Genomic DNA, 72,089 nt, shown 5'->3' with positions numbered 1-72,089 from the left:
TAAAAACCAAAGTTCTTACAGGGTCTAGCCCTCTGTTGCTGCTCCAACTTCATCTCCTTCTCCTCAACCTCTCTAACTCAACTTCTGCTGCCCTGGCTTCTGCATTGTTCTTGGGACACACCAGGCACACTCCTGCCTTGGGATTTTGCTGAATGGTTTCTTCTGCTTGGAATACTCCTCATCCTAGACATCTACACAGCTGAATTTCCTTACCTTCTTTGTATCTTGGTACAAAGTTTAACTTTACATTGTTTAGTCACTTAGTCATGTCTGCCTCTGTGCAACCCTATGGCCTGTAGCCTACCAGGCTCCTCTGTCCATGGGATTCTCCAGACACTGGAGTGGGTTGCCATTTCCTTCTCCAAGGGATGTTCCTGACCCAGGGATTGAACCCGCATCTCATCCCCTGCATTGGCAGGCAAGTTCTTTACTCCTGAGCCAGTAGGGAGCCCCAGCATTTTTTTAGTATCTTTACATTGGTCATCCCTTTTTGAGTTGCAGTTCACTTTCCCCATCTGGTCATCCCACTGGTTCTTTCTGTACTGTTTTTAAAAAATTACTTTTTACTGAGGTAACAGTGATTTATAACATCATATAAGTTTCATGTGTACAACATTATATTATTCCTTCTATATATAAACTTTTTTTTTGAAAGTTGCTCAGTCTTGTTTGACTCTTTGCAACCCCATGGACTACACAGTTCATGGAATTCTCCAGGCCAGAATACTGGAGTGCGTAGCTATTTCCTTCTTTAGGGCATCTTCCCAACCCTGGGATCGAACCCAGGTTTCCCGCATTGCAGGCGGCTTCTTTACCAGCTGAGCTACCACATCATGCTCACCACCAAAAATTTATAGTTTCCATTCATCACCATATAGTTGACCTCCCTTTGCCCATATCACCCTCACCATGTCCCAGCATCCCCTCTGGTAATCATCGTTCTGTTCTCTGAACACACACACACACCACATCTTCTGTATCCATTCATTCATTGATGGGTACTTATACTGTTTCTGTATCTTGGATTTTGTAAATAATACTGCAGTGAACATACTTGTGCATATACCATTTCAAATTAGTGTTTTTGTATTGTTTGAATAAATACCAAGAGTAGGATAGCTTGACCATATGGTAGTTCTATTTATAATTTTTGAGGTATCTTCATACTGTCTTCCATAGTGGCTGCATCAATTTACATTCCCATCAACAGTGTATGAGAGTTCCCTTTTCTCCACATCCTTGCCAGTTCTTGTTATTTCTTGCATTTTTGATAACAGTCATTCTAACAGGTGTGAGGTGATATCTCATTGTGGTTTTAATTTGCATTTCCCTAATAGTGAGGAATATTGAATACCTTTTCATGTGCCTGTTGGTATGTCTTTGGAAAAATGCCTATTCAGCTCCTCTGTCCATTTTTTAATCAGGTTTTTCAGGGTTTTTTGGTGTTGAGTTATATGAGTTCTTTATTCTCTGCATTCCTTTTTTCACTGTTTGATTGTACTTAGCACTCCCTAGCAGGCTACACTGGAGAAGGCAATGGCACCCCACTCTAGTACTCTTGCCTGGAAAATCCAATGGACGGAGGAGCCTGGTAGGCTGCAGTCCATGGGGTCGCAAAGAGTTGGACACGACTGAGCGACTTCACTTTCACTTTTCACTTTCATGCCTTGGAGAAGGAAATGGCAACCCACTCCAGTGTTCTTGCCTGGAGAATCCCAGGGACGGGGGAGCCTGGTGGGCTGCTGTCTATGGGGTCACACAGAGTTGGACACGACTGAAGTGACGCAGCAGCAGCAGCAGCAGCAGGCTACACAGTTCAGCTGTTATCTTTATTGTTCGTTATCTGTATCTCAAACCCCAAATAAAAGCCCCATCAGACTGCATTTCCAAGTTAAGACACTGGGACATATGATACATAAATAATATCTCAAATAGTTGACTTCCTCAAAGGGACCTTTGAAATATTTGGGAGGCAAACATCTCTCAGCATAAACAGCTTTTAATGGTCTAGTACAGGCTACATACAGTTTAGGGGGGATTCCTTCCCAGACATGTCTGTTACTAGTTGAGTTGATAATTAGTTAAATTGTTTCTGGTATTTCAATTCAACCTCTGAGCTCTCTTGAGATATTTTGGACAAAGTCCAAGATTCTTAAATGTGGGTCATTTTCATCTAAGTATAAGCTTTCAACTCATAGGGTACTTGACTACATAAATCAATTAAAGAAGAAGAAGGAAATATGAGCTATAAAATATTGACTCACAAGGTGTCTGCAAATGACCCTGGATTTAATATTATTTGGGGCTAACTTGTTTCTGATGGCCTCAATAATTGGGTAAAACTGTTCAAATAATGTTCAGTCCTTCCTGGCTTTGGTGATAATGACCAGAGATTATGGATCAAAAAATCATAATCATATTCATGAAGACAGGTCTGTGTATTGATCCTAAAGTTATGAAAACATTACCTTACTTTAAACATTACTTACCTTAAGTATGTCAGGGTAGGCCTGGGATAAAATTATAGGCACCACTGGAATAAAGTTCCAGGCAAAATGCATCTGATTTATATGTGAGAAGAGCCACATATACCTTGTGGCCAGGGGATCATCCTGAGAAACTTAGAGCAAGCTTCCCTGTGTTCTGTTAGAGGGCAAAATAGGAGGCAATTTTTTTTAAGATTGGGCTTCCCTTGTGGCTCAGCTGGTAAAGAATCTGCCTGCAATGTGGGAGACCTGGGTTCAGTCCCCAGGTTGGGAAGATCCCCTGGAGAAGGAAAAGGCTACCCACTCCAGTATTCTGGCCTGGAGAATCCATGGATTGTATAGTTCATGGGGTCACAAAGAGTCAGACACGACTAAGTGACTTTCACTTCACTTGCACTTTTTTTTGGGATAGCAGGTGGCAAATTCTCAATCAGTGTAAAAAAGTGGAACTTATGCAAAATTAATACCTTTAACAAATTTATTAAGCACCTACTAAGTAGCTTGAATGTGTGAATTACCCAGGGATTTAGCATTCTAATTCAGTGGGTCTGGGGTAGGGCCATCCAAAGAATCTACATTTCTCACCAACTCCCAGTTGATATTGATTATGCTGGTCCCAGGCTCACTTTTGAGTAGTAAGGACCAATATTATAAAATTTTATTCTCTTGAAATATTGTCCCGTATCACTCCCCTCACAAGAGTTCCCCAGTATCACTTATTCTTGTATGTGTGTTTAGTCCTATGCAGTTTTGCCACCCATGTAGGGTTGTAGATTCACCATCACAGTAAACATATAGAACAGTTCCATCACTCCCAACATCCCCACCCCACAACATTGCTAACCTCTGGCAACTGCTAATCTGTTACCATCTCTACAATTTTGTCATTTTGAAAATGTTATATAAATAGAATTATGCAGTATGTAACCTTTTGAGATTGGTGCTTTCACTTTGTACTTCTTTGGAGAGTCATCTAGATTTTTGCCTGTATCAACAGATCATTCCTTTCTATTAGAGACAAGTGTTCCATGGGATTAAAGTACCACAGTTGGTTTAACCTGTCACCAGTTGAAGGATATCAGGGTTGTGTGTCCATTTTCAACTATTAGAGATAAAACTGCTCTGAACCTTTGTCTACAGATTTTTGTGTGAACTTAAGTTTTCATTTCTTTGGGATGAATAACCAAGATTGCTGTTGCAGGGTGATACGGCTTCCCAGGTAGCTCAGCTGGTAAAGAATCTGCCTGCAATGCAGGAGACCCTGGTTCAATTCCTGGGTCAGGAAGATCCCCTGAAGAAGGGATAGGCTACCCACTCCAGTATTCGTGGGCTTCCCTGGTGGCTCAGATGGTAAAGAATCCACCTGCATTGTGGGAGAGACCTGGGTTCAATCCCTAGTTTGGGAAAATCCCCTGGAGGAGGGCATGGCAACCCACTCCAGTATTCTTGTCTGGAGAATCCCCATGGACAGAGGAGCCTGGTAGTCCATGGGGTTGCAAAGAGTTGGACACAACTGAGCGACTAAGCACACAGCACAGACACACACACGGTACTTTTATGTTTAATTTTATATGTAAGTGCCAAATTGTTACCCAGCGAGGCTGTACAGTTTTATATTACCACTGGCAAAGTTTGAGTGTAGCAGTTTCTCCTCATCCTTGCCAGCATTTGGTGGGGTCACTATTTTTAAAAAAATATATTAGCACACACTTCTTTTTATTATGTTAAAATTAGGCAACGGTCTGACAATGAAAGGGCTGCTTATGGAATACTGTTATGTTAAACTTTACTTACAGGATGTTAAACCCTTATAACTAAGCTTTTCTCTATAGTTACTGCTACAAAAGGTGGTTTTACACAAACACTAAATTAAAAAACAAACAAACAAAAGCTTTAGAACACGATGAATTACTTTTATTTTGATATATATCCACATCTCAGCATTTAGTGATCCTGAACAAAAAAGTGAAAAAATGCAGCAGTTTGCCAGGGATTTTGGCAGTCTCTCATGCACACTGAGTTTTTTCTTAATCCCTGTTGAGGACCATGAGAAGCAGCAGCACCAAAACCAAAGTATACACCAACCAAGGTTCTTTTTGTTCCAGTTGTCACATTCCAAACTAGACCCAGATGGATTGCAAAGATGAACAAGTGAGAGCCCTGTTTAAAACTTCTTGAAATTGTAAAAGCAATTACAGGAAATTTCCTTCTCCAATGCATGAAAGTGAAAAGTGAAAGGGAAGTCACTCAGTCGTGTCCGACTCTTAGTGACCCCATGGACTGCAGCCTACCAGGCTCCTCCATCCATGGGATTTTCCAGGCAAGAGTACTGGAGTGGGTGCCATTGCCTTCTCAGTGTGTGCTGACAGGAGTCTTCTATTGCCTTCCTCCAAGTTTATCCACCAAAGACTTTGAGAGCTGGCAGGTCTGAGTAACTCTGTTGATTGTTCTTTTCACCTTATCAAAACATGAGCTAAAAACCAATGATGATGTCAGCCAATGATGACAGCGGAGGGCGGCAGGGCTGAGAACCCATTATTCAAATCCCAGGCTGGTGGAGAGTAAATAAAGTGGTTGTAAAGCTAAATGAGGGGCTTCCCTGGTGGCTCAGAGGTTAAATCGTCTGCCTGGAATGAGGGAGACCCTGGTTCGATCCCTGGGTCGGGAAGATCCCCTAGAGAAGGAAATGGCAACCCACTCCAGTATTCTTGCCTGGAGAATTCCAAGGAGGGAGGAGCCTGGTAGGCTACAGTCCCTGGGGTCACAAAGAGTCGGACACGACTGAGCGACTTCACTTTCACTTTCAAAGCTAAATGAGGAAGGTCAGAGACTCTTTCCAACCTTGCCCGATGGCTTCTGGCCAAAGCAAGGAGGTGTCATGGAAAGTGTTGGATGGTGACGGTGCAAAAAGGGACTTGAGGAGGAGGAAGGAAAAAACAGCACCTCTTGGTCAAGGTAGGGAGAGAAGTGATATGGGGAAAGCCCTGAATTCCTCACCAAAGGCTAATTTCAGAGGGGAGCAGAGTGAGTTACGATCTATGCTTTGGTCATGGGTGGTAGTGGAGAGTGAGGAGAAGGATAATTGCTAGAGGGGGTCATCATTTAAGACTTAAAGAAACCAGGAGGGGATGGGGGAGAAGGCAGAGATCCCAGCCCATGTAATCTGCAGCAAGGCTGAGTTAGATGTGACTAGTTAGATCTAACAATTAAGTTAGATATGCCCTGTTGGTTATGACGGGAGTCAATTTAAATTTCTTGGACCCAGAAGTTCAACTGTGTGGATAGTGGTTATACTTGACAGATTTATTTGTTATAGCACAACTTATACATTTCACATGGACACAAAATTAGTGTCCTTTACAGTATCTGAAAATAAACTGCCTTTGAATGGGCCCTTCCTTTCCAGTACTTTGAGGTCTCCAAGATATATCTAGAAAATTTACTACTTGAAGAAAAAAATGACAATTGCTTAAATCTCATGGGGGATATGGGAGGGCCTGTAGTTTTTTTCTTTTGGATTAACTACTGTATAACACTGTCCTTCAGGCAGCTGAGGAAGTTTCATATTTTCTTTAGACATTAGGCACCAAAGCTCTTGTAGGACAACTTTGATGCTGGATGAATTTTGCCATTTTGCTCTTGGGTCCACAACTCCATTGGAACTATTAACTCCATCTATATTAATTTTTGTTACAAATCTTACAAAGGGGCATGCTTCTAGGCATTTAGGTCCACATCCTAGTTCAAGGCTGTATATTCAGTTTTCATAGATTGTTCTTGGGGGCCCAGTTATCACTCCTGTCCATTTTGTAAGTGTCATGTGTTGGTCATGTTTTAGACCCTAGCTAACTGCCGTCTCCTAATACTTTCTGATGTTTTTTGAGTTCTAACCATTGGAAATTGTGAGAGACTTTTACTCCCGAGCCTGTGGTGGCTGCCAATGTGCGTTGCTGTAACTCCTTCACTATTTTTTTCTAATTTTAATAATTCTAATAGATATGTAGTGATATCTCAAAGTGGTTTTAATTTGCCTGTGGTGGCTGCCAATGTGCATTGCTGTAACTCCTTCACTATTTTTTTCTAATTTTAATAATTCTAATAGATATGTAGTGATATCTCAAAGTGGTTTTAATTTCTAATGATGTCAAACATCTTTCTTATGCTTCTTTGTCATTTGAATATTATCTTTGGTTAAATGTCTGTCTGTGTTTATCCCAGTTTCTCACTGAATTTTTCTTTTGTTGTTTCTGTTGATTTTAATAGTTCTTCATATGTTCTAGATACTGCCACTTTGTCATATACTTCTTTAGAATTATTTTCTCCCAATCTTAAGCTTGCATTTCATCTTCTTCAGAGTCTTTTGGCAGAGCCAAGGTTTATAATTTTAGTGAGGTCCAGTTTATCATTTTTTCCTTTTATGGATTATGCTTTGGATATCATGTTTAACAATAGCTTGCCTAGACCTGATCCCAAAGTATGTCTATTATTTAATTTCTCATAAAGATTTTATAATTTTAAGTATTACATTTAAATCCTTGAACATTTTGGACCCTTTTTTTATATATAAGGTATGAGATTTAGCTCGGATCTTAGTACACCTCTTGAGGTATAGCATGAGATCCAGGTGGGTGTTATGTTCAGTTTCCCACTAGACTCCACTGGTATCACCCGTAAAAAAGTGGAGCAGAGCATTTACACCTCACTGCAGACAGCTGAAGTTAAGTTCAGCCAGCCCTTCCCTATGCTGACATCTTCGCAGCAAATGTGTGACACTGATTTTTACTGCCTTGTTGATTCTGAGTGAATGTGGAAGCTCAGCAGCTCCCTGCTGGGCCCCACTGACGCAGAGTGGGAGCCAAGCACAAGAGTGTGTGCCAGCTCCACCGCTCATCACCTCATCTACCTCATTGCTAGTGAGTAGGAGGTGAGATGCTGCTCCCCACAGTGCTCCACAGACACAGGGAAAGGACTGTGAAGCCTAGTGGGGACCAGCTCTGCCTCATACTACCTCGCTTAGTCTCATTTCTTTCAGGAAGATGTGGACAGTCTGTTCACTGCTGGATCCTACTGACACCATCCTGAGTGGGAGGGAGAATGATAAGAACACCTGCTCTGACTGGTGGGGATGGAAGATCAGATCCCTACTCAGCTTTGCCAATACTGTTCCTGCAGGGGAATCATTGGTGGACTTCCCAGGTGGCTTAGCGGTAAGGAATCCTCCTGCCAATGCAGGAGGCATGGGTTTGATCCCTGGGGGAGGAAGAGCCCCTGGGGGAGGAAATGGCAACCCATCTTTTAATGTTTTATTTAATTTTTAAAAATGTTCCCAGTATTCTTGCCTGAGAAGTCCCATGAACAGAGGAGCCTGGTGGGCTACAGTCCATGGGGTCACAAAAGTTGCACACAACTGAGCAACTAAACAACAAAAACAACAAGGGGGATATGTGCACAGCCTGCCTCTGCCGAGCAGAGTATAGATGACTAGCTCCCCCCTTAGCCCTGCCAGCTCTACTGGGCAGGGGAATCAGAGGGCTGCCGCCTCTCTGTGGTAGAGGGGGGAGCTGCAGAATCAAAGATCAGCTTGTGCTTGGCTCCAGTGGAACTGTGGGGAAGGGGTACAGTTTTTCCATTGTTTCATTTATTTTGGGCTGGAATAGGGTGGCTATTGCAAAAATGGTTTCTGTTGTTAAGGTACCCATTTTCTGGGCCTCTAACTAGGGGAAACGTTGTTTTGTTTTGTTTTGTTTTTTAATTTGTTTCATTTTAATCTGTGCTTTTTTGGATTGGAGGCTTTTGTTTGAGAAGTGATAAGAAAACCCAGGAAACTCACTGCCATGTTGTTCTTCAACCCCCTGCAGTTTAAACCTGCAGAGAAGAGACTGCTGTGGGAAGGAACTGGCTTACTCTGGATTGTTACTGAGGACCAATCCTTTTTCTCAGCCATGGATATTGCATTCTCTGAACCTGAGGGCCCAGCTGTGACACTTTCATTGTTTCCCATTAAATTTCTCTTTAATAAGCATTGAAAGGAGTAAGGCTTCAGTTCAGACAGTCATCCTGGTGGCTTCAAGAGGTGCTGTCGACCTCTGAGGGGTTACACGGGATGACAGAAAAGGAAGCTCTGGCCTGCCTCCTTGTAGCTACATCATATCTTTAAAAAAATTAAAAGAGCTACTGGCTTCTCTTTTTGCTTCTGAATTTGGTCTTTGCCAACACCCTTCCAAGTCCAGTATGTTTTATGTTCCTTATTACTGAGCTCATATTTTTTCAAATACTCCCCTCCAGAAAGGTCCTGGCAATAAATGATTGAACTTCATAGAATTTATTTATTTATTTTAGAATTAAAAAAAAAAAATTTGGCTGGGCTGGATCTGAATTGCGGCATACAGGGTCTTTGATCTTCATTGCAACACGTGGGATCTGTAGTTGCAGTATGTGAGATCTAGTTCCCTGACCAGGAATTGAACACAGGCTCCTGTATTGGGAATGTGGAGTCTTAGCCACTGGACCACCAGGGAAGTCCTTTGTAGAATTTATTCTTAACTTCTTGCCCCTCAGTTCATGTCCTCTCTGCCCACTCGTAGGATAACTCAGATTGCCCAGTGTTTCATGACACTGCATTTTTAACATCTTTTTATGAAATAGAGAAATGTGGCAGGCTTGCAGAAATATCTGACAAGCTTTGCTGTTTAAAGCACCTATAAAAACACTTTTTAGATTCATTAATATTTTATCAATAAATAGTTAGAACTTATATGTAAATTTCTCAAATGTCTTTTAGAGAAAGTGTAAGTTCTTGCTCTGTATGAGATATAACAGAATCATAAAAAACACAAGAAAATCAACCCAAGTCATCTAGACTTAATAGTAAAATTCAAACACCAATGCCATTTATAATGGGAAATCTGATTTTTTTTTTAATTTATGAAGCAACATTATCTTTTCTAACTGTACTTGGAGATGAGGGCTCAAAAGATCACACAATCCAAACTTCATTTGGAGATGAGGAAATATACTCAGAGGACGTAAATGGCTTGTCCAAGATCACAGACCCAATTAATTCTGAGTTAAGATTCTTATCTCTTAATTTTGGGACCAATATTATTTACATTACATCAGTGGTTCTCACATTTTAGGGTACATTAGAATCACCTAGAATGGCATGTTTAAAAACAAACTGCTGGGTCCCACCTTCAGAGTTTCTGATTGAGTTTTTAGAGTATAAAATGAAAATTTACATCTCATACCAGATTCCACACAGCTGCTGATGCTGCTGTTCTCAGGGACCACTCTTGAGAACAGCTGAATTGCTGCATTTTCCTCTATTTCTATTCTATTTTACTTTAATGAACATCTTTATTTTTACCTTTATATCTTAGATACCTTTGAAAATACACAAAAGTGGACCAGAGACTATGTTTAAGGAATCCTTATCAAACACCACCAACCATCCAACAGTGGCCAATCTAAAGAACTTGACATATCACTTTAATCTTTAGGCACTTTCATCTGGGAGACATATTCTTAGATGTCAAAAAGGTCTAATAAGTATAAGTTCTTATATTACTCCTCTAGTATTTTTCAGTTTGTGGTTTTATTTATGTAGACTATCTTTACAACTTTAAGAACAGATGGAGACAATGGTTTAACAGCTTCCATATTACAAGGAAGAAAAAATGAAAACACTCACATGATTCTTACATGATTCACCCAGGACTCACACTTAAGTCTGACTCTAGAATTTATTAATAACTTGCTGATCATCATCATCCAGTCACTTTAATTAAAGCCAAACTCATCTGATTTAAGGCAAAGACACTATCTTAGTCCATTTTGCTGTAATAGAATGTCATAGCCTGGGTGACTGTAACATTTATTCTCACAGTTCTGGAGACTGGCAAGTTCAAGATCAAGGCTCTGGCAGATTCAGTGTCTTGTGAGAGCCTACTTCTTGCCCATAAACAGCCATCTTGCTATCTCAAATGGTAGAAGGATGAGGGGTCCCTCTAGAATCTCTTTTATAAAGGTCACTAATCCCATTCATGAGGTTCTACTCTCATGACCTAATCACCTCTCAAAGGCCTTACTTCCAAATACCACCATAATGGGGGTTAGGATTTCAAAATATTAATTTGGAGAGGATACAAACATTTAGTCTATCAGTCAGTCATTCAGTTCAGTCTTTCAGTGGTATCTGACTCTTTGTGACCCCATGGACTGCAGCACGCCAGGCTTTCCTGTCCATCACTAACTCCCAGAGCCTACTCAAACTCATGTCCATTGAGTCAGTGATGCCATCCAACCATCTTATCCTCTGTCGTTCCCTTCTCCTCCTGCCCTCAATCTTCTGCAACATCAGGGTCTTTTCCAATGAGTCAGTTCTTTGCATCATGTGGCCAAAATATTGGACCTGCATCTTCAGCATCAGTCCTTCTGATGAATATTCAGGACTGATTTCCTTTAGAATTGACTGGTTTGATCTCCTTGCAGTTCAGGGACTTTTAAGAGTCTTCTCCAACACCACAGTTCAAAAGCATCCGTTCTTTGGCACTCAGCCTCATTTATGGTCCAGCTCTCACATCCATACATGACTACTAGAAAAACCACAGCTTTGACTAGATGGACATTTGTGGGCAAAGTAATGTCTCTGCTTCTTAATATGCTGTCTATGTTGGTCATAGCTTTTCTTCCAAAGAGCAAGTGTCTTTTAATTTCATGGCTGCAGTCACCATCTGCAGTGATTTTGGAGCCCAAGAAAATAAAAGTCTGTCACTGTTTCCATTGTTTCTCCATCTATTTGCCATGAAGTGATGGGACCAGATGCCATGATCTTCGTTTTCTGAATGTTGAGTTTTAAGCCAGCTTTTTCACTCTCCTCTTTCACTTTCATCAAGAGGCTCTTTAGTTCTTCTTTGCTTTCTGCCATAAGGGTGGTGTCATCTGCGTATCTGAGGTTATTGATATTTCTCCCGGCAATCTTGATTCCAGCTTGTGCTTCATGCAGCCTGGCATTTTGTATGATGTACTCTGCATATAAGTTAAATAAGCAGGGTGACAATATACAGCCTTGATGTACTCCTTTCCCATTCAGTCTATAGCAGGCACATTAACTGACTGCACTTATTATATATGTAACCATTATATATATATAACCAGTAATGGTGGTACAATGTTAGTACTTGTGAGGAAATGGTAAGTGGTTGGTGGCCCAGGAATATTCAGACCTTCTGGTGGAGTGAAAGTGGCTGTATTTCCAGTCAAACTTCCAGTGACATTAATTGCCATAAGGATTTCAGCATCACCACCTGATGCAATGTTCATGCCAGAGAATGGAGTTCTCCCTTCATTTAGGACCTGAATCTTAGTCTGTCTCTTGCTTTCAGAAATGTAGACAGTCTTTGCCATTTATGTGCCTCCAACAAATTGTGAAGTTTAATGTGCTATCAAGAGCTTTTTAGATGAATATTCAAATATAGTACCATGTGTCTCTAAATAGTTCTCTATATTATACATTTATGAATAGTTCATATGCAATTATGATCTAATCATCAGAAATATAAAAGTATAAAATACCTACATGTGTCAAATAAAATGCCACTCAGCACTGGCAACTGATGAAATCTTATCCTAAACTCCAAATCCTTACACTGCTCTAACAGTTACCACCTTTGGAGATAGAGGTGATTTACTTAGTGTGTACCTCTCTGTGACAAACATTATACCCCGTACTTTCTATGATTAGCACAGAATAAAAAACAAAAATTCAGAGAAAAGCCACTCGAGATGAAACTTGACAGTTATAGTACTTTCTTACCACTGACCTGTGACTTTTTAAAATGTGATTCTGATTTCTTTTCTTCACGTTTGTTAATTTGGGACAATAATGAATGGTTTTAGGACACTGCATGAGTCGACAGCTGTTTTTATCTAGATCTAGAAGAAAAATAAAAACATCCGCTTTATATATTTTTATATTAACAGATTTGCATCCAGTACAGATAATTAGCATATGAAAAGTTTCTCATCAGTGTTGCAACTGCAAATGTCAATGAGATATCATCAGAATAGTTAAAATTAAAAGAACTGACATGCCAAGTGTTGGCAGGGATGAAGAGTAGCTGAAATTCGTTCACATTGCTGGCTGGAAGTAAATTGGTAAAACTGCTTTGGAAAACTGTTTTAACAGCAATTGGCAAGGCTAAAATACAAATACCCTAGGATCCAGTAATTCCATTCTTGGCCTTGTTCACAAACATAAATGTGTACGTGTGTACCAAAATGCATGAACAGAAATGATCTTCCCAGCCAGAACCTGAAAACAACACAAATTGCAGCCACAGGTGAATGGATAAATACATGTGATATATTCATACAATAGGATATAACTCAGCAGTAAAAAGAATAAACTACTGATATATGCAAATACATAGATGACACTCACATATATAGTATTGAGCAAAAGAAAGTCAAACACAAAAGAGGACAAACTGTATAATTCCTTTTATATCAAATTCAAAAACAGCCAAAACTTTTGGGAGTATTGGCTATGAGAAGGCACAAGGGAGCTTCCTGTAGTTTTAGATATGCCCTTTACCTTGATATCAGATGCTGGTTTCATGGGTGTAAAAATTCATCAAGCTTTACCCTTAAGATCTGTTTGCTTACTAAAATATTTTCTTAAAAAACAGAAATAAAAAGATAATCCAAAATTGTCAAAATGTCCAATTGAATTAACACTTCCAGCCAGGCTCATTTCAAAGTATGCAAACTTGGTCCCAGAGAATTAAAGCTTTTTGGAGGCATCAGGTTATATGTCTTGAGCTTATTCGTGGATAGTATATTTTCAGTGCTCTGCTCAGGAACCAACGATGCTTAAAGGTAGATTTAGTATCATCTCTTTTTATTGTACAGTGCCACATGGAAGCAGCAATATCTCATATCCCACATTTTGAGTTGAATACTCAGTCATATAACTCATAATTTTCTACTCATACAATTAAGCAACTTAACAGCCATCACAACTTACACAACTTCTGAAAAGCAGTCTTAAGTAACTACTGGATTTATCTAATACTGGAAAGTTTTTGCTGAACAAGATAGGCATCATTTTTTCCCTGAGATTTTTGGGAAACTGTCTATACATATCTTATTTCATAGATTTTTTCTTTTCTTTTTTTTTTACAGATAGATGTCTTCTTTTTTTTTTTTCCCCCACACACATACTCTGTCCTTGTATGCACACCCAGAAAAAAGGTATGGCCTTGCTTCTAAGTCATATTCTGAATGGGACTGTCTTCTTCCTGGAATGCAGTATCTTACAAAGGTACACAAAATAGGAAGGTGCTCTCAGCCTGAAGAGATTCCCACTATGAAGACATCTGCTAAGGTGTGGCATTTGGCTTTTGCTAAAGTTTTGCACAACCTTCTGTTGCCCGAGATACAAAATGACACAGGGAATTAATTTCCAGGAATGAAGCTTTGAGTCATGGGTTTTGTGTCTGGAATGCATTTTTACAACTTCCTTTTTGATCTTTGAAATGGAGCAAACCCTTGTATCCTGGAATTAATTTTTACACCAGAGGACATTCTCAAATATCATTTTTCTTTTGAGAGGGGTCTGTCCTTCATATTGTAGTCATGAGGTCTTACTAAATGCATCATCTCTGCTAGTTAAAACAGACTATTACAAGCCAGATGCTACTCTCAGCATTGCAATGGCTGAAACAAGGTAGAATATAAAAGATATTTCATGTCCATGGAAGTGGTAGAGGCAGCAAACGAACTGGATTCCTTTAAGATGAATCTTCTATGGATCAGCAGATTTATTTGGAGTTACTTGGAAAGGAGTTATTTCATTAGCCAGTAACTCTGATCTGTGTCAGCAATAAGGCATCCTAAAGTCATTTATTTCAGTATAAGAAGTCACTGCAGAAGAAATATGATTATTGACTATCTAAGATGGAAATAAATATTGAGGCAAAACTAAGACTTTTTTTATAGAAGTATGAATATTACACTTGATTTTATGGTTCATTTAATCAAAGCATTTGCCTATTATATTTTGGCAAGTAAATTTATGATCAAGAAAGATGAAACAAATATTTTTGAGGAACCTTAAAGCTAACACATTTTTGTAGAGATTTTAGCAGTGATTTAAGTACAAACTTAGAGCTATTATGTAAGGAGTATGGGAAATGCTGGTTGCTCAACTGATTTTTGACAAAAAGGCAAAAGCAATTTAATGGAGAAAAAGTTACCTTTCAACAAATGATGGTGGAGCAATTGGACATCTGGAGGCAAATAGATAAAATGAACTTCAGCCTGAATCTCATATCATATACATAAATTAACTCAAAATAGATTATAGATTTAAATATAAAAATTGAAACTATAAAAAATTTTGGAAAAAGCAAAGGAGAAAATCTTTGGAAACTAAGGCTAGTCAAAGAGTTCCTAGACTTGACATAGGCAAGCACAATCCATTAAAGAAATTCAATAAGGAAAATACTAATATTAATAATTCAGACTTCATCAAATTTATATGCTTTTGTTTTATAAAAACACTATGTTGGGTGGATGTAAACACAAGCTACAATATGTTAAAACTCTCAAATCTGTTCAGTCGCTCAGTCGTGTCTGACTCTTTGCAGCCCTGTGGACTGCAGCACGCCAGGCCTCCCTGTCCATTACCAACTCCCAGAGCCCACTCAAACTCATGTCCATCGCGTAGGTAATGCCATCTAACCATCTCATTCTCTGTTGTCCCCTTCTCCTCCCACTTCAATCTTTCCCAGCATCAGGGTCTTTTCTAATGAGTTGGTTCTTCGCATCAGGTGGCCAAAGTACTGGAGTTTCAGCTTCAACATCAGTCCTTCCAATGAACACCCAGGACAGATCTCCTTTAAGATGGACTGGTTGGATCTCCTTGCAGTCCAAGGAACTTTCAAGAGTCTTCTCCAACACCACAGTTCAAAAGCATCAATTCATTGGCGCTCAGCTTTCTTTATAGTCCAACTCTTACATCCATACATGACTACTGGGAAAACCATAGCTTTGACTAGATGGACCTTTGTTGATAAAGTAATTGTGCTTTTTAACATGCTGTCTAGGTTGATCATAGCTTTTCTTCCAGGGAGCAAGCGTTTTTTAATTTCATGGCTGCATTCACCATCTGCAGTGATTTTGGAGCCCAAAAATATAAATTCTGTCACAGTTTCCATTGTTTCTCCATCTATCTGCCGTGACGTGATGGGACCAGATGCCATGATCTTCATTTTTTGAATGTTGATTTTTAAGCCAGCTTTTTTACTCTCCTCTTACACTTTCATCAAGAGGCTCTTTAGTTCTTCTTTGCTTTCTGCAATAAGGGTGGTGTCCTCTGCGTATCTGAGGTTATTGATATTTCTCCCAGCAGTCTTGACTCCAGCTTGTGCTTCATCCAGCCCAGCATGATATATTCTGCATATAAGTTAAATAAGCAGAGTGGCAATATACAGCCTTGACCTACTCCTTTTCCTATTTGGAACCAGTCTGTTGTTCCATGTCCAGTTCTAACTGTTGCTTCCTGACCTGCATATAGGTTTCTCAGGAGACAGGTTAGGTGGTCTGGTATTCCCATCTCTTTCAGAATTTTCCACAATTTATTGTGATCCACACAGTCAAAGGCTTTGGCATAGTCAATAAAGCAGAAATAGATGTTTTTCTGGAACTCTCTTGCTTTTTCCATGATCTAGCGGATGTTGGCAATTTGATCTCTGGTTGCTCTGCCTTTTCTAAAATGAGCTTAAACATCAGGGAGTTCACGGTTCACGTATTGCTGAAGCCTGGCTTGGAGAATTTTGAGCATTACTTTACTAGCATGTGAGATGAGTGCAATTGTGCGGTAGTTTGAGCATTCTTTTGCATTGCCTTTCTTTGGGATTGGAATGAAAACGGACCTTTTCCAGTCCTGTGGCCACTGCTGAGTTTTCCAAATTTGCTGGCATATTGAGTGCAGCACTTTCATAGCATCATCTTTCAGGATTTGAAGCAGCTCAACTGGAATTCCATCTCCTCCACTAGCTTTGTTCGTAGTGATGCTTTCTAAGGCCCACTTGACTTCACATTCCAAGATGTCTGGCTCTAGATTAGTGATCACATCATCATGATTATCTGGGTCGTGAAGATCTTTTTTGTACAGTTCTTCCGTGTATTCTTGCAACCTCTTCTTAATATCTTCTGCTTCTGTTAGGTCCATACCATTTCTGTCCTTTATCAAGCCCATCTTTGCATGAAATGTTCCCTTGGCATCTCTAATTTTCTTGAAGAGATTTCTAGTCTTTCCCATTCTGTTGTTTTCCTCTATTTCTTTGCATTGATTGCTGAAGAAGGCTTTCTTATCTCTCCTTGCTATTCTTTGGAACTCTGCATTCAGATGCTTATGTCTTTCCTTTTCTGCTTTGCTTTTCACCTCTCTTCTTTTGTCAGCTATTTGTAAGGCCTCCCCAGACAGCCACTTTGCTTTTTTGCATTTCTTTTCCATGGGGATGGTCTTGATCCCTGTCTCCTGTACAACGTCACGAACCTCCATCCATAGTTCATCAGGCACTCTATCTATCAGATCTAGACCCTTAAATCTATTTCTCACTTCCACTGTATAATCATAAGGGATTTGATTTAGGTCATACCTGAATGGTCTAGCGGTTTTCCCTACTTTCTTCAATTTGAGTCTGAATTTGGTAATAAGGAGTTCATGATCTGAGCCACAGTCAGCTCCTGGTCTTGTTTTTGTTGACTGTAGAGAGCTTCTCCATCTTTGGCTGCATAGAATATAATCAATCTGATTTCAGTGTTGACCATCTGGTGATGTCCATGTGTAGAGTCTTCTCTTGTGTTGTTGGAAGAGGGTATTTGCTATGACCAGTGCATTTTCTTGGCAAAACTCTATTAGTCTTTGCCCTGCTTCATTCCACATTCCAAGGCCAAATTTGCCTGTTACTCCAGGTGTTTCTTGACTTCCTACTTTTGCATTCCAGTCCCCTACAATGAAAAGGACATCTTTTTGGGGTGTTAGTTCTACAAGGTCTTGTAGGTCTTCATAAAACCGTTCAACTTCAATTTCTTCAGCATTACTGGTTGGGGCATAGACTTGGATAACTGTGATATTGAATGGTTTGCCTTGGAGACGAACAGAGATCGTTCTGTCGTTTTTGAGATTGCATTCAAGTACTGCATTTCAGACTCTTTTGTTGACCATCATGGCTACTCCATTTCTTCTGAGGGATTCCTGCCCACAGTAGTAGATATAATAGTCATCTGAGTTAAATTCACCCATTCCAGTCCATTTTAGTTCGCTGACTCCTAGAATGTCAACGTTCACCCTTGCCATCTCTTGTTTGACCACTTCCAATTTGCCTTGATTCATGGACCTGACATTCCAGGTTCCTATGCAATATTGCTCTTTATAGCATCGGATCTTGCTTCTATCACCAGTCACATCCACAACTGGGTATTGTTTTTGCTTTGGCTCCATCCCTTCATTCTTTCTGGAGTTATTTCTCCACTGATCTCCAGTAGCATATTGGGCACCTACTGACCTGGGGAGTTCCTCTTTAGGTATCCTATCATTTTGCCTTTTCATACTGTTCATGGGGTTCTCAAGGCAAGAATACTGAAGTGGCTTGCCATTCCCTTTTACAGTGGACCACATTCTGTCAGACCTCTCCACCATGACCCACCCGTCTTGGGTTGCCCCGCAGGCATGGCTTGATTTCATTGAGTCAGACAAGGCAATAGTTCCAATTAAAAATACTGGCACCAAAATTTCTAGAGTGGCTATGGAGAAACCTAATCACATGCACATTGCTGGAGAAAATATAAAATGGCACAGCCATGCTGGAATCAGTTTGGCAGTTTGTTATAAAACTTAATATGCAAGTGCTCTACAGTGCAGCATTTGCACTGTTGCTATTCATCCCAGAGAAGTGAAAATTTTTGTTTGCACAAAAACCTGTACATGAAAGTTCATAGTAGCTTTATTTATAATAGTCAAAATTGCAAACAACTCAGATGTTCTTCAAGAGGAGAATGGCTACACAAATTATGGCATACCCCTACCATGGACTACTACTCATCAATAAAAAAGGAACAAACAATACAGTAGTCTGGATGAATCTCCAGAGCACTGTTCTGAGTGAAAAAAGCCAAGAGTCAAAGATCACATGCTATATGATTCCATTTATGTAATATTCTTGAAAAGATCTAATTGTAGAAATGATGACTAGAATAGAATAGTGGTTGTCAAGTTGAAAGAGATGATAAGAGTGAGAATGAAGTAAGCTTGTCCATTAAAGAGCAATATGAAAGAAAAATCTTTGTAGTGATGAAATTGGCCTGTATCAATGTCAATATCCTAATTATGGTATTGTACTATAATTTTTTAAGATGTTAATTTTGGGGAAAGTAAGCAAAAGTTATATGTAATCTTCTTCATTTTTCCCACTGCATGTGAACCTACAATTTCCTTAAAATCTTTTTTTAAGTTTATGTAAAAAATTTATTCATATTCATAGTGTGTTTGTATTTGTAATTGTAACAGAGATTGTGTTCAGAGATATTATGAATGAACAATACTGAGATTCTCTTGGACAAAGAGACCATGAATGTTCACTATGTTCACTAAGAAGCATTTCTCTCAGATATTAAAAAAAAAAAAAAAAAAAGTAATGCTACATAGGCATTTCTTCTCTCCATATCTGGTTATATACTTGACCACCTCACCCCAGCTTGTTCTGACCTTGATGTGGTAAAAAGTGGAGGCCATGAATCTGTTGCAGGAAAGAGAGTGGGGCACAGGAAGATGGTCACATCCCAGGTCACATCCGAGTCCCTGAGATGGCCGCCGAGTGTGGGTTCTTAGCTTCGTGCAGGAAAGAATTCAAGAGCAAGCCACAGTGAAGAAAAAGAAGGTCTATTCAGGGAAGAAACACACTCCATAGACAGAATGTGGGCCATCTTGGAAGGCAAGAGAGGCCCCAGGGTATGAGGTTGTCAGTTTTTATAAGGGTGAGTTATTTCATAGGCTAATGAGGGGAACAAGTTTTCTAGCTATTTTGGAGAAGGGATGGGGATTTCCAGGAATGGACCACTACCTGCTTTTGACCTTTATGGTCGTGGTACCCAGCTCTTGGATCTAGTTGGTTCTAATCAGTTTATGTCATGTCCTCATTGCCCTCTTCCCTTCCTATCTCAAACTTTACATATCCATTATCCATGTACTAATATTCTTGTGCTGCTTCTTTAAACTGATTCAAAAGCAAGTCCATCTGGTATGCTTATTCAGAATAAATAATTAGTGCCTGGAGTTTTAAATGTAAAGGAGAGATATATCAGAAAGATCCAGGTATAACACATGAAACCTAAGGGTATGCAATACAGACAGACCTCCCTAGTGATACAAACAAGCTATTGGAATGGTATTAGTAAGTGAGTCACATGATAGCAGCTCCAGTTTGTTAGTTCCTTGTGTCTCTATCTGAAGTTGGGCTTTATTGATATTTTTCATCGTTTATTGATGCATACCTTACTGTCCCGTAACTCCCAAATTTACTTAACTGAATCAGTTCAGTTTAGTCTCTCAGTGGTTTCTGACTCGTTGCGACCCCATGAATCACAGCACTCCAGGCCTTCCTGTCCATCACCAACTCCTGGAGTTCACCCAAACTCATGTGCATCGAGTCAGTGATGCCATCCAGCCATCTCATCCTCTGTCGTCCCCTTCTCCTCCTGCCCCTAATCCCTCCCAGCATCAGGGTCTTTTCCAATGAGTCAGCTCTTTGCATGAAGTGGCCAAAGTATTAGAGGTTCAGCCTAACTGAATAGTTGATACTAAAACAGATTTTCCCATCACAACCTCAAATTCCTAGGAAACACAATCTGATGGTTTTTCCCAAGGTCAGTTCCCTGCACTTTATCCAATTAACTAGAGTCCTGCAGGAGAATAAATATGGATACTGAGAACTTAGATCTAGAGTCCAGTGACATTTACCTTTTGAAAGCTATGATGAGAGACTTACTGACATGAATGAGGCACATATCTCTATATAAACCCTTTCTTGGAATCTGAAAAATACTGTTGCCTGGATAGCTTATACATGGGCTGGGGATGCCCTCATCTATGTGTTATATACATGTCAGAAGTTCCTGTGTCAGTAGTAGGGGATGAGAATCATTCATCAGCCTCTGTTAGTATCTCCCTATGCCCCTAGGACTTCCCAGTTGGTGCAGTGGTAAAGAATCTGCCTGCCAGTGCAGGAGATAAAGGAGACAGGTTTGATTCCTGGATTGGGAAGATCCTCTGGAGAAGGAAATGGCAACCCACTCCAATATTCTTGTCTGGAGAACCCCATGGACAGAGGAGCCTGGTGGGTTACAGTCCATAGGGTGGCAAAGAGTCCAACACAACTGAGCACATTGCCTATACTCCCTCAACAGTCAGCGTCCAGTACCTGACAGCCATGCCGCAGTGCAGACTTCTACCTCAAGGGCTGTCTTTCACACAACTGTAAGTTCTTGCACCTAGAAAGTTAATGCTACTAGGGAACAGCCCTAAGCAATGACAATGCGAACTAGAGGATAAATATCAGACTAATTGCTAACCTATCTAAGCATTAAAATTCAGCCTTACCCACAGTCACATTAGATTATTGTCTAATGTTTTACTTCAGGTTAATTTAATGAAGAGCTTTTTATAATAGCGAACAAATGTCTCCCTATCGATGTAATTTCAAATAGGGCCCTCAGTTTAAAAACTCTACATATCACAATATTTCAAGTCTCCACAACAGAGTTTTACTCAGGGACATGTTAGTTTAATAGCAAAGATTCAACAATTTGATATTCAGTGAGGATATGTTAACCCTGGCAGAAAAAGGCATAGCAAATTACTTAATCCTAAAATGTGGAGATCAAGTCTCTTCTCAGTGATAGCTGATAAAGAGGAAACAATCCCAATATCCTTAACCAGTTGATGGGATTGGAAATTTTTACACAACTCTTTAAATGTTAAGCATCTCCTGAAACAGAGCAAAAATTAATTTAGTGACTGATTATCATCTATAGGTGTAAAATTCTAGAAACCTCATAGCCATTTTCATTTGAAAGTGGTTGGATTTCTTTTATCAATTAATTTGGCGAAACTCTAATAGAATGTGTAGTTAAAAATTAACCCAGAAACACTGGTACACATTCTGTCATTGATGGATCCCCTTTTGCACTACAATATTGTCAATGAAAGATTTAAGAAAAAAAAAAGAACCTTAGATAAGATAAACATCTTCATAGGCCAGAGGCAAAACAGAAAGCTGGAATTGTACATGAGGCTGAAGATCCATATTCCAAAGGAAGTGGTGGGAGGTATAAGTTCACCTCCTTTGGGAGTAGAAGGACTAGAGGTCTTGCTTTTGAAATGGAAAAACAGAGTCAGCTTCACTGCATAAATCCAGGAGCTATCACTCATAAAAGTAAGGTGAAAAGAAATACTGACAACTGCTGCCTGGGGCTACAACTTACACAGAGCTGCCAGGCAATGTAACCCTGAGGATATGGACATGACCTCAGGACAGAGCTGCCTGGGGCTCACTAACCATTTCAGTATATTTTTTATACCCCTACTAGGGAGGAGCCCCAAGCCTTCATTATGAAAGCTGTTTCTCAACTAATGCCCCAGGACGTTCATGGAAGTAGCCTCACAGCTTCCTGCCAGAGAGGAAGCAACCTAGAGAGAGAAAAAAGAGAGAAAGGAACAAAAAAATTTCCTTTAGATAAGCCTGTGATCTGAAACTCTAAAATGCTTGTAGAATTCTAATGTTAAGGCAGAGCCAAAAAAAATAAATAAATAAACCTTGGAACAGGAGTTATTTTCTGAGGATACGTATGTTATGAAATAGTTGTGTGTGTGTGTGTGTGTGTGTGTGTGTGTGTGTGTGTGTGTGTATGTTAGTCACTCAGTAGTGTCTGACACTTTGTGACCTCTTGGACTCCTCTGTCCAGGACTGGCTCTGCCAGGCTTCTCTGTCCGTGGGATTCTGCAGGCAAGAATACTGGAGTGGGTTGCCATTTCCTTCTCTATGGAATCTTCCCAACTCAAGGATAGAACCTGGGTCTCCTGCATTGTAGGCAGATTCTTTACCACCTGAGCTATAAGGGAAGCCCATGAACTAGTTAGATAAATGTTTGAAAATAAGCATGGTTAGAATACTCAAAGGTGTGAGGACCTAACATTTATAAAAAGAACAAGAAAATACTAAACACAAAGTTACATGCATAAAATAAGATGGGTATAAAAAAGAATTCAGTTGAAATATGGAAACAAAAATATAAAAAATAGAAATAAAATTAATAGATAAGATAAACTCTAAACAGAACACCACTGAAAAGATTAATCCTGACTGATAGCACTTAACTCTTCACCTACCACATAGTAAAAAAATAAAAGAGATAAAATACATGCAAAAGCAGTTAATATTCCCACAAGATCTATTGAGTTCTTTTACACTTAAACTTCACTAATGTCTTTGAAAACATGTCCTAGCATATAGACAATACAGGTACTGGCATGAAAAGAATATTTGATATTCGCTGAGAATTTTCTGACACTGAAGAGAGACAAAAGTATTCAAATTATCAGTGCACTTTGAGTAGCAAGCAGAATAGTAACAATAAAATAATAATAGCATAATGGATCCATAGAGAGGTACATAATAGAGCAGTTTCAAGAAATGAAGAATAAAAGAAAAAATGTAAAAGCTAGAATAAAGAAAAATCAGTTTATCTAAATAGTAAAGGCAACTTGAGAGTATATTTCTCATTAACAGCAAGAGAGGACAGAAAAAAATGGAATAATAGTTTCAAAGTGCTGAGAGGAAAAATAATTATGAACCCAGAGTTCTACATCCAACAAAATGTAATTCAAAAGTAGGGGCAAAATGAAGATCTTTTTAGAAATAGAAAGACTGAATGATGTTGCCACAAGCAAACCTTTATAACATTGACTTTGTTTAGAAGGAACACCTAAATAAATGCCATTTTTGTCTTACTGCAAATAAATTTCAGTAAGGTACTTACAGGAGATTAGATAGGTCTCAAAACTTTCCCCTAGGCTCCTTGTTATGCCCTATTAACTCTTTTCTTCCCAGGAGGAGAGAGGGTAGGGAGAATATTCCACATTGTCCAGTCTGTTCAGGATCTATGCCTTGCTCTGGTGGGCTTAGTGGGGACAGGGTCCCTGACTGGAGTACCCTTACCTCAGCAGCAGGATCTAGATATTTCTCATACATTTCTTCTCAGTTTACAACACTGCTTCTTCTTCTCTTTGCTCACTGCTGTTTCACTGTCTGTTTTTCAGGGTGGTATTCACACCCCTTTTCTCTTTTTAAGTATTTTGTACTAATATGTGAACCTTAAAGTCACCTGGAGAACTTGTAAAATTTAATAGATTTTTTAATCTAGCCCCAAATATACTGAATGAGGATAGAAGGAATGAACTGCATTTTTAACAATCAACTCAGATAATTCTGATGCATACTAGAGATTAAGAACCACCACTTTAAAACACTATTTAGGTACTAAGTATTATCATGTATAATTTTGGTTTTGACTCATAACACTTTACCAATAAGTCACAAAATTTATATCAGAATCAAAGCCATGTTCTAAGATCCACCTGCTAACTTGCTGTTTCAATATAAATGTCCCATATTTACCCATCTTCTGTCCAGTTTTTTTCACGTAGTCACTGAGCTAAGATTGTGAATTACCTTAAGCTCCCTTATTCCCGCTTAACATTTGTTCCCATCTTTTTTGTCAGTCCCCAACCCATCTATCCTGAGCTCCAACCATTGCTTTACTGGTTCCTAGACATGCCAGTCGAGAGTTTACAGTCCGTTCTGCCCAAGCTGCTGCTGCTGCTGCTAAGTCGCTTCAGTCATGTCCGACTCTGTGTGACCCCATAGACGGCAGCCCACCAGGCTCCCCCGTCCCCAGGATTCTCCAGGCAAGAACACTGGAGTGGGTTGCCATTTCCTTCTCCAATGCATGAAAGTGAAAAGTAAAAGTGAAGTCTCTCAGTCATGTCCGACTCTTAGCGACCCCATGGACCACAGCCCACCAGGCTCCTCCATCCATGGGATTTTCCAGGCAAGAGTACTGGAGTGGGGTGCCATTGCTTTCTCCGCTGTTCTGCACATAGAAGACTCCAAATCCAATAATATTCTTTTTAAAAATGACGTTTTCCTTGAAGTCTTTTCTCATTCCCCAGTCAGGTCCCCACCTCTGTGTTTCCACCCCAAGGTCTCAATCACAGCACTTTCCATATGATATGGAAACTACCTGCTTATCCCTGTCTTCCATATGAGTCAGGGAGCACTTGCAGAAAAGGTCTGATCGGGGCTCTTTTTTTTTTTTAATTTTTATTTTTTATATGTTTTAATATCTCAAGGTTCTGTAAAAACCCTAGCTTGGAGCAGTACTTAATATTTGTTTTGTTTTTAAAATAGATTCTGTAATCTTGCTCATAGGTATAAACATATGAGCAAGTTGATAGATACTTGACCAAAGTTCTAGTCAAGGCGATGATTTTTTCAGTAGTCATGTATGGATGTGAGAGTTGGACTATAAAGAAAGCTGAGCACCAAAGAATTGATGCTTTTGAACTGTGGTGTTAGAGAAGACTCTTGAGAGTCCCTTAGGCTACAAGGAGATCCAACCAGTCAGTCCTGAATATTCACTGGAAGGACTGATGCGGAAGCTGAAACTCCAATACTTTGGCCACCTGATGTGAAGAACTGACTCATTTAAAAAGACGCTGATGCTGTGAAAGATTGAAGGTGGGAGGAGAAGGAGACAACAGAGGATGAGATGGTTGGATGGCATCACCGACTCAACAGACATGAGTTTGAGTAAACTCCGGGAGTTGGTGATGGACAGGGAGGCCTGGTGTGCTACCATCCATGGGGTTGCAAAGAGTCGGACATGACTGAGCAGGTGAACTGAACTGAACTAAACTGACCGAAGTTCATATAATTTACAGTCAAAGTCTAAATTAGCATATGTATTTTTTTAAAGGATAGTATAAGTTTCATGTGGAACTTTCAGATTCCCAGAAAATTCTTATCTTCTTTTCTGCAGGAAATTCACATACCCAGGTCTCCTGCATTGCGGGCAGACGCTTTAATCTCTGAGCCACCAGGGAAGCCCAATGAACAAATTAGTGACCCTCAAATAAGAAACTCTAGGTGAAACCTTTTATTGCCTTTGAAGATTCCCTTTTTTAGTATGAAGCTACAAACATCAACACAGTACAGTGTGTTCCTTTTCCTCTACAGATCAGGAAGGAGTTTGTGGATCAGGGTAGACCTTTTCCTGTTCACTCCCCCTACTCCCCATGTAGCTGCTCTAGTCTCTGAATTGATTTGATGTCCTTTGCTTTTAAGAGCCATTGATATTTGCAAGCATTGGACAAATAGTGAGAAGTATACAAAGCAACAGTTTTCTGTTCCTGAATCATTTCCTAACACCAGTGGATGCTTAAAATAAAACAAAAGACTGGTCATGCTTGAAAACTCTTTTAAGGTTTTACTGATTGCATGTTGCTCTGTAGTTTATCATGGGAACTAGGACCATAGCTATATAAAGAGAGACTTTATATAGCTTGTCACTTTCCATATATTGGTCATATTCACAATTCTTCTTTATAAAAAATGTATTCACATTCTTCTTTATAAAGAACGTTTCTATAGGACATTTTAAAAAGTAAAACTGCCAAAAGAACATTGAAAATTCCTAATCTAGTTCAAGTCCCTTACAGTATTAATAGTGAATAGTGAAGTCGCTCAGTCGTGTCTGACTCTTTGTGACCCCATAGACAGTAGGGGATTTTCCAGGCAAGAATACTGAAATGGGTTGCCATTTCCTTCTCCAGGGGATCTTCCTGACCCAGGGATCGAACCCGGGTCTCCCGCATTGTAGGCAAACGCTTTAGCATCTGAGCCACCAGGGAAGGCCAACAGTATTAAAATAATCCACAAATGATGGGTGAGCAAAGAGCATTTAACACTATGACCTCGACTCTTTATGTCTTCTTGACACCTGAGGATTAGGATATTTCTTGCTATCTGGCCACACTGAGGACAATTTCAGATATTCAGATAAATATGAAATTTCTAAACTAGGCAAACTATGAAGCCCAAATATCCTAAAACAAATACAGACTGAGAGTTATTTGCTATATGGTCCTGATAATGAATGACTTCCCTGGTGGCTCAGACGGTAAAGCATCTGCCTACGATGCAGGAGACCCAGGTTCGATTCCTGGGTTGGGAAGATCCCCTGGAGAAGGAAATGGCAACCCACTCCAGTACTCTCACCTGGAAAATCCCATGGACGGAGGAGCCTGGTGGGCTACAGTCCATGGGGTCGCAAGAGTTGGACACAACTGAGCGACTTCCCTTCCCTAATAATGAATAGGGCTTCGGGAGATCATTTGCCAAAATTATTAAGTAGAATGGCTTGTACTTCAGGTGCCTGCCATGGAGAGATGAATCCAGAATCATCTTCCAAGTCTCAGAGAAGTTCTCACATTTTTAAGATTGTGGTATTGATTTACTTCTCTCACTTACTGCCAGATGCTACTTACATCGACATTGGCCAAATCTCCCCACATCAGTCATCTCAATGGACTCTTCTGGAACTCAAAAATGACCCTTGCATGTTACCTTTTAGAAAACAGCAAAGAGGTAAAACATACAAAATATTTATATATAGTATATTGAATATATAGCAACAGTGTGTGACTGTTTATTCATCTTCTTCATGAATACCTTGAAAATCCTATGTACCCAAACCACTTTTACAATATAGACATCACAGCCAATTAACCTATCCTAATATCCCATGTTCTCCTCAATGCAACATGACTGAAAATTGATTGATCCTCTTGTGTCTATGTAATAATCACTCCCTAGTGTATTCATGGAAGGGTTCATTAGTGTACAATCAAAAATCAAACACCACCACTGCTGACAAACCAAGCAGAATTAACTGCTCCTCCTCCTCCAGGCCAGTGCCTCGAGAGCCAGGAAAAGTCACTCAAGAGGTAGGTTCACAAGGTCTCACCAAGTTAAAAGCAAGGCTGGAGATAGCATAGAAAGAGAAAGAATTTCCCAAATGAAGATTCTGAAAGTCATGATTTGAATGACTAAGGAGAGGATGATAAAGTCTCTTTGGGATTGATGAGGGCACTGGTGTACATCACAGAAGTGTGGGTCCAGAGAGGATACATTTATATTAACAAAGATAATCATTTTCCACTTGCAGGATGGACTGCAAGTTCATGGGCCAGGCCTTTGTTTCAGATGTCTCTGGGCACCAACACCATACCCTTTGAGTCATGGTGGGCATGTTATGACTGTAAAAAAAAAATTTTTTTTTTTGAGTAACTGAATGTTTGCATACAGGTTATGCAGATGCCACAACTTTGTATCATCCTCAGAAATCTTTGCATCAATGAATGATCATTTACATGTCGAGCATAGCGCTATGCTTTTCCATGTCTACACTTTATCTCCAGGAGATTTTCTACTTTGCTATGGGCCTTTGCATGGTTTATAACCGATTCTTTGTCTTCAATTTATTTTCACACTCTGTTCTCCCTGGACACATATATAAATCCAGTACAAAAAGGCCTTTTAAATGAAAATGATGTCAAATACTGAGAGAATGTCCCCCGAGGGGATATCTTCTAGTCCACTGGATTAAGGCAGAATTTTGCTCTGGTTTTATCTGTCTCAATTCCCATCTTGTTTCTGTTTTTAGTCAAGAATGTTAAGCCTTCTTCATCTTTCTGTCACATGTTCCATATAGAAAACTAAATTAAATACCCACTATTAATCCTTTTCTCTCAGCAGTTTATCTATTGAAGAGTCATTTAAGCAATCCAATAAATACTTTTAGGGTACAGGGCTATGTACAGGTCTGACTGATACTCTTTGACTTAATAAGCACGTTTGATACATCAGTAATTCTTAACTAGGTCTCTAATAATCATACCATCCCTGCATGTGATGAGGAATTAAGATGCCTCCCTCTTCTTAATGCATCATCTCTCCTCCTCAAGAAGCATGGGTGTGTGGCAAGTAAACCATGGTGTGGCATAAAGGAACATGAAAACTGGGGAGTGATGTCAGAAGGAGAAATAAAATCAACAGCCAGGTCTAATATCAAGGTGTTACTTGGAAGAGGCTATGCAGAGAACAGAATAGGTGAGGCCTGACAGCAACAAAAGCATCAGAGAATCCCAACAAGAGGGGCTATTTGCCTTCCTTGCACATGAGAGTGTGGGAATGGCTGGGAGTTGGATGAAGGCAGTCATTCTTAGAGAACTGCTTGAAACCCTGAGGTGGAGCTGTGGACTCATCTCATATTGTGATTGTAGACCAACCGAGGAAAAGCGAGGGCAGACAAAGAACCAAACTAGGTAGAGCATTGTCCTGAGCTGTATTATGAGGGGTGCTTTTGATAAACATATTTAAATCCATGATAATGTCTTCGAAACTGCTTTTACTGGTCCCAGATGTATGGTAGAAAAAGCACTGAACTACTAACAGGGAGACAGATTCCAGTGCTGCCTCTCCTACTCACTTAGGGCTTTTGGTGCAAATGTTAAATTCATGTCAAATAAAAAGACAGTCAGTGGATGCTTATAATAAGGAACAGTAGTGGTTAATGTGGTCGATAAAAGATGATTAAGTTCTTATCTTCTAAGGGCTCCGAAATAAAGTGAGGGAAACATTCAGATCCCCAAGTGATAATGAGGCATAGTGTGACAAGAACTACAATGGTATAAAGCACAGAGAGAAAGAACTCAGAAAGAAAAGAATTCAGATGGAAAACATCTGACATCTAAAAAAACTTTCGGCTGAAAGAAGAATTTGAGCAGAGTTTAGAAAGATGGAACATATGTTGCTGGGCTGGTATGAGACTGACGTGTACTTTAAGCAGCAGCAACTGCACCAGCTAAGGTACCTAAGCCCTGGTTTTAAGGCAGATGAGGGATCAAGTGTGTAGAGATAAGACAGTGGATGAAATGGGGGGTGGGGGGGAATTTTGTTAAATGCTTTGGATTTCAAGCTGAGGAAGATAACCTACACTGTAAATGATGAGAATTTCTGCGTAAGTTTGTGAATACGACCGATATAAAAAAGCAAAACAAAACTGTGAATGCATTGGAAAGTGACAAGCTACAGCAGCCTAGACATGCCATGATGTCTGACCAAGGCAGGTAGACTGGCCCTAAGAAGAAAGAGATCATTACTCATGACACTAAAGAGGATGAACAAGATCTAGGGGGAAAAAAGGGAAAAAAGAACTTTTTGAACCAAGTGTGCAACTTTTAAATCACCTGTGGAGGGATTGGTTCCAGCTCTAGTCTCATGTTCCATCTAGTTCCATCTCAGGCTGGCTTGAAGAAGAGACTGAGGGGCCGGCTTCCTGCTGGAGTACACTATACAGTCATCAGGAAGTCCATTTAATAATGCTCTCATATATTCTTACCTGCCTCTCTCTCCAACTCACCATCCCTGAATCATGGAAGTCCCACCTCAATCCCTGGGTGCTGCAGGAGTGAAATGGGTTTCTCCAGCAGTGTGCCACAGAGTGGGGGAAGCTGGGTACCCTCTCACCCCTCACCACCTCCTCCCCACTTCACCAGGAAAAGTCAAGGCAGGACAACTTCAGTCATGCCAAGTCACCTTGGGAGAAGAGGCTGTGTGGTCAATGTAACTCTTAACTTGTCTAATGCGTCCAAACTCTTGCAGTGAAGTACTGGAATCTCTCTTGAGGAAACCAAGACTTCTACAAGGCTCTCTTGAAGTCCATAGCTCCAGATCTTTCCAGACCGCAGCCAAGAGAGGCTCAAGCAGGTTCAGGGCTCCTGCTGGTTCCAGTACCTGTGTCAAGGTCTGTCTGCCTATTACCCAACTGCATGGGTGAATGACACTCCCCTCCGCTCTACTCCCCTATGATTCTGGATCTCACAACTCCCAAGAGGCCCTTTTGTTTATGGAGGGACATCCAGTTTTAGTTGTTAAAAGCGGGGAGAGGGACAACAAGTTTTATACCACCATGGATGCTGACATCACTCTACAGTTCCTATTTAAGATTTTTGCTGTGGCTTAACCTTGTGAAAGGATTTCAATCTAAAACATATGGGAGATGAATCTACCTGCCAATGCAGGGAACATGGATTCAGTCCCTGTTCAGGAAGATTCCACATGTGGGGATGGGCAGTCGAGCTCAGGAGCCACAACTACTGAGCCCACACTGTAGAGCCCATGCTCCACACGAGAAGGCACCACAGTGAGAAGCCTGCACGCTCCAACAAAGAGTAGCAACTAGAGAAAGCCCTCGTGCAGCCAAACATAAAAAAAATAAATTAGGAGGGAAAATCCAAACCGGAGATCTCATACATGCACCCTCAGAAGAATGGACCTTAGCTGAGAGACTAGCTTCTTGAAAATACATAATTTACTGAAGGCAGACTTACCTCCTGACAGGTAAACCTCCGCCATGAATCTCTTGTCATCCTTAAGCCAATGAGCTTACAGCTTACTGAACTTCTTGTGTGGACTTCCTGCTTTGTGTGTTCCTTCCCTCCAGATATAGCCCACCCCAAACTCTCCACAGACTGGTTTGGAACTTGGAACATTGTGCCTTCTAGAATTGTGGTTCTTAGCTGTTCCCGAGTAAAGAGAGGTTCAGGTAATTTGAGCTTGTCTCAGTTGTACCTCTTTATTTAGGTTGACAGTCCCTTATATTCCCTTGAACAAGTAAATTTTTAAGCAGTGGTCATGTGATAAAATCAACCCTGAATATTCACTGGAAGGACTGATGCTGAAGCTCCAATATTTTGGCCACCTGATGTGAAGAACTGACTCATTAGAAAAGACCCTGATGCTGGGAAAGATTAATGGCAGGAGGAGAAGGGGACAACAGAGGATGAGATGGTTGGATGACATCACCGACTCAATGGACATGAATTTGAGCAAGCTCTGGGAGATGGTGAAGGACAGGGAAGCCTGGCGTGCTGCAGTCCATGGGGTCGCAAAGAGTTGGACATGACTGAGCAACTGAAAAACAACATGTGACGAAAGTAAAAGCAAATACAGTAAATCTCTGGATTTTTGTAGGAAATGCCAGAAAAAAAGGAACATTCTTTTTATGCATTAATCATGATTTTATTTTCAGTATTTTATGATGTTTTGATATTTTCAAAATCTTGCTGGCTGGAGAGTGACCACCGCCCCCTACAGTTAGCTGTTTCTTGGAGACAACAAAACTCTAGCCAGGAGCATCTTTCATACACAAAACAACCCTGAGTCTGTAGCTTCAAACACCTCCTTATCTGACTCCCATGTACAAGCCTGTATTTCCTCTGCCTCATCCTGGGGTCAGCTACAGATAGCTAGAGACCACCCTATAGCCCATATCCTGCCGTAATTATTCAAACTAATCAATTCTAAACAATTTTCTCTGCTCTAGCTTAGAGTTTTCTTTTGTTCCTGTCTTTGCCACCCAGCTAAAACCTGGAGCTTCCTTTGTGGCCCTGCCTGGCGTGTAGTGACTCCTCTCTAGGATCTGTGAGTATGATCAAATTTTTTTCTTTCAAGCATGGTTCTCATTTCCTTCTGTGGCCACACTCACTTTTCCATACCTTATCCAACATTTGCATTCTTAGAATTCTTTACCCATCTACTTGAAGCTAAAAGGATGGAACAAGTGTAGTAAAATGCCCCATGAAGGAAGAAACTGGAGCTGCTAGGCAACCGTGTGTAATCTTGAAATGGAGCTTACACAGAGCAAGAGATGAAAAGAGACTCGATCCAAATGATTTTGTTTTTATTCTAAATCTAACCATGGCTGAAGCTGCTTCTTGAGTTTTCAGTAATATGAACTAAAAATCCACTTTGTTGTTTAATCCAGTCTGAGTTGCATTCTATTGGCAACTGCATCACAAGCAAATCCACCTGAGGGAGTGCCGAATGTAATGGATACTAAATTATTAAATTAGATGAGCTGAGGCCATTAGGAAGTGATATTTTGCTTTGATATTTGGTAATTTTTTTTAATGTTAATGAGACAGTAGGTTAACATGTTACCTGTTTTGTTTGGCACTAAGACGATGCCAGCAGGGCTGCAGCATCTGACGTTTGGAATTAGAAATTCAGGATGCACCTTGGAAAACGTTGCCTAGGTTTTTTTTCTTTCTTTTTTTTTTTTTCTTAAATTCATTTATTTTTGGCTGTGCTGGTTCTTTGTTGCTGCACGCAGGCTTTCCCTAGTTGAGGCAAGTGGGGGCTACTCTCTAGCTGTGGTTCTTGGGCGTCTCATTAGACAGAGCACGAGCTCCAGGGCATGCACGCTTAGTGGTTATGACATGAGGGCTTAGTTGCTCCACGGCGTGTGGGATCTTCCTGGACCAGGATTGAACAGGTGTCCCCTGAATTGACAGGTGGATTCCTAACCGCTGGACCACCAGGGAAGTCCCTGGGTTTTTTGTTTTTGCTTTTCTTAAATCAATTTCACATGGAATATACAATAAATAGTCAAGCTTTAAATATAGATGCATATACATATCAGTGTAAAACTTTAGTTGTCAGCTGTTTGAGTCCAAGACTATTCTCCTGGATATAGCTCACCAAAAATTATGTGAACAAAATCTAGATGAACAGAAACAAAATCACTATCCGCTTCTCTGTTTCCAGTCTTTATTAATGGTACCAGCACTTTACAACTAATCTGACTCAGAAATGTAGAGACGGGTTGACTGACTGACACCTCATTATATTGCATCTAATGACCTATGAGATGAAAGCCCTATCTTTATTCAGGGTCTTTTTCTTACATTGATAATATCCTCATGTCATAGCCATATTAAAATTCCCTGGAGTACAGTTGCTTTAATTGCTTTCTTGTTCAAACATCTTTTAATATCTCCCCACAGTCAATAACACCAAAAAATCAAATATGTACATTATAGTATTCCAGTTGAACTTTTGTGTAATATGACTGCATTTGAGCTGAATTGCCTCCACTATTCTTCCTTACATACACCTGAAGAGAATTATTCACAGTTTGACAGAATCATCCCAGACTTTCCCTGCTTCTGTGTATACTGTTGCTTCTGTCTCAAATGTGTCCCCTTTCATCAGTCTTTTATCATTCAATGTCTAATTCATGTTTTATCTCCTCTAGGAACCCTATTCCATTTCTATATCAACTCTTAATGTCAATTTGCACTTTTCCCAATGTTGGTTGTCACATATTGATTTTGTAATTAATGTTATTTTGTATTTTATTCCCCAAACTATTACATGGATACCTATAGGATAAGAACTACAGGAGCTATGTCTTTAAATATGCTTCCCAACTCCAAGTTAATTCTTTAGAATTTTAGTGGGTTGTTTCCACAATATTTTATAGGCATATTAAAATCATATAGGCTCTTTACAATTTCATAAATAAGTTAGCACTGTAGCATACTCAGTTTAGTGTATGTGTGTGTGTTTATATGAATATGTGTATCATAAACTGATTCTGAATGTCAGTTCCAAAAGTGAAGCTACATATAGTGTTTTAAACAGTTGAAATATTACTACATGTATAATTAGTGAGTGTATAGTAAACGCAGTGTCAAAGAAAGTAAAATGATATACAGCAAACTTCAAAATTAGAGTACTCAAAGGAGGCTTCATTGATGAAGTGGAATCAGTAGGCTTTGGATAGGCAGAGGGGAAACTGGAGAAAATGTCAGGGAAAGGCATGAGCAAAAGTATAGAGATGAAAATAAATGACGAGGGTGATTTTGAAAAGGAATAGACAACAGAGACCAAGTGTGAAGGAGGAGGTATGGTAAATAATCTTGATGAATAGCATCAGGTTTTAGAGGTCTTTGAAAAATGGTAGATTTGGACTTGATGTGATAATAATTGGTTATGTTTGTGAAATAACTTCTAGTTTATAAGGCACAATAGATTTTTTCATTTAAACTTTAATTTGTGACAGGCATGCTGTATTATAGATGAGGAACTAGAACCAGAGAAGTTAAGAATCTGCTGAAAATCATGCAGCTAATAAAATGCAGGACACCTGACTTACTACTCAGTGTTCTTTTTGTGCCTGAGCCATTTGTTTCCTCTGCATTTTTAGGCAAAAGATAGGGGAAAAAATGGTACTTTAGGGAATCTATTATGTCTATATTGTTGTTATTGTTCAGTCGCTGTGTCACGTCCAACTGTTTGCAACCCCATGGACTGCAGTATGCCAGGCTTCCCTGTCCTTCACTATCTCCTGGAATTTGCTCAAACTTGCGTGCATTGAGTCATTGATGCCATGCAACCATCTCACCCTCTGTCGCCCCCTTCTCCTCTTGCCCTCCATCTTTCCCAGCCTCAGGGTCTTTTCCATGCCTGTATTAGAGGTAACTGTGTTGGAAATATCCACTGTACAATAGAGAGTCTGAAGATACTTTCTTTGTCTAAAAGAAAATAGAGATTAATGGAGCAGGAGAAAGACAGCAGAAGACAGTAGAAAAGAAAGAAATTGTGTGAATGAGATGTTCGTGTTGAGTATCCTTTGGAAACAAGAAACAGTTTCTTGTGATGGCTACCTCAATGATGATAGCAAAAAATGTGATATTCCTCTGCATATCACAGTCAGCATGTGTAGCTACATTTTCTTTCTAGAACAGTGATTAATATCCAAAGAATAAACCCTTCACTGTTAAGAAATCAGATATCAACACTTAGGAGAGGGAGGCATTACAGAAAATCGTTGTCAGATATCAATGTGAAATCAGTGCAGCATTGGTAGAAGAAAATAAAGGAAAATATTCCTGAAAGGCTTATGAGACTTTTGCTAGGGTAGAATGTGTTTCTCTGTTTTGGGAAAGACAAATGAAATCTTCCATGAAACACTGAATCAAATGAGCAGATGAAATATGAGGAGAGAACAAAAGAGGGAGAAGGTACTTTGGGGAACACAGATGAGTCAAGTTTTGCCTGGCAATAATATTGCTAACAGTGATAATAAACAGAATGTGTCAGGGGACTGAAATGCCAGCCCAATATTGTCAGTCCCCACCAGAGTGTTATAAAATGGATTAACTAAATTAAACAAGCTTTGGGCTTAACAGCTGGCTCAGTGGTAAAGAATCCGCCTGCCAATGCAGGAGACAGGAAACTGGTTCGATCCCTGGTCTGGAAGATCCCTTGGAGAAGGAAATGGCAACCTACTCCAGTATTCTTGCCTGGAGAATCCCATGGACACGGGAGCCTGGTGGGTTACAGTCCGTGGGGCTGCAGAAGAGTCAGGCATGACTAAGCAAGTGAGGAGCAGCAGCAGTTTTTTTGTTTGTTTGTTTTTACTTGTTAATATTTTTAAAAATTGTAATTAAAATATATGTTTAAAGAATAAAATCAATGAGTATTAAAGTGATTATATGGAATAAGGAAATTAGAGGTGCTATTACAAGCCAATTTTGTAAGGAAGAAGGAACATAACAATAAGGGTACACTGTGTGTTGTTTTCAGGTCAATAATTTTATTTTCTAATTTCTTATTTAAAGGGCAGGAACTGCATAAAACACCAGTAGCTGAAATTTTCTGGGGCCATTTTCAAAAGTTACAGCAATAATAAAGTCATTTCTGGTACATTTTGATTGATAGATATAAGAAGAGTTATTTGGAAAAATTGCCAGGTAATTTTGAGATCCTGTTCTTTAGAGCAGAAACCTTGACCTGAAATTCTATGAATTAACTACTTTCCAGCTGCTATGCACCAAGTTACTATGTATTTAAAGCATATTGCAAAATCAGTTTCATTGAAAATCAATCCAATTTATCAATAGTTTTTCTTTGTTGATTATTTTGACTGATAATGACTAGAAACAGTGTTAGTATGTGCTAGTATAAAGAAAGATAATATGCATTATTTGATACAAAAACATCAAAAAACATCAATAACTATAATCTCTGAATGAGTTCATGTACTTTCCCCTCCCTCTGGTTCCTGCTGCTGCTGCTGCTGCTAAGTCACTTCAGTTCCTGAAGTGTATGCTATGATAATCAGTTACATGGTTATAGCTTTTTTATCCTTGATGCCAGTCACTGACAATTTAAAAAGGCAGATCCTAAAAAATGACGAATCACTGATCTGGGACCTGGGATTTTCATTGTCTCAAGATAAATAGTATATAATAGGGCTACTAAAAATTTGTTATTTTGAGGAGTAATCTCTGATCCATCTTTCAGAAATCATTATTAGCATGTAAAGATAAATGGAGGATACAGCTTCTAACCTAATGTAAAGTTTTCTGATGGGAAACGATGAATACATTCAGAGTTACTGACATAAAACCAATAGTAACTTATGTCTCAGCAGTATAGATGTGAAGTACATTGCTGCGTGCATTCAGATACCAAGTCAACGAATGATTTAGTGTCCCAGCTGCTGAAAACGCTGTGGAAGGAATGTCTTTGGCTATCAGTCCCTTAAGGAATTGCCTCAACTGCAGAGAACAAACGACCTCCTCTAAGGTTACGCCCCTTTCCAGATTGATCTACATCAAATATGAAGTCAATATAAGGGTGTAAATTCCTGGCCATATCAGCCCTTCTCCAAATACTCTATAGGCATAGTCTAGCAGCAGAGATCCTCATGAGGTTGCTCAAAGTTGTCTTGGGGACCGAGTTGCAGCCTGAGTTCTTCCTCTATCCAATCTTGCTTCCCTCCCTTTCCTTACGCATACCAAGTCTAAGGGTACTCCTTACTAACCTCCTGCACGGTTAACACCATCTCAGTATCTGTTTTCCACAGGACTCAACTCACAGCAATTGTCATCAAAAAATAAGCCATATCTTCCTCAAGAGATAGCAAATTACCATAATACATCAAGCACAAATTGAAATGCATTTTTCTTCTATATATGAGAACAAATGTATATGATTAAAAGTTTAAACCCAGGGTTATTTTGAGAGTATAATTCACTGAAAGCTTTGAGATGAAAGAATAATCTGGCACTCTAGTTGATTCATAATTTGAGCAAATATTTGGATATGCTGAGCTATCATTTGCTGGAATGTATTTATTTTGTTATGTGTTGAGAACTGCTACCCTGATAGAGTTATAATAGTAATTGGTTTTATCCAGAAATCATAGCCTTAAAATCTCTTGTGTATTAGTTCTCTATTGCTGTGTAACAAATTACCATAATTTTACCAGCTTAACACAAAATACCTATTTTTTTTCCCAAAATACGTATTGTCTCACAGCTTATGTAGGTTAGGGGTGCAAATATATTTTAACTGGGTCCTCTGCTCAGGATTTTGCAAGACTGAAATTAAGATGCTATCTGGGATGCAATGTTATCTGGAAATGTGACTCAGGAGGAATCTATCTCCAAACTTATTCACGCTATTGGCAAATTCACTTCTATGTGGTTGGAGGCCAGAGTCCCTATTTTCTTGCTGATCCTCAGCTGGGGACCACGCTCAGCCAATAGAGATCACCCTCAGGTCTTTTCCGTATGGGCATCTCCGCAGTCTGCTCCCAATATGGTATTTTCTTATTTAAACCAGCAGAAGAATCTCATTTTGAATCTCTCTTGTTCTGAATTCCTCTCTTGAAGGAAGACCTGGATCCTCTTTTAAATGGCTCTCTGATTAAGTCATGCTCAACCAGGATAACCTCACTTTTGATTAATTTAAAGACAGTTTATTAGGAGCCTTGATTACATCTGCAAAATTGCTTCACTTTTGTTATACCAAGTAACCTAATCAAGGAGAGAAATCTCATCATATTTATAAGTCCTGCACACACACTTGGGCTTCCCTGGTGGCTCAGACAGTAAAGAAGCTGCTTGAAATGCAGGAGACCTGGGTTTGATCCCTGGGTCAGGAGAAGGAAATGGCAACCCACTCTAGTATTCTTGCCTGGAGAACTCCATGGACAGGGGACCCTGGCGGGCTGAAGTCCACGAGGTCACAAAGAGTTGGACACACTGACTGACTAACACACTCACACACACTCAAGTACAAGGGATTATAGAGAGCTTATGTTCCTAGTGGATGAGGGGGAATTTCAATTTCAGAGTCCATATTAGAATTCTGCCTACCACAAATTGGTTTTATGTTTGTAAACAGTATATCTTCTTGTTTCAACTCATGCTTTAAAGCATTGCAAGATACTTGACATACATTTTATCTGGTCTGTGTGTGTGTGAATTATCCAAAATTAGAAGAAAAAGCTGTGTGTTTATGTTTTGGGGGTGGGGTGATTAATGTCCTTTGAATAGGAGTCACAGGTCCACCTAAAGTTTATTTACAGAGTGAACTTTGACTCACTGTTTGCTATTGATTAAGGTTCCCAGACATGATTATGTTACATATTATAGATTTTCTTTTGGTATGTGTTCAAATAATTGGTAGAAAAGATAACCCCCAAATTAGAGTTTATAGCCCTTTAAGTTAGTGACTGGAGAAGGCAATGGCACGCCACTCCAGTACTCTTGCCTGGAAAATCCTATGGACAGAGGAGCCTGGTAGGCTGCAGTCCATGGGGTCACTAAGAGTCTGACACGACTGAGTGACTTCACTTTCACCTTTCACTTTCATGCACTGGAGAAGGAAATGGCAACCCACTCCACTGTTCTTGCCTGGAGAATCCCAGGGACGGGGGAGCCTGGTGGGCTGCCGTCTCTGGGGTCGCACAGAGTTGGACACGACTGAAGTGACTTAGCAGCAGTAGCAGCAGCAAGTTAGTGACTAATTGTGTATGGTTTTTTTTTTATGTTTAAGTTTTTTATTTTGCTAAAATGTACAAATAGAATACAACTACCCACATTTTATGGTTTCTAAACATATAACCACTGATGGTTTCCAAAAGATGCTGATGTTCCTCATAGTTAAGATGCCTGATCTTCTGTGAAAGCCCAGCGTACCTTCCTCTCTACCCACCGAGCCAGTCTATTTCAGAAGTCTTGCCCTATGTTTTCTTTGTTTGCCTCTCCGTGTTGCTGCTTCATTTGAAAGAGCTCATTTTCTAATTGTACAATAGTCCTTTCAATCTCATAATTCTTACTGACCAGGGATACCCAGGTTGACTCCATTTCTGTTCATTTAGATCCAGCTGTGAGTTGCATGTTCTTTCGTTGCCAGTTTAAGTCTTGAATATGTTTCCTTAACTTCTGAAGCTCTTTCTGTGCATGCTCAATCATATGAACTAGATTTTCATTATACACTTTCCAGGCATTGCATCCATGCTGGGACATTAGTTCCAGATTCTCAATTCGAACTGCCTGATGCTCTAACTGCGCCATAGAATTGTTTACGCACTCTTGCCATGCAGTGATGTCATTTTTCTGACCAGAGGAAGGGGCTGGAAGTTCGTATCGTTTCATACTGAGCAATTCAATTGGTTGTCAAGCAGCCAATCTTTCAAATTCATTTCTCATTATGTCTGTCTCAAAAGCAGAATAATCCGGGGCCATCAGGTAGCTTAGATAGTTCTTCGTAGGTTGGTATCTGCGAGTTTCCTCCTCCACCAATGCGGCAGCCGCTTCGCGAACACCAGGCGCTTCATAACCCTGATCAAAATACGGCAGCGCATCCACTACAACCTCCCCGGCCACCAAACCAGTGCCCGCCATCCTTAGGTTCACTGGAGTTTTCTAAGCCTCTAATTGTGTATGTTATATAGCAATATTATGTATCCCTTTATTATCCCTACATAGCTCCTCAATTTCTCTCTTAAATGAGTCTCAATTTTGTAGTGGTTTCCTCATTACTAAATTACTTAAATCTTTGACCTCATATGTTTACCTGAAGATCATCAAAATTACAAGAATTATTTATATAACCCAGCTATTCACCTGAGACTTGGATATTTTTTGGACTCTCTCTGCTAAAGTCAACCTAAGTTTGAACATCATCAATAGTGGGCATTTCTCCATTTCCTCATGCTTCCTTTCAATTTTAAGTTGACACAGAGTCCTTCCTAGAATGAGGGATGATTTTAAAATAAGATGGATTGATGAATAAATGAATGTGGTAAACAATCATGGTGAATGTTAATTACAGAATAAGTGATAGGTGTGTGTATAGTCTCTGTATAATTATTTCAGTTTTTCCACTTGCTTGAAACAGTAATGTAGAAAAAAATTTAATATGGACCCAAATTCAGATTTCTTATAGTATATAAGTTTCTTTACAAAAATAACAACTATTCCTTACTAAAATTACAGTAGTGAAAGTCTTAGGACACAGTAAAAATATACAGTTTAAAAAACAATATTTTCAAAGAATCATATATCAGTTTTACCTAATATTAGCCATAGGATTTGTATACTACTTCTTGATATAAATTTTCATTTATCACACAGTGTAAAGATTTTTGCTTCAAAAGGAGGGGGGAGGGCAACAAAAATTAGTTAAATTCAGTGACATAAATGTGGTTACCAATCCAGCTTGTAGAATTTGTTTTATTCAGTCATATAAGTGCTCGTTTTATCTGAGATTTAAAAGCAAGTCATACAGTACTGTGATTTTTATTCAAAGTTCTGTTAAGAGTAAGTTTATGGGAAAATATAACATGACTCAATACATACTCAATGAGAAGTTAAGACAGCCCAACCCATGGGTGGTTAACTGTAGCATTCATACTTTTTCCTGAAGTATTTATAGCCTTTTTAAAAATCCCTCAGAGGAGAAAGCTAAATGAAAATAGAAAATTGCTTCCTGCCACTCACTCTGTTGTAATTGTATGAGTAATTTGAAAGTTATTACTGTTGTTCAGCTCTTATCCCATTAGAGGCAAACATATTACTTAACAGTTTCAGCCAAATGTTATTTTTAATGACAACAACCATTAGAATCTATATAGATTTTTATAGCATTTGCCTTTAAGTAAGTGTATAAATCCTAAAGAAGCGATCATATTCAATGTATTATGTTAACTATTTTGATCAACCTGTGAGATATGAAGACAGTTTACTGATGGTTCTTATTTTCATATTTTGCCATCTCAAGGAATCAGTGAGGCAGAAAGCCACGGAGTAGCAAAATGTATTAGCCAAGCATGAAGAAAATCTCTCCCTTTTCCTGTATCATCACTTTTAGACTTTGATGTGGTGGTGACGTTATTACTGATGGTATCCTTGGACACAGGCAGGAGAAAGTAGTCTCAAAGCTATATACACATAAAAATAACTAAATTTTTTAAAGCTGTGCAAATGTTAAGAATAGCTATGATTCTCAAAAATTTATGTATATCTTAGCACTACTAATATCAAGCTAAAAGCATCTTCATTTTACATTAGGTAGTCAACACTTCATATGTGAATTAATAGCTCATGAATTTTAACCTTCATTTTTTTTTTTTTTTGAAGTGGCAAGATGGCAAATAAAGGAGAAAGAATAGAGTAAATCCACTGCGGTAATGTTCAGCCACAACAGTTTAAGGAAATAAAAATTAGGAAACTAAGGATGAAATGAGGTCACTGGTTAGCTGTTGAGTTGATGGGGACCAGAATTGCATTTGATCAAAATCTAATATAGCTTAATAATGCATGGTTTAAAAAATCACATTTTACTGTTAGTTATTCTTCTCTGAATGGTTACTTAGGCACTTGATTATGAATAATAAATATGAGGGCAAATGTAGTTCAAGTACACTTGGAAAAGTATGCTCAGTAACACTGTCAAACCAATAACCAATAACCAAAAATTCTGAAAAAGATTGTGCAGATCCTGCTGTAGGCCCAGAACTATGCAGTCGTAAGAACTATGCAAAAAATCATTAAAGACTCTGCCTTCCTGAATCTTGTCACCTGGTTGAAAGAAATTGGAAGTGATCATTCTTAAGACACTTTGTTGATACAGCTGCAGTAGAATTTGTTTGATTTTTTTCAAAATAGCCCCTTAATTAAGTGAACTCTTAAACATACTGTTGTTTAGTCGCTAAGTCATGTCTGACTCTTTGTGACCCTATGGACTGTAGCCCACCAGGCTCCTCTGTCCATGGGATTTCCCAGGCAAGAATACTGGAGTGGGTTGCCATTTTCTTCTCCAGGGGATCTCATGGACCCAGGGATTGAATCCGCATCTCCTGCATTGGCTGGCAGATTCTTTACTGCTGAGCCACCAGCATGATATGAATAATAAAGTTTCTGTTTTTCAATTACTTTGAAATTTTTTGTTTTCTGTTATTTAAATAAAGCTATAATATTTTCTATAAGGTTGAGTCTATGATTTAATAATTCACTAGAACAAATAGATGTCAGAATAAGGAGGCAAGGGGAGCTCTGAAGCAACCTTTAAAAATACACATTCATATTACTTGCATGGTATTTGTGAAGCAATAACACTAGTTGGATCTACCAGACATTCTAACACTTGATCTTAGGTTGATAAATATCCTGTATATTTTAATAAACTGTGAATTAACAGTCTTATAAACCTCAGTTAAAACCCTTGCTCTGCCACTTGCAAGCTATCTGATCAGGAAAAAACTGCTCTATGTCTTTGAGCTAGCTCTTTCCCTCAGGGCAAATCACATCTATTTTTCAGGGTGAATAAATAAGGAAATATGTCTGTCATAGAGCAATTCAAGTATTCATTATATGGTAGTTCTTTTCCTTACACCTGCTTCATCAGAAGTAGGTTTAAAAGACATTTAATTTTTTCCAACAGTATAGCAGTGTAGATACTCTGGAAAAAGAAAAAAAAAGGAAAATTGTTATCTAAGCATCTAGCAACACTTGGTTTAAAAAAAGTATAACAAATGCAGAGATGAACATTTTAAATAAAAGAGATTTAAAGAATCTCATAGGATATGTCAGAAATAAACACACAAATGAATGTTAGAAAAAAACAGTTGTAAACTGGGACAAATGCTAAGGCTATCTTGGGGGCTATTTGCTGGACCAGATTTTAACAGCCGTTTCAGTACAGAAGCAAGTCTCCACACAATGAGGAATCAAAGCTAAAGCTCTAATATAAAGCCGCCAAGGGCCTTGAAGGGCTATACCCTCAGTGAATGGGTAGACTAGGTACAATCTATATGCCAGGAAACTGTGATTAGCAAATTGAGAATTTATAACTGGCATGCAAATCCTTACACTGTGCTGTTGTTTGAATGTACAATATAACTAGTTTTGTCCTCAAACTAAGATAGTACCATAGATTTGACTCAGGTTAATGATGTTAAAAGCAAATTCTTTCTAACAGGACACACCATCAAACAAGGTCATGCAGTTTTCCCACAGCTAGAGCCCCACTAAACATCAGATCACAAACAAAAATTATAAACTCATGATAAAATAAGCCATAAGCATGGAAGTTATAAAACGTTTCAAGAGCTACAAGTAATTGAATATAGACAGAATTTAAGATATGGCATAGAAGTCACCCAGTCATAAGCTGGGGATGTGGAATTATGTTTATTTTTGTCACAAACAGGGCATGAACAAAGCTCAGAGGAGATAAACAGGATGTTCAGTTTTGCCAAAAATAAAAGGTATAATGTGTGTCAGTTATCATCAACATCACCCTGCTGGTGTTCTGTAAGATAATGAGTATTGGGGTGCATTGTGAAATCTTGGCTGTGTCAAACACTAATTCTGTGGCCTTAGGAGAGCTACTCTTACTATCTGTGTCATCGTTTCCTCACTTGTATAATGAGGATATTAGCAATAGCTGAGATTAATGTTTTTATGAGAAAAGAATGAGATTATGAAAGTACACAATTAACTATTCAAATATCCACAGGGGTATTTAAGTGTATTCATATTGTTCAAGTATGCATTCAAACCATTTTACTCTGTGGTAAATAATGTAAGCTAAAACAAGATTGATATGACCTTATATGTGAATTTTAGGAGACTGGAACCAATATGAAATGTTAGGGGATGGGGGATTTTCATTCTTTGTTATTTCTCATATAGACTTTTTAGAGTTGACAGCAAAATTCAATGGAAGATATAGAAACTTCCCATATATCCCCTGCCCCCTACACATGCACAACCCGCCCACCCCACCCCCCCCCACATTAACATTCTGTATCAAGGCGGTATGTTTGTTACAATCAATGAATTAACATTGATACATCATTATCTCCCAAAGTCCACAGTTTACATTAGCATTCACTCTTGGTATTCTACATTCTATGGGTTTGGGCAAATGTTGAATGATATATATCCACCATTGAAGTATCAAACAGGATAGTTTCATTGCTCTAAAAATTCTCTGTACTCTACCTGGTCATTCCCCCCTCTCTTTCTAACCCCTGGTAAACATTGACCTTTTTACTGTCTTCTTATTTTTGCTTATTTTCAGAACGCCATAGAAGTAGAACCAATTATTTTAGATTGGCCTGTTTTACTTAGTAATAGGCATTTAAGTTTCTTTTATATCTTTTCTAGGCTTGATAGCTGATTTCTTTTAAGTATTTAATAATCCATTCTCTTAATGTACCACAGTTTATTTATCCATTCACCTCCTGAAGGACAACTCGGTTGCTTCCAAGCTCTGGCAATTATGAATAAAGCTACTTTAAACATACATGTGCAGGTTTTTGTGTGGACATAAGTTTTCACCTCCTTTGAGTAATTATAAAGGAGCACAGTTGGTGGATCGTATGGTGAGAGTGGGGGCTTCCCAGATGACGATAGTGGTAAAGAACCCACGTGCCAATGCAGGAGACATAAGAGATGTGGGTTCAACCCCTGGGTCAGGAAGATCCCCTGGAGGAGGGCATAGCAACCCACTCCAGTATTCTTGCCTGGAGAATCCCATTGACAGAGGAGCCTGGCGGGCTTCAGTCCCTAGGTTTGCATAGCGTTGGACCCAACTGAAGTGACTTACCATGCATGTACACATGATAAGAATGTTTAGTATTGTGAGAAACTGCCAACTGTATTCCAAAGTGGCTGTGTCATTTTGCATTCCCACCAGCAGTGAATGAGAGTTCCTGATGCCCCACATCCTGGCCAGCATTTGGTGTTAGCATTCTGAATTTTGTCCATTCTACCTGATACATAGTGATACCTCATTGTTGCTTTATTTTTCCCCAGATTTATTGAGATATAATAGTAATATAACATGTGTAGGTTATAGTTTATATGTGTATGTGGTGATTTGATATATATACATATTAAAATGATTACCACACATAATTATCTTTTTGTTGTTGTTGTTGTTTGATGGAGTGAGAACATTAATTCCCATAATAGTTTTTGAGTATTGACATATAATTCAATATTGTTTACTATACTCATCATCCTGTACATTAGATCCCTACAATGTAGTCATCTTATAACTGAAACTTTGTACCTTTTGATCAACATGTCCCCATTAACCCTAGCCTCTGACAACCACTATACTACTATTTCAATGTTTGACTTTTATAGATTCCTCATTAAAACTGAGATCATACCCTATTTGTCTGTCTCTATCTAATGTATTTTTCTTAGCATGACTCAAGGACTGCCCATATTGTCACAAATGGTAAAATCTTGTTTTATTGCTGAATAAAATTTCATTATATTATTATGTTATTATTATATATATGCTATATTTTCTTTCTTCATTCATATATCAATTAACACTTAGGTTATTTCCATATCTTCACTATTGTGAATAATGATGCAGTGTAAATGAGAGTGCAGGTATCTGTTCAAGATAGTGATTTTAATTCCTTTAAAATCCTGTATGAACAAAACTCATTACTTCTTTACTGATTACTGTCCAACCCCAAACTTTGCTTAAATTCTTTACCATTCCCTTCTCAGGGTATCTTCCTGACCCAGAGATTAAACCCAGTCTCCTACCTTGCAGGCAGATTCTTTACCATCTGAACCACCAAGGAAGCCCACTAATGAAGCACCCAAACCTGAATTTCTTGGTCCTGTCAAAGCTGCCTGGCTTTGGTCCCTCTTTGGGTTCCATTTCTGTAAGACCTCCATGCCCACAAATTAAATTGTTTTTTTTTCTCCTGTTAATCTATTTTGTGTCAATTTAATTATTAGACCTGCTAAGAGAACTCAAGTAGAGTCAGAAGGGAAATTTCCCCCTCCTTGACATTTTCATGACCCAGAATAGTTTATTGGAAACTTGACATTTTAGTTCTATATTATAGCAACTCTGGGTAATGATCCCTTGTCCCCAGCCCCTGGACATTTTATTATTATTTACTTGTTTAGTAACTGGCTGTATTTCTGAAGTCTGCAAGTCTGTTCCATAAGCTTTGATATGAAGTTTTTTATTTTGTTACTCAGGGGTTGCTGCCTTGGGTATTCCCACAGTCACCAGTAGCATGAAAATGGTTTTGGTAGGGCTGTCTTTGACTGTCTTTTTCCCTGACCACATCCAGCTGTCAAGCACCACTAATTGCTGCCTGATTGCTTTATTATTTTTCAATAATTCCCTATAAGGCCAAACTGCTTCACAAACTAGTCCAATCATATTGTTCCCCCATTGAAAGGATAGTATTGGAGGTCAGTGTTGGAGATATTTTCTGACCAAAGGAAGGCTCTCCCCAAATGTCTCTTTCCAAATTTCTCTCCAGAAGACCAGCCAGCCTCCAGTTTAGCCTATATTTCCAGTGCCTATCAATTCTGGCTTTCATTACAACATCCACCACTTTTTTTTGAGAGTGCCCATTGGCATGAATTTCTTCTAACTCTGTTTCAATTAAAGTCAGTTACTTCCTTGGAGAGAGAGTTTGGAGCTCTCTGATCTATGACTAAGATCATGGCATCCAGAAGGGGAAAAAGTGGAAGCAGTGACAGATTTTCTTTTATTGGACTCCAAAATCACTATAGATGGTGACTGCAGCCATGGAATTAAAAGACACTTAACTCCTTGGAAGGAAAGCTATGACAAACCTAGACAGCGTATTTAAAAGCAGAGACCTTACTTTGCCAACAAAAGCCCATATAGTCAATGCTGTGGTTTTTCCAGTAGTCATGTATTGATGTGAGTGTTGGATGATAAAGAAGGCTGAGCACCAAAGAATTGATGCTTTTGAATTGTGGTGCTGGAGAAGTCTCTTGAGAGTCCTTTGGATAGCAAGGAGATTAAATCAGTCAATCCTAAAAGAAATCAACCTTGAATATTCACTGGAGGGACTGATGCTGAAATTCCAATACTTTGGCCATCTTATGTGAAGAGTCAATTCATTGTGAAAGACCCTGATGCTGGGAAAGATTGAAGGCAATAGAAGAAAGGGGTGGCAGAGGATAAGATGGTTAAATAGCACCATTAACTCAGTGGATATGAGTTTGAGCACATTCTGGGAGATAGTGGAGAACAGAGAAACCTGGCGTGCAGCAGTGAATGGGGTCACAAAGAGTCAGACGTGACTTAGTGACTGAACAACAACAGCAACGATTCTGACTTGCTTATCTCCCCCAGGGGGGGAAATGTCTCCAAGTCCAGGTTGGGAATAGCCCCGGAGAAGGATATGGCAACCCACTCCAGTATTCTTGCCTGACAAATCCCTTGGATAGAAGAGGCTACAGTCCATGGTGTTGCGAAGACAGACATGACTTAGAATTTAATAATATAATAATAATAAATATATTTTATGTCATAATCCATTAAACACAAACACACGAATCCAGATTTTAGAGAACAATACTTTTCATTACTGAGTGTGAATCTCAGTATTTTTCTGTTCTATTTTGCTTAATTAAAAAATGTACTAGTTGGAAATATCTAGATTGATTTTTACCCACTAACAGATCATGACTAACAGATTGAAAAACACTGTTCAAGTTGATTTGCAGTCTTTGTTAATTTGTCCACTCATTTATTCTTTTAATTCAATCTATACTAATTTACAACACTAGCTCAATTTTCATTTTCAAAAATACCAATATGAATGAAATATAATTATGTATTCGGAGAAGCTTAAAATCTACTCGATGAGCATGTTAAATGTGAAAATGCTATTGAGAGGAGACACACTGTTGGAAGTTTTTAACCAGGGGACTAATGTAATCATAGTTATGTTTCAATAAGTTAAATCTAGATGTTAGATGGAGATGGGTAATGGGGAGAAACTGCAATCTGGTACATTAGTTTGGAGGCTTTTGTGTTAAGTCAGTAAACATGCTGTGAGGACCCCCTGGTGGTCCAGTGATTAAGACTCCAGGCTTCTGCTTCATGGGGCATGGGTTCAATTCCTGGTTGGGGAACCAGTATCCCACATGACACATGATGGGACTGAAAGGAAAAAAGTAAACATGTTGTAAACCTGGATTTAGATATTATGGTTGACTCACATAAGAGAAAGTTGAGGGATGGGAATCTAAGATATATGTAGCAGATAGAGCCAATAAAATGCAGTCATAGGTGGATTTTAGGATAAAGATATTTTCTTATACAGTGGAGGGTACACAAGATGCTATTAACTTGAGGTGGGAATAGTAGAAAGGAGGAATATGTTTAGGGGGAAGTGGAGGTAAAACTTTCTTTTTTTAAGTGGTGTTAATTTCTTTGTAATTGAGAACATGTGAACTGTAAGGAAAGCATTTACTAAAAAGTCCAGTAGAAACTGTGGAAATTTAACAGAAAGTGATCCACCATTGAGTGAAAATAAAAATTATTCACCAACCCTGATATTTATGAAATTAAAGAATTTTGACTTAATATATAAGTGTTTGGCAGTATTGTTTTCATGTCTTTTAGTGTAGTACCTATTGTCACTTTCATTTTAGTGAAAAGTAACAATTTATTTAATAAAGCATTAATCTAAAGAGTTAAGGTAAATTAAAGTACAATGGTTGCATTTGAAGTCATTTATGCAAAAATATTTTGCAAGAAAAGATCATGCTATCAATATATTTTGAATTTAGAATAATAACAATGAACTATTTTAAAGTGAAGAAAATGACTGAGTTTAGACATTTGTCACAGTGAACTTGACACTTCTGGGTTCATTCATTATAAACAACAAAGAAAAATAATACTCATTTGTACTTGTTTAGTGCAGCTGAAATAACATCTGTTCTTGATCACATAGATAAGAACTTGTTTCAAATTCTGCACAGTCACTTACTATGTGATAATGAGGAGTAATTTTTTCTTTAAACCTAGTTTCTTCATCTAAAAGTGAAAAGTAATACCAGCTCCCTCTTAATGTTGTGAGGATTTAATGCAGGAGTTAAAGGCACTAGCACTCCCACCTAGCATTTTGTGGGTACAAATGAATGAGATACAGAGAAAGACCTGCATCCACACTTCAAAGTTAGTACAGATTAGTGAGCTGTGACATCTGACAACCACAGTGTTTCTGAAAGTTCTTTAATAGCTATATTATCATGGTACAGAGGAACTACTGTGTTGTCTTTGATGTGACTAATACTATTGCTCAGGTCATGTCATTTTTAGTTAACAGTAATGGCTGTAATGCCCCAAATTATTCTTGGCTGGAGAATCCCATGAACAGGGGGCCTGCCTGGCTACAGTCCGTAGGGTTGCAAAGACTCAGACAAAACTGAAGTGACTTAGCATAACTACATTAGAAACTACAGCCCAGTTGAATGTTTATCCATTGGTTTATATATTCCTATAATTTAAGTAATTCTAAGCACTCCAAATAGGTCATATCATTAGGAACTGTTTTGTAATTAGCAGTTACCAAAAAATGTCATTTTTTCTTAAATGATTACATGTGATGATACTAATATGTATAGAACAAATTCTCAGATACAAATTTCTATTCAATTAATTGTGGATAATTTAAAAGTGAGAACATTATGTGTATGGATTTGTGGATGCCAAAATTTTTAATAGATTAGTATCTTAACATAAACCATGTTACTGTTACTGCCTAGAACGATTCCTGATAAATTTGAATAATATACTTCTGGGGATTAATATATGACAATATTAATAATTATCTGCAAGGGCTCATTGGAAATAACAACCTATCAGTTTGGTTCAGTTCGATCACTCAGTCATGTCTGACTCTTTGCGACCCCATGGACTGCAGCATGCCAGGCTTCCCTGTCCATCACCAACTCCCGGAGCCTACTCAAACTCATGTCCATAGCATCAGTGATGCCATCCAACCATCTCTTCCTCTGCATTCCCCTCTCCTCCCGCCTTCAGTCTTTACCAGCATCAGGGTCTTTTCCAGTGAGTCAGTTCTTCACATCAGGTGGCCAAAGTATTGGAGTTTCAGCTTCAGCATCTGTCCTTCCAATGAATATTCAGGACTGATTTCCCTTAGGATGGACTGGTTTTAAAGCCCTAATTGTGTACATTTTAATTAAGTTGCAACTGATTTTGTAATAAGAGCATGATAATATATTTTACATCTCTGTATTTGTCTATTTGTCTATCCAATACGATGTGCCAGTTAGGGTAGTGAGTGATGCTAAGCATAAGATAGAGTTCAAAATAAATAAGGAGTATTTCATTTTCCCATATTACTAGAAGGAATGACTTACAGTGGGATAGTTAGTAGAAAGTCAGTCATGTCATTAATATAATACACTATGGGTTTACTTTATAAAAAGAAAAAAAAAGTAAAAAAAATAAATAAATAAACATCTTATATGCTTTTTAGCTAGTTATCAGAGAGATACAAGTGCCCCACCGCTTTACATTTTAGGTTTTAAAAGTAACCCCATTACTCATAAACACTTCTCCAAGCCCTCTGAGATATCAATTGGACAGACTGTCGTGGTCCAGGTGTGGGTTGAAAAAGAATTTCTGAACATGAGACAGAACAAGAGAGAAATATGGTTTATTAGAGTGGGAGATGCTGTTAGAACAGCAGGCCAGCTCAAGGGAGAAGCGACATTGAATGGGACTCCTTAGTCCATTTTTATACCCAGGGTACAAGGAGTGGGATAGGGTCTTGCAGGTCATTTGCTGATTGGATGAGGCATGTGCTCCCTCTGGGGTAGGAGGGGAGACAGGTTATACTGTTCCATTAATAGTTACAACATGGGGGAGGGAAGGATGATAAGGGTCTGGTTTTTCCATTTCTGCATTCCAAGACCTTCCTTGGTTTTATCTGCTCTTTTGTCCTTGCGTCACCACAGTCTTCCCTCTCTTTATTTTTAGGGCCAATTCTTTGGCCCCTTTTGATACCCTGCTCATGTCTAACTGTCTATGTATTTCCCTTCTCAGGCATTTGGGAACCCAGTCTCAGGGGAAAAGGGGCAGTGACCATTCTGGATTCTTCAGGCTTTACAGGGGCTTCATGAGGCTCTGGGTTTCCTTTGCCTGCTCTCTGTCAGGGTGCATTTATGGAGGGAGATGAGAGTCCATGGAATGATAAGGTGTGACTTGTTTCAGCATTGTATAGGTGTTGGTCAGGGAATATTCTTGTCATACTACCACTTGGAGATTTGTTGTATTCTAGAAGAAACAAATTTAACAAGAAATTAAAGGTACATGGCCCAAAGATTAATAGAAGTAGAAAAGCTGCTCAGGGGCTAGCCAGGAGAACCAGGAGCAGACATTGATTCGTGACATTACTGTTTCTCTAGGCATGAGAAGATGCAAGAATTTGGGCTCATAAAATCTTTACCTGAGAACATCTGACTGTCTGAAGGCTGATTCTTCTGGGTTTTCCCCAGATCACTGCTGCTGCTAAGTCGCTTCAGTCGTGTCCAACTCTGCGTGACCCCATAGACGGCAGCCCACCAGACCCCTCTGTCCCTTGGATTCTCCAGGCAAGAATACTGGAGTGGGTTGCCATTTCGTTCTTCCTTCCCACAGCACAGAGTACCTTATTTCTGATTTCCACCCTTAACTCCTTTCAGGGGGTGTTTGAAGGTCAGCAGCTTGCAGTGCTCATGATGTAATTTTTGTATTGGCAGCTGCTGCTGCTAAGTCACTTCAGTCATGTCCAACTCTGTGTGACCCCTTAGATGGCAGCCTACCAGACTCCCCTGTCCTTGGGACTCTCCAGGCAAGAACACTGGAGTGGGTTGCCATTTCCTTCTCCAATGTGTGAAAGTGAAAAGTGAAAGTGAAGTTGCTCAGTCGTGTCCGACTCTGAGCAACCCCATGGACTGCAGCCTCCCAGGCTCCTCCATCTGTGGGAGTTTCTAGGCAAGAGTACTGGAGTAGCTTGCCATTGCCTTCTCTGCTATAGGCAGCTGGCAAGTGCCGACTTCTATTCAGCAGGGTCCCTTCATAGCCACATATTTGACCATGTTTGGGGGGCATTTCATGACCATAGTGTCCCGTGGTGCTGGGAAAGCTCATTCCCAGGTCTACCGAAGATTCCTTTGACAGGCCACTCAATGCACTAGACCAGGCCTTGCAAGTAGCAAAAGTCTCTGGACCATAACTGTCTTTCTAGCTTCTTGGTCCAGGAAAATATTTCCTTTTGTTGCTTCTTCCCATGTCTAGAGTTACATTATTACAATCAATCATTGATCTCATGTGGAACTGCATATCAGCATTGTATCACAGGCTCAGTCATACCTTTGGTAATGTAAGAAGCAATCTTCTGAAGCAAGTAACATAGAAAATAATATAGCTATAGCTAGCAATTATTAGTAAGGTCATAAGTAAGAATTAGGAGTCAAGAACTTTCATTAGGTAGAGCCCAGTATACCCTAAGTCATCTAACTTCATTTGTTAAATGACTGTAGCCTGGTGTTAATCTCCTGGTTGTACATCATGGAGTGTACATTTATCTGAAGATTGGTTACTGAGATAAGCTTAGGGTCATTTTTAATAACTTAATTAAATCTTTCAGCAATATAATATAACAACAAGGAACTATCTCAGAAGTGTCTTAGTAAACTATAGACTTTAATTAACAAAACTAGAAACTTAGTTTAACAATTAACAAAACTTAATATTTAGTGAAACATGATTTATTCATTATGAGGGAATTAACCCTGTAACCAGGGAAGGCTTTAACTGATCAAATAAAAATGAGGTTTATCAGGAAGCTGGGAAAAGCTAAGTGGCCGTCTTAGATTTCCCATAGCCCTAACTGTTTGATTTACAGCTATTGTTCACCCATTTTTAATTGCCTGATTTAGGAATAGACTGTTGCCATGTTTTAGGACATCAGAATAGCAAAAGTCTAACAGTGAGGGGTTATTTTTTTTTGTAGAAGCAGAATGAGCTTTTGCATGTACCATAATCTTAAATAATGTTTATTTACTTTACCAAAGTAGCAAAAGATTTATATTTTTTTTCCTTTTCTTGTTTTATTTTTCTTAATTTTTATTTTTACTTTATTTTACTTTACAATACTGTATTGGTTTTGCCATACATTGACATGAATCCACCACGGGTGTACATGTGTTCCCAAACGTGAACCCCCCTCCCACCTCCCTCCCCATAACATCTCTCTGGGTCATCCCCGTGCACCAGCCCCAAGCATGCTGTATCCTGCATCGGTGTGGGATGATTTGGGAGAATGCCAAAAGATTTTTTAAAATAAATATGTCACTTAAAGGCAAAGAAGTTCATAATCTGTTATTGAGAGCTTCATTCTAAGAAAACTTTGTTCTCTTAACACAGAAAGTGAAAGTGAAGTTGCTTGGTCGTGTCTGACTCTTTGCAACCCCATGAACTGGGGCCTACCAGGCTCCTCCGTCCATGGGATTTTCCAGGCAAGAGTACTGGAGTGGGTTGCCATCTCCTTCTTCAAGGGATCTTCCTGACCCAGGGATCGAACTCAGGTCTCCCACATTGTAGGCAGATGCTTTATCATCTGAGCCAACAGGGAAGTCCCTCTTAACAGAGAGAGTAGACTAAATTCCAATCTGTTACCAGTTTACCAGATAACAAACAAAGAAAATTTGTTTATTGCTTAATCTTAGAAAAGTCTTTTCCATAAATCTTGACGTAGTAATATTCTTGCAAAAGCATCAGAGTGAAACCATAGAAGGCATGTTTAAAATCTGATTAAACTACAATTGACAAAGTAACCTGGTCATTGCTGTGATTTGTAACATGATAACTAAAATTATAACTGACAACATTTTACCAGGACATATCAGATTTTCATGAATTTCACATAATTTCTAGGATATCTGTATTAGTAACATCAACCATACAGTATATATAACCTGAGAAGATTAATCACTCCTCTAACTATACTTCCCATGTAACTTAACATGTCAAATGAACTCAGGTAGTTTAATAGCTCTTTGGGATGTCTCAGGGGCCCTCTGAGGCATCCCAAAGTCAGCTAGAAGTCAAGTTATTTAGGAAGTTTTGTCAATAAATATCAATAAATATCAGATAGAATCATATAGATCACTGTGAAACAATATATTAACTTAGCCACAGTAACAAAGAAGATTTCAAAGGTAAACATAAAATAGATCACTTCAGAGGTAAAGAAACTTAAAATCCATTACCAAAGGCAGTTTGACATCTCAAGAAAATTTGTATTTATGCACAAATCTCTTCCCTTGGGGTCCATTTTCCATAAAACCTTCTTATCACTTTCTGTACCCATTACTTTGTTCTCCCATCTTGAAATAGCCACCTGTAAGTCAGACTTACTTCCTTTCCCCTTCATAAAATGTAATTTCATTCCTCATACCTTCTTTACTGAAAACACACATCATACTTTCCTTAAGCAACCAAGAATTGACCTTTGTATTAACATTCTATAGATTGGTGAGCATAAATACCTGTGACAATTTAAAAAAAAATTCTATAGAACATCTCAGGATGGCATCAAACATTATTCATTAATAGTCCAAAATCTTAGTTTCTCTGTAAGAGGAAGTTAGTGTTCAGTAATGAATGTTTCAGAATCTTATTTTATTTGGAAATGACCTAGCTATTCAATAAACTTCTGTAACTTAGTTTGGCACAACCCTAGAAATTCAGGTTACCAAAATCTAGAGAGACTATTTTAGACAGACATTTCTAACATATAATTATTCTTAATAGAGTTTACCTAAAAGCTCATATCTCATTTACAATTTTTTGAAGTTTCTTCACTCGAGGTACTTTCCTTGCTGACAAACTTGTAACAGATATAACAATATAACAGTGTTTAGCTTATAATAAACCTCGGCACAATGAAAATATTATGCTTAATGTTAATGACTCTTAGACATGTCTATATTAGATTAGCAAACAAACATTAATACTAGATATTTAATATTGACTATTTCCCAGTCCATGTGAATCTTAAATTCATTTAGGTTAATTTCTCTTATATGTAGAATTGTCTGATTTGTAAGTGCTTACTTTTCTTTAGGCCAATTAAATTAGAACTCATTTTCAACTTCAGCAATATTATAAAAAAAAGACACATACATACTGCGACATACATAAATCCAGACAGAGATCTCATAGTTTTCTGCTTGAGATTTAAAATGTCTCTTTGAACCCCTCCTTTTTTTTCTTTTTGATTTCAGGACTTAGAGATGGTCTAAATAAGTGATCCAGAGAGCTCTGGTCTAAAGGTATAGGAGGAGTTATTTCCTCAGGGCAAGAATTCTTAAAGAGATAGTTTTTTTCTTCAAGCTTTCTCTGGAATCTAAAGAATATTGTGCCCTCATTGTCAAAAATCATATTTTTCTGTGATCATACTTTTATACCCAAAATTTAGACCAGATAGTGCTCAACTTGGCCCTGATAATGAGGGCAGATTGGTCCCAGCAGGGATTGTCCCTCTGGGGAAGTGAGGTCTTTGTCCCATCTGAAAAATCTGAAGGGTTAAGGGGATTTGTAGGAGTAGGGGAAGCTTGGTCCTTCCCCACCCTGAAAAACAGGAGTAGTTAGAAGGGAATTCTTTAGGATGTTCAGCAGAGTTTTTAATCCTTCAGGCTTTTGAATATAGAAGAAAGATCTGGACCAAAGAGAACCTCAGAATCCTTTCCTTGAGATCATGTGGATATGAAAGGTCGAGTTGGGGTCGTCTAGGAAATCAGATGAAGAGAGACAGAGGGGTACAGGAGATAGGGAGGCAACAGAAAAGCATATGCGGCATGAGTCCCTGAAATCCCGATTCTGATTGAGGGCCATGAAGGACTGAACATAAGGAAATTCTGAGTCCTTTCCCTGCTTTTGGCAAAAGCTAGTGTGCCACTCAGAAGCCATTTTTTTTGGGTCCTCCATTTGTATTGGGGCCAGGCCTTTTGCAGGGTCAAAATTTTCCAGTTTCTGAGAATATAGCCAAGGGGTGAGTCTGAAAGAGGCTCCTGTGATGTACCAGAACCCACTCTTAGCCTACCTGCCATAGAATGGGGGTACTAAGAGTCACTGGCTGACGGAAAGGCGTCCCTTTTGTCCCTGTGATCTGTCTGTGTGACTAATAGCACAAAAATGGTCTACCATCCCAACAGTCACATCTGACAATGAGAGGTGATCCCTGAGAACTGTGCGGCTAAGGCACATGTAACCCAGGCAAAGAAAGACAGAGCTAAGGCACCATGTGACCCAGGCAGAGAAAGACAGAGTTCCTGGAAGCAACCAGGTGTCTTACCGTTTGGCAATTCCCTGAAACGTGGAAGGCACTCTTGGGATGCCTCAGAGGATACACCTGTAAATCAATCTGGACTGAAAGGGAAATAAGTTAAAGTGACAGGGAAGAAGGCTGAGGAACCTGCCTTACAATCCTATTGGGGAGGTGGTGGCCAGGGGACAATGGTCTCTGTTTTGCTTTAACCGCTATGTGCCTGACACAGTGCACGGAAGTTGTCTTACTGGGGGTGGATGCTTTTGTGGCCTAATTCATTCCGTGTCCTCCTTATCCTCACATGGGAGTCTTCATGTGGCAGGCGCCCTAATGGCTTTTAAGTGCCTGACCCGTGCCCACACAATGTTGGTTGGACTAGTCCTCAGTTGGAAAGAAGACAAAGGAGAGACCCTCAGCCATTCAAGTGGCAGCTACTGGGGCTCAGTGAACAGTGGAGCCTTTGGAACACACCAGAGGGTAACCCTGGCCAGAGTTCCTCAGTTGCTTCCACTGCACTTGTCTCTTCACAGAGGGTCCCTATGAAAAAGGTGAAGCGAGGGGGTGGGGGAAGAGACCCCAAGTTCCCTGTACAGGCTACCAAAACTCTCATGGTCCAGGTGTGGGTTGGAAAAGAATTTCCAGACATGAGACAGAATGATATGGAAATAAAGTTTATTAGAGTGGGAGGCATTGTTAGAACAGTGGGCCAGCTCAAGGGAGAACTGACGTTGAATGGGGGTCCTTAGTCCACTTTTATACCCAGGGTACAAGGAGTGGGATAGGGTCTTGCAGGTCATTTGCTGATTGGATGAGGCATGTGCTCCCTCTGGGGTAGGAGGGGAGACAGGTTATACTGTTCCATTAATAGTTACAACATGGGGGAGGGAAGGATGATAAGTGAAGTCACTCAGTCATGTCCGACTCTTGGTGACACCATGGACTGTAGCCTACCAGGCTCCTCTGTCCACGGGATTTTCCAGGCAAGAGTACTGGAGTGGATTGCCATTTCCTTCTCCAGGGGATCTTCCCGACCCAGGGTTCGAACTCGGGTATCCCACATTGTAGACAGACACTTTACTGTCTGGATAATACCATACCGAAAGATGATAAGGGTCTGGTTTTTCCATTCCTGCATTCCAAGACCCTCCTTGGTTTTATCTGCTCTTTCATCCTTGGGTCACCATACAAACAATGGCAGGAAGTGATGGGCAGGCAACCTGTTGCCAGAGAGGAGTGGGCAGAATGGTACTCCTTCTCTAGGTGTTCCTGATCTAGTGCCCTTAACACTATCATTGTATAATTTCCATTGGCATTAGCCCTGGTCTTGGAGCAAAAGGCCTATGGGAGAGTAAAAGAGGTATGAGATACATAAATAAATTCTGTGATCTAAAAGTGTGGTAAATACATATACTTGACCTTTATTGTGCTGTATTTCAGTCTCCTTATGAACGAGGCTATGGGACAGAAGGTAAAGATATATCACTTGGGATTTTCCGACACATAAATGGCAGCAGGCAAGGCTTCAGCCAACCTTCAGGTCCTCTAGGCAGTCCAATTCTCTGAGGCCTAGCCAGTCATACTGTGAGTCACACACACACACACACACAGGAACAATGCCAGCTACTCCCTACTTTTATTAACACCTCCAAATTATAGTTCTTATACTGATATTTAACATTCTTTAATCACATTATAAATAATCACTCCCAGTCATGTATTTTCAAGAAGAAAATGTTTTCCTCTACGATGTTTGTCACAGATAGTTGGGGGCCTGAGAATAAACAGAGTAGAGAGATTAACAGGAGAAAAGACAAGGTTCATAAAGTTTATTTACATGTGCACAAGGGGATTTCTCAGTAATGAGTAATTTTGATGAACAACCAGAGGTAAAGATACATATGCCACTTTAACAAATGTTTGGGGTAGGGCTGTTGGACTTTTTGATGCTAATGCACAGCTCAATTCCCATTTCCCAGTGATAAAAGACAGTCTTGCCCTGTTCAGGAAACTGCCTGGGAGTGGGCGGAGAGGTATGGCAATAGCAGCTGTATTTTGGGGAGACTCTGCTAAAGTTTAAATGATGCTCCTTTAGGGAGTGATGGTTATTAAGATTTTCAGTTTAAAGTAATTTCCATAGCACTTCAGTTCAGTTCACTTCAGTCGCTCAATCGTGTCCGACTCTTTGCAACCCCATGAATCGCAGCACGCCAGGCTTCCCTGTCCATCACTAGCTCCCGGAGTTCACTCAAACTCACGTCCATCGAGTCGGTGATGCCATCCAGCCATCTCATCCTCTGTCATCCCCTCTTCTTCCTGCCCCCAATCCCTCCCAACATCAGAGTCTTTTCCAATGAGTCAACTCTTAGCATGAGGTGTCCAAAGTACTGGAGTTTCAGCTTTAGCATCATTCCTTCCAAAGAAATCCCAGGGCTGATCGCCTCCAGAATGGACTGGTTGGATCTCCTTGCAGTCCAAGGGATTCTTAAGAGTCTTCTCCAACACCACAGTTCAAAAGCATCAATTCTTCAGTGCTCAGCTTTCTTCACAGTCCAACTCTCACACCCATACATGACCACAGGAAAAACCATAGCCTTGACTAGATGGACCTTAGTCAGCAAAGTAATATCTCTGCTTTTCAATATGCTATCTAGGTTGGTCATAACTTTTCTTCCAAGGAGTAGGCGTCTTTTAATTTCATGGCTGCAGTCACCATCTGCAGTGATTTTGGAGCCCCCCAAAATAAAGTCTGACACTGTTTCCACTGTTTCTGCATCTATTTCCCATGAAGTGATGGGACCAGATGCCATGATCTTCGTTTTCTGAATGTTGAGCTTTAAGCCAACTTTTTCACTCTCCTCTTTCACTTTCATCAAGAGGCTTTTTAGCTCCTCTTCACTTTCTGCCCTAAGGGTGGTGTCATCAGCATATCTGAGGTTTTGATATTTCTCCCAGCAATCTTGATTCCAGCTTAGTGGACTATTAATCCCCATATTTCCTGCATCTGAAATTTCTCTAAATGTTTCACAAACTGCCAGATGACATGCTGTGGAGAAAAGACTTGGGTTAGAAGTCTGGAAGCAAGAGATCTGTAAAGGGCAAGATGCATAAAATTGAATGAATTTGGTCAAAAGATACAAACTTCTGTTCCCGAGTCCAAGCTCACTCTGCTCGCCACATGATAAGCCAATGAATCTAAGAGACAAGGTGTTGAGGCAAGGAAGAGACTTTAATTGGGGAGCCTGCAGACTGAGAAGATGGCAGGCTAGTGCCTCAAAATCACCATCTTATTGTGGTCAGGATGCCAGGTTCTTTTATAGATCAGAAGAAAGAAGCAATGAGAAGCTAAAGTCAAAAGGCAGACTAGAGAGGGAGAGGCAGTGGGGAATTAAAGTGAAAGGGTCTTCAGTCTTGCAAAACATCTCCAAGAGAATGGCAAGCCTTTGGAAGGGGTATGTTAATCTCTCCTGTTCACAGGTGGGTGGGAACAAATTATTGCTCCCCGAGCTGAACAAAGGCACTTTAGTTTCCAGTCAAGCAGAGGGCAAGGTCCTCCAGGCAAGCCATTGAGTATGATTGTAATAATAAAGGCGACCAAAAGCAAGTCAAAGAAACAGTTTCCAACATGGAGTCAGAATTGGCTTTCTCCCTGCAACACTTTTAGCTATAAGATAAATAAATACTAGGGATGAACAACATGATACATATAATGAACACTGCTGAATGTTATGTGTGAAAGTTGTTCAGTGAAAGTGAAAGTGTGAAAGTGTTAGTCGCTCAGTCATGTCTAACTCTTTACAACCCCATGAATGGTAGTCCACCAGGCTCCTCTGTCCATGGAATTTTCCAGGCAAGAATACTGGAGTGGGTTGCCATTTCCTTCTTCAGGGAATCTTCTCAATCTAGGGATCAAACCCAGTCTCCTGCATTGCAGGCAGACTCTTTACTGTCTGAGCCACCCAGGGAAACCCTTACAGTGATGAAAAAAACTTATTTTTCTTTAGCTTTATTATATATCTATATGAGATCATGAATGTTCACTAAACTTATTGTGATAATCATTTCATGATATATGTGTGTCAAGTCATTATGCTGTACACCTTGAATGTATACAGTGCTGTATCTCAATGACAATCTCAAGAAAATTGGAAGAAAAAATAAGGATTATAATATATACAATAATATTAATTAGATAATGATTTAATTTTTAAAGGTGTGTTCTTATTTGTTTTGTGAAGAAGCATGGTATTGTTGTTAAGAATAGGCTTTATAGTCAGACAAAGTTTGAACCCTACTTTCATGATTCTTGCTTTGAATATACCTAATAATGCAAATGAATCTCAAGGGTATTATGTTTAGTTGTAAAAAGCCAATATCAAAAGTTTACATAGTGTATGATTCCATTTATATGACCTTCTCAAAAATACAATAACATAGAGATGAAGAACAGATTAATGGTTTCCATTGATACACAGGGAGTTATTGGGTTGGATTGGGCTATAAAGAGATAGCACATGGGAATTACTCTGTGGTGATGAAACATCGATAGTTCAGTTACTGATCCAAACTTGGGTCTGTTCATCCTCTTGCAGTAAAGCTAATCTACTGACACAGGGTTGTGGTGAAGGAAAGTGCAGTGTTTATTGTAAGGCCCGTACAAGGAATCCAGGAGAGCTAATGCTCAAAAAGCCTTAACTCCCCATTGAGTTTTAAGGAGGCCTTTTTAAAGGCAAGGTGAAAGAGGGAAGTCACTAGTATGTAGTCAACTCGTGCACAGTTCTATGATTGGTTGATGGTAAGACAACAGGGTGGTTTCACAGGGGTTAACATCAATCCTCAGACTCCAGTAAGTCTGGGGGCTAGATCCTCATGGTCATCAAGTAGTTAACTTCTTCCATTTGGTGGGAGTTTTAGCATCTGTCAAACAACTCAGGAAATGTACATCAGATTATGTAGGTACTCTAGAGAGGAGCTAAAGCAGAGGACATGAAGGGGTGGAGTCTGTCCAGGGACGGCCCCATACAGTTCTGCTCTGTTACAGTTCTGTGTGTTCGTTGAGGTTGTCATTAAACTAATCTATATGTGGGTTCATACTGCCTGGAAACACACAGATATAGTCATACACAAATGTGTATAAAAAATGATGTACATGGAAAGTCTGTGGTCCAGTTAATGATATTTTACCAGTGTAAATTTCCTTTATTTGGTATTACACTACAGTTATATAACATGTCATCCATTTGGAACAACAGTAGGGTAAGAGCTCACAGGATTGTACTATTTTTCCAACTCGCTTTGAGTCTCTTATGGGCTTCCCTGGTGGCTCAGTGGTAAAGAATCTGCCTGCCAATGCAGGAGACACAAGAGACGCAGGTTTGATCCCTAGGTTGAAAAAATTCCTTAGAGAAGGAAATGGCAACTCAGTCCAGTATTCTTGCTTGGGAAATCTCATGGACAGAGGAGCCTGCTGGGCTACAGTCCATGAGGTCGCCAAGAGTCAGACACAACTTAGCAACTACACAAAAGATGAATCTATTGTACTTATTTTAAGTAAAGGTTTAAAAATGTGAGAATTATAAAACTATTGAAAGTTTTAATACTAAATGGATATTTTATGTGTTAATATTAAGTAATTATTGTTAATTTTTAGATATGATAGTGGTTATCATGGTTTTGAGTTTTGACTTTTAGAGATTAATAGGAAATATTTGCAGATGATCGGATGTCTGGGATGTTCTTCAAAATAATATAGAAGATAGGGAAGGGAGTGGGTATCTGAAGTAGGATTGGCCATGAGTGAATATGTATTCATACTGGATGATAAGTGTATGGAGATTAATTATTCTATTTCTGCAAATATTTGTAGTTTTCCATAGAAAATAGAATCAACAAAATAGTGATTCCTTAAACATGGGGCTTCCAGGTGGCACTAGTGATAAAAATCCCACCTGCCCATGCAGGAGACATAAGAGACCTGGGTTCAATCCCTGGGTCAAGAAGATCCCCTGGAGAAGTACATGGCAACTCACTCCAGTATTCTTGCCTGGAAATCCTATGGACAGAGGAGCCTGGCAGACTACAGTCCATAAGGACCACAAAGACTTGGACACAACTGAAGCAACTTAGCCTGCATGAAAACATGTTTCAGTCTCAATTTTCCCCACACAAGCTTTTATCAAATTGCTTCACTTTAGACTAACTGCAGATATCATGTTTTCAGTCAATACCATATGCCAACTTATTGTCTCAAAGGCAATCTTCAGTTCTGCTGCCAATGATTTAATTGTCATATCAGTACAGGGAAGCCAGGAACATACTTTGCTAATAAGGCCTCCTAAGTAGCTAATTTTAGAAATGTCCACTGTATATTAGATAAAATAAACATTATCTTAGCTTGCAAATGTATCTTTAAAGAGATTATTTAAGCCCATTAGAAGGCAGGTATATCCTCTTAACCAGCAAGTACAACACGATCATTTAAAATCAAATATCAGTATAGGCAGAGGACTATTTGCAACAAGGCTCCGTACATTTTATATTTTTATTACCTGAGTTCTAAGAACTCTTAAAAAGATGAAAAACAGAAGTTTTTTTTCAAGCTATATTCAACATCTTTCTTTATTTATAACAGTAATAATATATTTTTCTGGCCTTGGCACTGCCTAAATTACTATCTTAACAGTTTTATAATCACTTTGGCACTAAGAGTTGTATCTTGAAACATGTCTTTTGTGCCTATGCTACTGTAAATAGACACAGGCAATAGGTATCTTTTCAAAAAGATAACTTTCATCTTTTCATAAAGTTCTTAGTAGAATATATTTAGGAAATTTTATAGAGAAATTTTGCCAACCTGTGGAATCTACAAAATTGTATTTTCCTTTGCTATTAATAAAATGATAGTTTAGCAAACTTTTATCTTCATAGGTCATTTTATATTTATTATTTCAATTTGTTGGGGGAATGTGTAATTTCCTTTATTCTGTCTCGCTGCAGCAAAGATTTGAAACGACAGACCAGTGTAACAGCTCAGTTACTAGTCAGAGTTTTGTTTGACAAGCAAAGAATAGTACACCCTTGAGGCATGAGGGCAGGCTGACCCCAACCTCAATTCCTCTTGTCTTTCTCCTTTTATGCATTTGTCTCCCCACTCCCCGAGTCTGCCCTATGTAAATTGGGCTAGCCAGGAGGACTGTTTGTTTCACCCGAGGTTCTCACTCCCGTCCTCGGATTTTCTTTGGTTCTGTTTTCAAGGACTTTTCCCTGTCTTTGCCTTTTAGCCACCCCCATTTTGGACTCCTTTTTCCTATTCTAACTACCTGACATTCCGTACTCAAGAGATGGGAGGCCCAATTCTTTGGGAATAGGAGTGTCGAGATCTCTCTGGCTACTTCCTGCTGAACTGGACAGCAAGGGGTGTTGGGCCTCCCCCTCTTGCTAGTCTCAAGCCCATAGTCCTTATAGTGCTGTCCGTCTTAGGGTGAGTAATATTTTCTGTGGTTGGCTTTGGTTTTGTATATCCTTGTTGAACTGGCACTGCATGTTGTAACTTGTTGACCTGGGCAGAGACAAAACAGGTTAGACAATTGATAATACATGGAGCAATCATAAGCAGCATCAATATGGTGATAACAAGGATTAGTAGGGGCATTAGTTAACTCCAAATTCCCCCTTGCCAGGAATAGGATCCCCCAAAGAGAAAGATTGTAGGCACCCCAAGAACTCTCCAGCTCATTCTTTGAGATCCTATAAGATCTGAATGTTTTTAATACTTTCTTTAACTTAGCTGGAGGTATTTACCTAGAAACAACACATCTCATTCAAGATGACTCAAGTCCCTCCTTGTTCAGGGATCAGGAGATCTGTCTCCTGTCTATTTTAGAGTAAAACCCCTGCCAAGCTGTCTTAGCTCTTTAGTGCTATCCTGAGAAATCTTATTCCCAGAAACTTAATTTTGGGGGTGTTCATTAGAATGGCACTCATTTGTAGTCCTGAATAAGTATCTGAGGTCTCCCAGGGGCTCACAGGTGGATTGAGTGTCCTCTTCTGTTTCCTTCCATGGCTTGACTTGTGAGTAGTGAATCCAGGAGTCATGTCCTAGTACCTTGACTGCTGTGGGGGTAGAAACTATTACGGGGTAGGGGCCCTTCCATGTGGGCTGGAGTTGAGCCTTTGGGGACCCATCTTTCAGTTATTAGGACTTGAGTCCATGGAGCATATAATGGTGGCTCTTTAGAATCTTTTGGGTCCTGGTTGACACCCCACAAGCATATATCTTGTTGGAATTGCCCGATGGTCATGGTATAAGATTGGAGGGTCTGAACCTCTGGATCTAGGAAGAGGTCATTGATATAAACAAAAGATCTCCCATATATCATCTCATAAGGACTAAGACCAACCTGTTCCTTAGGGGCAATATGGGTGCGGAGGAGAGCTATTGGTAAAGACCCAGGAGGTCTCCCAGGTTATCTTTTTTATTGCTGATTTTAAGAGTTGGTTGGCTCTTTCTACTGTTCCTGAAGACTGAGGCCTCCAGGCACATTGAAGATAATAAGTAATGCCCAATGCTTTAGAGACCCCTTGGGTGACCTTAGAAGTAAATGATGTCCTATTGTCACTTTGTAATGACCTGGGCAGACCAAATCTTGGAATAATTTCATGGAGCAGTTTTTTTTACCACCTCCTCAGCCTTCTCAGTCCAGGTGGGAAAGCCTTTAATCCATCCTGTGAATGTATATATCATGACTAATAGGAACTTATATCCTTGAGAAACTGGCATCTGGGTGAAGTCCATCTGCCAGTCCTCTCCTGGGTAGGTCCCATGCTTTTGGACAGGCTGGGCCAGCTGGGGTCTTCGAGCTCCTTGGGGGTTGTTTAATTGGTATGTGGGACAAGAAGAGACCACTTGCCTTATAGTCGTTTGGAGGCCTGTTCCTCTGAAGGACCTCTCTATTTGGAGGGCCTTTTCCCCTAAATGAGTGGTGGCATGTAAGGAGTTAACCAACTTCCATTGGAGGTTCCCAGGCAGAAAAAGGAGTCACTCGTTTTGGAACCACCCCATATGATCTTCTTGAAAGCCCTCACTCTTAGCTTTAAGAGTCTCACTTTCAGTATATGAAGGAGTTTCTGGCAAATTAGTCTTTGGAACTAGGGTAGCAACCCCTATTAGGTCATTGTTCTGTAATGCTGCTCTCTTAGATGCCTGATCAGCTGCTTGGTTCCCTCGTGCCACTTCTGTGTTTCCTTTTTGGTGTTCTTTACAGTGGGAGACTGAAACCTCAGTGGGCAGATGGACTGCCTCCAAGAGTCTAAGAATATGATCACCATATTTGATTGGGGACCCTCGGGTGGTCAAGTGGCCTCTTTCTTTCCAAATAGCAGCATGTGCATGTAGCACCGGAAAGGCATACTTGGAGTCAGTGTAAATGGCTCCTCTTTTTCCTTTTCCCAGCTCTAAAGCTCGAGTCAAGGCTATGAGCTCAGCTAATTGGGCTGAAGTACCTCGTGGCAAAGGTTTAGCCTCTATGGTCTCAATATTGGAGACTACTGCATATCCGGTTCCTCTTTTTCTATCCAAGACAAAGCTGCTTCCATCAGTGTACCAGATTTCCTCAGGATTGGTCAGAGGATCTTATGACAATCCCTCTTGGGTTTTGTCCAGTGTTCCAAGGTTTCTAGGCAAGAGTGAAAGGGGAGAGAGGCCTTGGGGGTAGGCAGGAGGGTAGCTGGGTTAAGAACCTCACAAGAGGATATAGTCAAGCCTGATTTTCCATCAGCACTACTTGATATCTGAGGATCTTTTGATCAGACATCCATAAGTGGCCTCTCCTATTCAGGAGTTGTTTCACCTGGTGTCTGGTAAAAACAGTTTGCCCCCAAAAGAGAGTTTTAAAGCATCTTCTATCAGGACTACAATAGCTGCATGATTTCAAAGGCAGGGAAAGATCTCTTCCCAATAAGGGAGTAGAACAGTCAAGGACCACCAGACACTGGTAGGAAAATATTTGTCCCTCCCAGCAACAAAGAAATACTCAGGTGAATCTTTTTGTAATTGTTTTTCCTGTAGTACCCAAAATGGTACAGGTTTAGAAGGAGAAGGCTCAGGGGTAGGAAGTCATAACAGAGTAGATAGCCCCTCTGTCAACCAAGAAATTTTTGGACCTACCTGCCACATCCAGTTGCACCCTTGGCTCCAGCCCCAGGATGGTTATCTGTGACAGGCAGGCTGGCTGGAGTGGGTCACTTAAGTCCTGTTGAACCATCATGAGGGAAGGCTTGGCACTCGACCTTGAGGCTCTTGGCTTCCGAGGGCAGAGTGCCACCCAGTGTTCCAATTGATGGCATTTGTAGCAAGCCATATCATCTGTCTACAGATTAGGCATTTGCTTGTCATTCAAGGACTCGGGGTTTGCCATAGGGTTTCCCTGGAGGGCGGCCAGCATCTGGGCATGCCTTGTCTCCTTTCCTCCCTTTCCTGGGCCTTGGTCTCCCTCTCCTATTCTCTGTTGTAAGAGGTATTGGTGGCTGTCTGGACCATCTCATCTAAAGAGGCAGGGTCCTGCTGCTGTACCTGTTGTAACTTTATCCTAATGTCTGATGCACATTGGGACAGGAATTTGTCCTTTAAAATCACCTGTCCCTCATAAGAGTCTAAGTCCAAATTGGTAAACTTTTGGAGGGCCTCTTTTAGACTTTCCAGAAAGGCAGTGGGGTTCTCACTGGGCTCCTGAGTTACTGTTGAGACTGGGCACAGTCCCACAACTAATAGGCTTCCTTCTATTTCCATGGGTGGACTTCCTTAGAGGTGAGACTCTTTGAAGCTTATCCTACCCAGTACTATTGCAACCTGGGAGCCAGGCGTCCCTGGGTCAGGGTGCAGATCCCCAGGCAGGCTGAGGCATGACAGCCTCCTGGAGATCAAATCCCTGGGCATGTCAAGGCAGGTTGGCCTCCCAAAAATTGGATCTCTGGGCAGGTTGAGGGATGTTGACCTCCTGGGACCCCTGGACTGGCAGATCCCTAAGCAGGTTGAGGTGTGACAACCTCCTGAGGACCAGATCCCTAGGAAGGTTGACCTCCTGGGACCCTGGACTGGAGTTGGGTGTCCCCAACGTCTCCAGCATGACCAGTGCTAAGCAGGATTAAGGGACTGTAATCTAAACTCATTGTTGGTTTGTCCACTGCAGATGGGAATATATACCATGATGTAAAGCAACCCAAGCCTGTGCCCTGAGACTGGGAACCTGGTGAAACAGGCATAAGTCTTATCCTCTTATTGTTCTGAGGGAGTGTAAGTCACTGACTTCCTCCCCTAGTCTTCCATAAAAGCAGTTTAAGGTGTTTCCAATGGTAAACATTTCATTGTCATAGACCCACTTTAGGTAATAACAGAAGTAATGACAAAGGAGTGGGTTATCTGGCCCTGTTAGGGGCATTAAGAGTATTTTAATAATAAGCGGGGTAGAGCAATGCTGCCTACAAGGGGACAGGGTCCTGGTTGTAGGAGTTAGTCAGTGGCTTAAGGACAAATTGATAAGAGGCAACAGACCAGATGTTCCATAAAAGTGGAGTGGAAATTTGATCCAGGGGTGTGTTTGTAACTTTAGGAGAAGGGTGGTAAAGTTTGGGGCCCAAACGGCCTGCAGGGCTAACTCCCAAAGTGGCAACCATTATCCCAGGAAGCCTAATTGCCCTTGAAGGGATGCCATCAACAGGTGGACTTCTATCAGGTATTGTGTGCCTATCACCGGCCCTAGGGCATTCAATGAGAGATGCTGTTGATGCACATATTGTAGGAAACATGGAAGATGAAGGCTTGAATATCCAGACAGATTGGATATTATATAGCATTTCTCTCCCAAAGGCCAGCTATTTTCTGGTTGTCCCTCCAGAAGATTGTAGAGGCAACATTGTGGGCTCAGGAAAAGAGCATGAGACAGGAGGGAAGGGGGCAGGGCACAACTTTTGAAAGAATGACATAGCCCAAGGGCATAACATAAACCAATTAAAATCAAATGGGTCCAGGATGACAGACAAGTCAAATTCAACTAAACCTTGATCCTCAGTCTGCAAGCTAAATGACACACTCAGAGGCACCATGACAGTTCCAAGGCACTATGAAAAGACCAAGGAGTGGGTGGTTCCCTAATTGTTGGAATGATCCTCCCACTCATTAGCATATTAAATCACAAAGCCCAGGAAAACTAACCACACCACATTCCATGGCCGCCACACTCACCCCCTGTGATGGCCCACACCCTGTGGACTGTGCTTCTCTCTGAAACTGAACAAATCTACCTGTTACCTATCGCTGTGTCTCCCACTGAATTTTTTGCAGTGAGACATCAAGAGCTTGAGCTTCATTAAGTCCTGAAGCCAGGCAGCATGGGTTTTGGCCAGGCTCAAGTCCTGGGAGAGAGAAGCTGAAGGATGGGAGGAAAAAGCAGTGAGAAAAATGTGCTAAGGAATCCCCTTCATAACCTGCTGGAAAATCTGCTAAATACCTGACCTATGCTCACAGTTTTCATTGGCCTGATCCTTGGCACAAAGAAGATTAAGGACAGAATAACCCCCATCCACTTGGACAACAGCTACTAGAGCACAGAAGATAGTGGAGCCTTCAGGACAGACTAAGGAGTCGCCTTTCCAGAGTTCCTCAATTGCACCCGCTGCCACTCACCTGTTCACCGGGGGGATTTGAGGGAACAAGAAATGAGAGATTTAAAGGAATTAAGATCTTATTAGCCATATGGCCTTCCAGCCATAGGAGCGAGGACCTCCTACCTTAACCGGAGGTCTTCTGGAATCTGAGAATGAGCTGCGTGAACTTTCCACCGAGTTGTTTTTGTTGTCCCAGTTTCCAGCATGGTGGAGCTTTTGTCACTTCCCCTGTGCCGGGTTTTCTTCATGGTCAGCTTCCACCGTGGGAGCTTTCACCGAGCTGGGCTTCTGCTGTGCTTGGCTTCTGCCTTGTGGGGGCAGAGCCAAGATTGTTTCAGCCAGGTTAAATCCTAGAAATGGCACCATATATGTTGGGGAATTGAGTAATTCCCTTGATTCTGTCTTGCTGCAGCAAAAATTTGAAGTGACAGATGGACCAGTGTTACAGCTCCATGTTACAGCTCTGTTTTATTTGGCAAGCAAAGGAAAATACATCCTCAAGGCATGAGGGCAGGCTGACCCAAAAGACTAGAAGAGAACAGAAGCCTCCAGCTCAATTTTGACTCCTCTTTTTATATGTTTTTTCTCCTCCCCCTGAGCCTGCCCTATGTAAATTAGGCTAGCCAGGTGGGCTGTTTGTTTTACCTGAGGTTCTCACTCTTGTCCTAGGACGTTCCTTTGTTTTTCACGGGGCTTTTCCCTTCTTTTTCTTTTTCTTCTTCTTTTTTTTTTTTTTTTTGCATTTTTTTTTTAATTTTAAAATCTTTAATTCTTACATGTGTTCCCAAACATGAACCCCCCTCCCACCTCCCTCCCCATAACATCTCTGTGGGTCATCCCCATGCACCAGCCCTTCTTTTTCTTTTAGCCACCACCGTTCTGGACTCCTTTTTCCTATTGTAACTACCTAACAAATTCAAAAAACTTTAATCTTATATTTAATTTTTCTCAACTGTTCAGGCTCAGTTTTTTTGTTTATAATACTCTGTGCTTTAAAAAAAGATTCAAAAATATCTATCTCAAATCACCTATACATAATAAAGTTCTTGAAAACACATTATAGCAAGATAATGTCTTAATATTAAACCTTTTCACCTAGTTTGTTTAATGCTTTTGGTGACATCAAGCATCCTTGGCTATTGCCTATATAGAAGGCCCCTGTATTAATAATATTGCTTTATATTTCCTATTTTACATTCAAGGTTTAAAACCCACATTGATGAGAGTCCCTTCAGTGTCAAATGAAAGAAATTCTCCAACCTGAGACTACCAAAACTCCAGATTGCTGCCAGGTAGGAAGTTTGTGGTGAATTGCTCAACATGTCTAGAAAAAAAGTGTAAATATTGACCTGTTAAATTTGATCATTACCCTCTTCTGTTTGTGAGACCTTGATGACTGAAGACTATATCCTGTTGCAATAGCACAGCCATGCAGCTATTAGCCTGATGCTTCTGACCGATGCCAAAAATTTGGCATCCATAGATGCTGGTTTGAATCTCAGAGATGGAGTTTTAGGTGAAGTTGAAAAGAATAGCTATATTGCCTTGCCAGGCAAAGAGGGGACACGTGCCTTCAAAACTGTGTGTCCTGAGCCAGGGGGATTTGGTGAGTTTTATAGCAATGGTTCCAGGGTGGGGTTGTGGATAAAGGATCAGAGTGTGTAAGGTTTACATTTCTTTAATCTGACCTCAAGTGGTCTCCTGATGAGCTTCTCAGGTGCTCAGTGTTATCAAACTGTGACCTTCTTTCTGGAATGAAGAATGCTTCATCAAGTAGTTAATATCTTCCATTTGTTGGGGGTTTTGGTTCTACAGAAGAGCTCAAAGATATTGTTATGTCTATACCTTGAGATGGAACCAGGATCCTTTCCCAAGGCTGCACTATTGTTTCTCCCTTGTGTTACTCCTCCCTTGTGTTACTCCTCTCACATACACTCCCTTCCCTGATTAATAACTGTTTGAACCTGCCCTTTGGAACTCAGGGAAGGTCATGGAGACTTGACGCTTATTCTCTATAAAGAAGAAATGGGAGACACAGAAACAATTCCATGCCCAGTAGCTCCACAGGATCCTGTTCAGTTTCATATGGAATACTCACAGAATAATAATCAGAAGGAATTTTACAAATTACTGAAAAGTTTTATTCTTCCCAAAGTAATAAAATGGAATCCTAAAGATTTTTTCCCATATTTATAGTGTACAAAGGAAAAACTAGCCATAAAAAAATGGGAAGAGCTCAATGTCCTAAATGAAAATTCAGTCATTTGTAAATTTGTATATCAAATGACTGACCAGAACAGCTGTTATAGCATTGCCAAACACAAGTTCCTGTGCCCAGCACACAGTGAGGCCAAACAATTGGAAACATTCAAATTTGGAGTAGAGAAAGGTTTATGGCAGGGTCAAGCAAGGAGAATGGGTGGGTTATGCTCAAAAACCCCCAGCTCC

The 72,089-nt window shown here is 39.8% G+C and overlaps 1 non-coding gene and 1 pseudogene across 1 annotated transcript; one reads left to right on the top strand and one right to left on the bottom strand.

Moving 5' to 3' along the window:
- The first annotated feature begins 26,771 nt into the window (after positions 1-26,771).
- Positions 26,772-26,843, top strand: TRNAR-ACG (transfer RNA arginine (anticodon ACG)). The gene has a single exon. It is a non-coding gene; the product is annotated as a tRNA-Arg (tRNA).
- A 12,695-nt stretch (positions 26,844-39,538) lies between these two features.
- On the bottom strand, positions 39,539-40,221 carry LOC128070459 (pre-mRNA-splicing factor SPF27-like; annotated as a pseudogene).
- Between the last annotated feature and the right edge of the window lie 31,868 nt (positions 40,222-72,089).

The sequence above is a fragment of the Budorcas taxicolor genome, chromosome X (assembly GCF_023091745.1).
Source record: "Budorcas taxicolor isolate Tak-1 chromosome X, Takin1.1, whole genome shotgun sequence".
Lineage (NCBI taxonomy): Eukaryota > Metazoa > Chordata > Mammalia > Artiodactyla > Bovidae > Budorcas > Budorcas taxicolor.
This window is presented reverse-complemented; position numbering and strand designations above follow the sequence as displayed.